Source organism: Podarcis melisellensis, assembly GCF_964234715.1.
Source record: "Podarcis melisellensis genome assembly, chromosome: 4".
In the NCBI taxonomy this organism is placed as follows: Eukaryota; Metazoa; Chordata; class Lepidosauria; order Squamata; family Lacertidae; genus Podarcis; species Podarcis melisellensis.
The window spans coordinates 76,131,750-76,192,697 of record NC_138531.1 but is presented as its reverse complement, the minus strand read 5'-3'; the positions used below and the strand labels follow the sequence as shown (position 1 = coordinate 76,192,697).

Sequence of the window (60,948 nt, the reverse complement as noted above, 5' to 3'; positions counted from 1 at the left end):
AAAATGGTTGGACAGTGTTCTCAAAGCTATGAACATGAGTTTGACCAAACTGTGGGAGGAAGTGGAAGACAGGAGTGCCTGGCGTGCTCTGGTCCATGGGGTCACGAAGAGTCGGACACGACTAAACGACTAAACAACAACAATTTTTTCCAAGGAGCTCAAGGTGTATATGGTTCTCCCCCATCTCATTTAAAACCCACAACCCTTTGAGATAGGTTAGGCTGAGAGCAGGGGCAGCGTATTCTGTTTTGCCACCTGCAGCCAAACAGGAAAAGTGCTGTCCTCCCCACCGCCTCTCCACCAGAATCTTGCCTACTGAGGTTGTGCACCAGTGGCAGCTTCCAGTGAGATCTTGCCAGCATTCTGTGAGATCTTGTGAGAACTTGCCGGTTTCTGCTGCCACACCCACCCAACCTTGGCGGTGGAGGGGCAGGTGGGGTGCCCACGGAATCCTCTGCCACCTAAGGTGGCTTCTTCAGCCTGCCTCATGGGTGGGCCGGCCCTAGCTGAGAGGCAGGGACTGGCCTAAGGTCACCCATTGAGCTCCATGGCCAAGTAGGGATTTGAACCGTGGTTTCCCAGGCCCGACTCCAACACTAGGGAAATGCACTTAAAAAGAGTTGGACAGGGAAATGGTTGACAGGAAGACATATACAGTGGTACCTCAGGTTAAGTACTTAATTCGTTCCGGAGGTCTGTACTGAACCTGAAACTGTTCTTAACCTGAAGCACCACTTTAGCTAATGGGACTCCTGCTGCCGCCACACCACCAGAGCACAATTTCTGTTCTCATCCTGAAGCAAAGTTCTTAATCTGAAGCACTATTTCTGGGTTAGCGGAGTCTGTAACGTGAAGCATATGTAACCTGAAGCGTATGTAACCTGAGGTACCAATGTATGCACCCCACAAGCAAATCAGGAGGAATGTTGAATGTCGTGTGGGCTTTATGGAGGTTAACCTAAACCTCCCATGACTTCCATTGTGTGTGGAGCTCCTGTGACTAGTTCCACACTTTGTTTTGTTCAAAAAATGCAGGTCAACAGGCAGCAGTCTTCCTCTCCTTCGGTGGATAATAGCCTCTGCCACTTCTGTTGCTTTATTGCAGCATTTTTGCACCTGTGATTCACAGGGTTGTGCTGAATTAACCAGGGGAACATTACGATTCCCATTGTGCCAAGAGGAAAACTGATGGAAAGAGATACTGGCATCTCAATTAAGCCCAAGGTACCTGGCTTGTCTGCTGATTTGGTCTCATTGAAGTAAATGGGAACAAATCAATTTAAATTGGAATTACTTTGGCGAGTAAAGAAGAGAATAGAAATGCTTTCAGCACGACCCCACAGATTAGCTTTGGCACAGCAGAATCCTGTTTGAGCAGCAAGGGAGCACCTGAAACCACCAGCTCCTTGTGTTGCTTCCTTTTGAAGTTGGTTCTGAAAATCTCTAGGATCTCTGCTTTTCACTGCCGCATTTGGATGAATACAATAGATTGTGCTCTGAAGGGATTAGTAATAAGGATATTTATCTGTGTGCCACTTTGGACTGGGACATTTTTCCCGTGGACAGCCTCGTGCAAATATTCTTATCTAGCTGACAAAGATCAACAAATGAACACAGAAAAATCCTTTGAGTAAACAGTTTCTTGTGAATGCCCTTTATAACTGCTAACTTTGTAAGTCAGCGATAGTCTGTTTGCTTTAGATAAAAGTGCCCATGTATATTAGCCACTCTTGCAAGCTCATCTGAATGATCCTTGATCCATTCCAAGCTTTGCAAATGTCTCCTTTAAGTCATGGGAGCAGCAGCATTCCACATCACCCCAGAGAACCAGGCAGAGGGCCTTCTTGGTAGTGGCGCCCACCCTGTGGAATGCCCTCCCATGTAAAAACAGATAAACAACTATGAGACTTTTAGAAGACATGAAGGCAACCCTGTTCAGGAAAGTTTTTAATGGTTGCTGTTTCATTGTGTTTTTAGTAATTTGTTGGGAGCCGCCCAGAGTAGTTGGGACAACCCAGTCAGATGGGAGGATAATAATAATAATAATAATAATAATAATAATAATAATAATAATAATATAGCTAAAAGTATTTTGTTGGTTCTCTAATTAGGTTGCAATGTACCTCTTCAGATGCTGAAGAGCAACTGGCAGCCAGAGTAAATAATACTGGGGTAGTTGGGCAAATGGTCCGGCTTGGTGCAACTTTGTATGTCCATGACGTAAACCGGAAGCCAAAAAGAATCTTGCTTAACTACAAAATGAATAATATGCCAATAACTAAAAAGGATGCTAATGGTTTTTCTAAGCTGCTTCACTTATTATGATGAAATCCCTGCATCTTTTCTCTGTTCCTTTTGATAATACCTCTGCATTAAAATAAAATAAAAATGGTGCAAAAACCAAAGCATGATTAGTCAGGCAGAACATAATGCATTTAAATGAATGGCTGAAAGAATTCTCTGCCTGCTCCAATCCAGGCACCTGGCAAGCACAGAATTCTATGAAGAAATCATTTTATTGCGCTTGACAGTATTATTAAACTTTAACCGCTTTCATTGTCTAATGCCGTGATGTTCCTTTAGCTAAAATAAAGAGGCTTAAAGAAGTATTTACTAGATTCTCTAACACAATGTCTCAAAGTGAAACAAAATTAAAGAGTGCTGCCAATCCAGGATTTGCAATAAATTGGCACCCATTTTATGTAAGATTTCAAGCAGTGTATTGAACAAGCAATGTGTGAAATGTTAAGCCTTTGGGAAGTTAATGATCAAGGACTGATGTATCATCTCCCCCTTAGCTGTCAGTCCCAAAGTTACTTCAGGATTTGTAGAGACGAGTGGGGAGCTGTTAGTCGTAGTAGCTGCAGAGTTTAATTGCCTGTCTAGAAGCAAATCATACACAACCCTCCCATTTGTTACTCCTCTCTTCCACTATTAAACTGCACAAGAAATGAGAGAAGAGGAACCCTCCAGACATATTATATACAGATTATGAATCATCTTCATCTTTATTTTTTTCCCCTGCTCATCAACTGAAAAAGCTCCCGTTGGCTTTCAGAACAAGCAAATTCCTGCCCTCAGGCTTACAATCTTAAAGGCCTATCACAAAGGGAAAGGGGAATGAAGAGGGCAAAGGAAAAAAGCAAATTCAGGCACTAGTTCTTAAATTTACAGAATTGCTATAACATTCAACTAGAATGAAAGAAGAGATCAAAAGGAGCTGGTCTCTCAGCGGTGTTGATGGAATACCCTTGCTTTTGCAGTCTGATGAAATGGAAACTTTTGTTCTAGGTGACAGCAATTGTAATTACTCCATCTGAAATCCACACATGTTGTACCATTACATTTAACATGCTTCTCAGGTCTGTTGCAAGAGATTGCGCAGCCCCTTCCTATTTTTTGAAAGAATAATAATTTTTTATTAATTTTCAATTATAGTCCGATAATAGCTTCATTATAACAATACCAATTTGTTATAACATACCAATTTATAATACAATTATTAATGCCAATTGTTCAAATACCAAATTATATAATTTAGATAAAGTAGCCCCCTGCATGCTAATTTGATGGTTTTCTTTACTTCTGCATTCCAAAATCTTATAAATTTCAATTACATTCCTGTCCTAATAATAATAATCCCTTATAAAACAACTGCAATATGAATAACTTCTATTCAAGTTGACACATAAAATGATTTATAAAAATACAAGTGAGGAACTCAAACTATATGCTTGTTCTTCCTGTGTGGGGCAATTATTCTGTCCGCGGTGTTTATTTCTATCCTTGTAAGATGTTATGTCTTTCTCCCCCCCCCCCCCCGGTTGTTGCTGTTATCAGTCATGCCTTAAGCAGAGCTGATATCCCATTGTTGTTCCAGAAATTTCTCCATCGCTCCATCCCGTGCTTCATTGTTTTTCAACTTTAACAACAGCTGCAAAAGTCACTCTGTCCTAGTAAATAACCTATTGTCACCATTTTTCCTCTCAGCCTGGGAAGAAGAACGGTCTGTTGAACTGCAGATGACTCAATAAAGAACATTATCTGTTGCTTGGCAGTTCACAGACTCCTTTCATCCTTCCTTCCAACTGAAGTTACATGAGCAATTATACTTCCAATTAAGTTAAATTCCAAGTTCTCTTAGCATTGTTCAGTTCACTTCATAAATAATAAAGGTCGGGGAAGAGTCAGCTCAAAGTTTCCATCGTAAACCTTTTGCAAAATAGAGCTTCCCTCCCTTTTTCCTTTTTTTTACACACACAGTTCTGTTTGATGTTATATTCCATATTTATAATCCAATTTCTTCCATGCTCGCTTGTACAAATATAATTTGAACTAATATTCAGAGGAGGGTTGCCAAATCATACATGTAGAGAAGAAAACTTTAAATAAAGAAACTGTAGGCTCCCCTCCCCTGCCCACCATCTTTTGCACGGAATGAAGTCTTATCTCAAGTTCAAACCTTAAAGTCCTTGCAATTGATTTGTTCCGCAGTTTGCGATCACATCTATTCTAGCACATGCCTGTACTTTAGTCCAATTAAGCTCTAATTAACAGGAGAGCCCCTGCAACACAACCCCTTCCTCTTGTCTTCCCCCTGCTGCCCATTTGACCTAATCCCCCTCCCCCAAATTATTCCCTCGCCCCATAGTTTTGCCACCAAAATTAGCAGCAGCAGCACTGGTGCTTTCTCCCTTCCTCACTCTGAGGAAGAACCCACAAGAACCTTCCTCAGAGCAAGGCATCCTGGTCGAGGGGGCTAGAAATGTGCCTGTACTGATCAAAAAGTTTGAAAGATACTGTGAGCCAATGAGCACCCTGTGAGCTCCCTTTCAACCCAACCTATTTCACAGGGTGGTTGTGAGCATCTTGGAGGGAAGATGAGGTGGTGGTGGTGATAGCTCAATCGGTAGAGTATAAGATTATTGATCCCAGGGTTGTGGGTTTGAGCCCCACACTGGGCAAAAGATTTCTGCATTGCAGAAATCCCTTCCAACTCTACAATTCTATGATGGTTAATATTATTTAGAAAGAGGGGCTCATCTAACTTTGGGATTAATCTGTCAATAGCATGTGTTGGGGCTCTCATTGAAATGAGGTTCACAAACAGCTGGTCTCATGTTTAGAGGGTGTTGAAATCTAAAACCTTCAAGTGGATTGTATAGAAGGGTGCACTTGGTATAGCTTGGATGATGGGTTTTGCAGAGGGCCTTCTCAGTAGTGGCGCTCGCCCTGTGGAACACCCTCCCATCAGATGTCAGACAGACAAACTACTACTTGACTTTTAGGAGACATCTGAAGACAGCTCTGTTCAGGTTTTTAATGTTTGATGTTTTATTGTGCTTTTAATATTTTGTTGGGAGCTGCCCAGAGTGGCTGGGGCAACCCAGTCAGATGGGCAGCACATATAGATATAGATTATTATTATAGGCAGGTATGCAGGGGGTTTGAGGGATGCAGGTGGCGCTGTGGGTAAAACCTCAGCGCTTAGGACTTGCCGATTGCATGGTTGGCGGTTCAAATCCCCGCGGCGGGGTGCGCTCCCGTCGTCCGGTCCCAGCGCCTGCCAACCTAGCAGTTCGAAAGCACCCCCGGGTGCAAGTAGATAAATAGGGACCACTTACCAGCGGGAAGGTAAACGGCGTTCCGTGTGCTGCGCTGGCTCGCCAGATGCAGCTTGTCACGCTGGCCACGTGACCCAGAAGTCTCTGCGGACAGCGCTGGCTCCCGGCCTATAGAGTGAGATGAGCACACAACCCTAGAGTCTGTCAAGACTGGCCCGTACGGGCAAGGGTACCTTTACCTTTACCTATGTAGGGGGTTGGACTAGATGACCCTCGGGGTCCCTTCCAACTTTACAATTCTATGATTCTCTTATTCTAAGTGCTGCACGTAGTGGGTAGTGTAGTTCTGATAGTGTGCTTACCATACAAATACAAACCTCCTTTTTTAGTGGCATGGATTCACAGACAGCTCATTTCAATCTAGAGATGAAAACTGTTCACTCATTCACTCTGCAAGACCTGATCCAGTGTTGTCTGAACCTGGTGGCAACAACTCCTGCTGCCTTCAATGAATATAAAACCAGGCCTGAGCATTCTTGAGTTGATGACAAAATCCATAAGAGGGAAGCTCACTTCAGAGTCTAGCTAATGCATTTGTAGTTGATTCAAATCAATAGTTGTGAAGTTTCTGGGCTGTGTGAGGTCTTTTTTTGATCTTCGCAGTCCACGGAAACAAATGTCTGTGTCGAGCTTTTCTATTATTTCACAGGAAAGAGAACAAAGTTCAGGGGCCCATCAAGAAGACACACCACATGCAATTCAATCTGGTCATAACAGTCAAGGTGCCAATTCTGTCAGGGGAAGGATGAGCAAGCTCACACAGCAACAAGCAGTATAGAATATCTGTCCATTGCAAGGCTTCACATACTGTTTCATTAGAGTCTGCACCAAGGTGTTGTTTTTGAAGACAAACTTTTATTGAAGACATACTCCTACTCAGTCATAAAGGGTATTATGAAAGAAACTGAAACCTCATTAAACTCACTGGGGGAGGGGGGAGCACATATGTTCAATATCTTCCAGACATAGCATGTGATCAGCGGCCTCAAAGAAAGTGAAGTATTGGGGTGGGAGAGCTGGAAATAATGCCAACATATTTCACATCTGGCAGAAACCAATGGTTTCAGATAGCACATGGGTAGACGAGTCTAAAAAGCCTGGGACAAAATTTTCACAACGCACTAGCAGCTATGGTGACACTGCTGGGGCCGGACATGAGGGGCAGGTCCTTGGGAGACAGGGAAAAGTAGCCTGGTTGTCATTGTGGGGCTGATGGTCTATAGCTGAGTAAGTTCAGGGACTCACAAAGCCACTTTTGTGTGTTTGACATTAGGGTGTGCCTGGACACAGTCGACACACCCTGTACATACACCTATGATGCTGACCTTGACAACAGTCCTGCCTTCAGACCATGCTCATCAAGTTTAAGCTTTCCTTATGTCCTTAGTTGCTTAGACTGTTGTCTTTTTAGTAACTGGGTAAGCAATCCACCTCACTTCATATAGATGTTCCTGTGGTTTTCTTTCAACTGTCCTGTACAGTGGTACCTCAGGTTACATACGCTTCAGGTTACATACGCTTCAGGTTGCAGACTCCGCTAACCCAGAAATAGTGCTTCAGGTTAAGAACTTTGCTTCAGGATGAGAACCGAAATCGTGCTCTGGCGGCGTGGCGGCAGCAGGAGGCCCCATTAGCTAAAGTGGTGCTTCAGGTTAAGAACAGTTTCAGGTTAGGAACGGACCTCTGGAATGAATTAAGTACTTAACCTGAGGTACCACTGTATTGTGAATGATGAATTATGCATTTTGCTTTCCTCTATTTTCACCAGAATTCCTTATTTGATGGAGTAGCTTGCCTCCACTTTAGAAGATACGAGTGACACCTGTCGCCTTTGTTGTTATGCTTTGCTAGAATCACTGAGGACATATTTTGAGAGGCCTCTCTGATCCTGGGATTATAAAACTAGGCCGTTGCTTCTGAAATACTTGTCCTGTTCTCGGATTCCTTCCCCCCACCATACACTCCAGTTCCTCAGGTCCCTATTGACCCTCCAGTTCAGTTTCTCTTTAAAATAAGCTTTGCACAAGTGCTTATTTTAATTTTTGACAAGAAGCAAAAAAGCAACGTTGAACTGTATTAGAAAGGTGAACTGAATTGGAAAACAATAGCATGATCTTCCTCAGAGACTCCATTTGCTTTGATGCCCCAGCACTGCAATTTGCATTTGCAAATGATTTCTCACCATGAACATACAACTGTGTGCCGCATTTTTAATGGCAATATCAATAAGAGCCCTTAACTGTATTCCCAGCATACTTCAAACATTTTGTCATTATGCAATGTCACTGGTTGGCCAAACACATTAATATCGAGATGCACTCAATATTCTGCATGCCAGAAGTGACTTAACTTCATTAGCAGGATGTGCATTTAGTTAAGAAATTATATTTCTCTGACAGTAATACATGTCAGAGCTTTACAGAATATGCAGAAGCATATATTTGCATGCCTAATAAACACTTTGGAATACTTGCTTTGTAAAATTGACTACAACGCCTAAAATGCTTAGTTCTATTTCCAGCGAAGTTAAGTATAACAAATAAGGCAACTTCATGAAGAGGGCCAACTTCATGGTCAATGTTTTAGAAATTGCACAACTACTTAAAGAGGAAAAACAGATATTTTTTAAAGGTACAATATGAAAATAATGTGGAATACATTGCTGTCACCTCTTTTGTGTTAAGGGTTTTATAGGCTTTCACAATGCAGAGTAAAACCTTGATAATAATTTTTGTGGCTAGGGAAACCTTCATCCCACTATGATAGGAGAATCCCTATTGGATATGTTGTCACTGTAACTTCAGGAAATATATAAGGAATATGGATCACAAATATGCTGCAATGCCCAAGTGATTAAAGTGCTGGACAAAGGAAACCTGGATTCAAGCACCCACTCAGTCTGGGTTTATCTCTTTTCCCATAATGGAAACTGTGAATTGACTTCCCTGTCTCTCAGAAAAATGTGTAGTAGAAGCATGGACATCCTGATTCCACAAGCCCTTGTGCTATTCTTTTTCAAAGAAATAAACAAGGAGAATCATGCTTACCAGGATCTAGTACAAAAATACTAAGCAAAGGTACCATTTTAATGTCTCTGGTAAATGTTTGTTATAGACCAAAAATGCCTGTCACTCACCATATGTGTTCTGGGACACAGCTGTCTAGGAAACCTTCTGATGAGTTGCTTTCATCTACTCGACAAATTGCCTCTAGAGAGAGGGAGAGAAAGAAAGAAATAATTAATTCCTCTTGCTTCAGTGTTTGTTTGATGAACTCAACTACAGCAACAGAAACAAACAGACAAATATTGGGGGAAGAAAAGTATAACCACAAATCTTCATAGGGGTTTTCAAAGGTCCCAAACAGCTTCTAATGAGCTTTCAAACCCAAAGGGGACTTTAAAAGAAAAAAGGAGAGAACAATTGACTTCTGTCGAATCGCTTCTTGTTCTAAGTGATCACCAAAGGCAAACAAAATAAATCAAACCGCAGATACAGTTTGAAAGATACTGACCTAATTAAATAGAAATTATGGAGAAGCCACACACAACATTTGTAATGCGCCAGCAGATGACATCAGTGTAACAAAAGCCAACAGTGACTGGCTGGGTTACTTTTGCTAAGGTAATGCAGGAAAGGGGATTTCTTATTCCCTTTGGTGTTGCTGCTCTGGGGAGCCATTCTGAGGCACCACCAGAAGTGCTCCATCGGAGAACCTCAGTGACTGAGGTGGAGTAATAATATCCACTAAAGGCATTTTTGAAATCCATTCATCTCACAAACATAAGGTGTCAACCTTCACTTTGCCTCACTCAGAGACATATTAGCATCATGATAGCCCAACACATTACTAAAGGTTTTAAAAGACACTTTAATCAGTGATGTAATCCTGGGGAATTTTTGTATCTCATAACCTATTTATGTTGCTATCTACAGGACAAGATTTCTGGCTACAGTGAACCATAATCACCTTGCCAAGACCATGTTTTAACACTAACCTAATTGTGATATGCCATCCCTTCAGGAAATAAGAAGAAAATCCCCTAACAATAAGTGAATTGTAATCTGATCATAGAAAAGGCATTTGTATTTGTTTTTTATTATCTCATAAATGACACAGAATACCAAGGGCAAACAGTGCCGATTGTCTAGTTCACATGGATACTACAAAGCTTGGCTTGCTCAACTCCCAGAAGCTGTGACGGTTTCTGGCTTAGTCTCTTAAGTATCCAAAACACAGTTTGTTTCTGGTGTAGAGGGAAACCTTTTCTGCTTTTGAATATAAATGAGGGAGATGGCTGAACTGAACTGAAGAACGGTAGCTGCACAACAAAGGGATATACCCCAAAGTTACCTGTCTCCAAAACTGCAAGAGGTAGGCAGAGGTGACTGTTGATCTGGGATTGTGCTGCTAAGCGTTTTCAATTTTCGATATTGAAATTTGGCTTGAATTTTAAAATAAATCAAACTTGGAGCTGATTATAAAAAAGAGCAGAAAGAACCAAATTAATCAATCAATACATATTGTCTGTTATAACAAGGGGGAAGAAGGATTGAACGTCCTTGCAATCAGTATTATTCCAAAATCTTTAGTCTTTTTTGTACCTTTTATGGTGTTATCAACTTGCTATGTTTAATATTTTTCATATTGTGTTCCCCCTCTAAAACCTCCCAAACTAACAAAAATCAATTTGGGGAATGCATGAACTTGAATTTTTTTTAGGGTTGCCATATTTCAAAAAGTAAAAACCAGGACACACCAAATGTTGTAGACAAACCACAAAGTGGTTTTACAAAAACGCCCCAAAAGAGTGATTTTTCTTGCATAAGATCCAGGACAAAGCACCGCCTTTTGGAATCCCCCCCCCCAACATCAATTCCTCCTTTGAAATCCCAGTAATGTCCAGGAAATTCTGGGAGGAGGACAGCCCTAATTATTTTGAAAGGAGGCAACCTGTGTAGCTGTAAGAACTTGAGATGCGATCCATAGAACTGGTCCAAATTAATAACCCAGCAGCTGAGTTTTGCACTATCTGTTGTTCCTGGAAAACCTTCAAAGGCAGATGCACCTTCAGTGCATTGCAGTATTCGAATCTGGAACTCTGTATAGTTTTGTCTTAACCCACCCTAATCATTTACCAAAATCCCTGCAAGCAATTATCCCATTCAGAGCAACACTATTTGCCTTGCTGAGTATTTGTATGTAAGGCACATACTTGCAAGTGTTCTAAAAATAACACTAATTATCAGGCTTTCATGAATCAGGAAGGCACAGTCGATAAATTATTACTTGTTATAAGTTTGATTTTTTTTATTTAAAAAAGATTATATATAGACCAATAAATGATGAGCTCTTTCAGAGATTAGATCCCATTCATTCTGAGCTCTGATAAGCGACTGTCTTCCTCTGCGACATCAGAGATGGTCCCAAGTAAATAATGATGGGTCAATCAATCAGGTGGATGGATGCTAAAGGACCACAACAGCTACTTCTCTTTCAGAGACTTGATAAATGGTTGCATTCATGGCCAACCATCACTTAAATTTATAGTAGGGAAGAATTTTTCCCCTCTGGCTAGACTGACTGGCAACTCTGGTGTTTATTTTTGTGGGAAGAAAAATAGATACAGATCACCCATGTGGGGGTAATTAATAAAAGAGTGTGCTGAATGCCTACTATCCAGAAATGCAGGGCAAACAAACTCCAGTAAGAAAAAGCCCCAGCAGCAGAGTTTTAAAGTCACAAAAGCAAGCAGCATGGGAATATAGGCTCTACCGGCGCTTCCCTGTTTTTAACCCTCTTGCAATGAACAGATCGCAACTCTAGTCAGTTCAAACACTTTACTTACAAAACTTACAAAAATGTCAGATTCATGCATTTATCTATGCAGCAGCAAGTAAACACAGGTTGAAATCTTGGGATACAAAATATAGGGAAATAGCTCTAAGCATATGGCCTGAGCTTATAGCGAGCAAGCTCAGGTATGTCCTATCTCAGTGAGTTCACATGCTGAGGAAAAAGGGCGAACAAAAGAGGAAACAAAAGAGGTGAGGGGTGTAACGTAGCTGAGTCTAGGAATACAATTCTGTGGTCTTAACCCCTTCATGCATTAACTAGCCCTAAGCTTGCTTGTTATACTGACTACAATTTCCCACAATTTTTACCAGTGACTTGGATATATCTGGGTTTCACCACCTGGCCTTCCCTCCCCCCCCAACCCCAAACTTCTGCTTTGTATTTAAGGCAGACCAAGGGATTTATTACTATAAAGCAAAACTGGTGGAATTTATTTCACCTGCCAACAGAAGGACAACAAGGAGGGAGCCAGTCTAGCTTCTCCAGGAAGGAAGTTCCAGGGTCTGGAAGCAGCTACCAAGCATGCCTGTGACGGTGTTTGGACTGAGAGAAGGGCCTCCCCTGTAGATCTCAAAACCCAGACAGGTTTGTATGAGGGAGTACTGTCTTTCCGAAAGCTTGGACCTAAGCCGTATCGGGCTTTGGAGGTCATAACCGGTACTTTGAATTGTGCCAAGAAACAGACCAATAGCCAGTGGAACTGTTGTAACAAGAGAGTCGTATGCTCTCTATAACCATCCCCAGTCAGCAGTCTGGCTTCTTTGAGCCAGTTGAAGTTTCTGAGCACTTTTCAAAGGCAGCCCCACAGAGAGCATATTACAGGAATCCAAATAGGATGTAACTAAGGTGTTTGTCACTGTGTCAAATAAATAAATAAATCCAAAGTGTTACATTTTATGGAGAAAGCACTGATGCTCAAAGTTTAATGTGCTTTGCACTTATCCAGACAATCTTGGGAATATTATTTGATTTTTCTCAGGAAGCTTAATAGGACTCATTACATGCTTATAATTACATATACATTTAAGTGCAAATTTGGATCGGGATCTTCATTAGCAGTTATTGTAAAGTTCTTGTTGTTGTTTTCGATCCTTTGCCATTACTTTCAGGTCAACATGGTAACTTTGGTTTCTTTAAAATGGTCAGGTCTCCTGTCAAAATTGCCTTTCTAAGCTTAGGTATATGCGTGCATGTGTATACATGGTGCATATGTCAGTGTACACACACACTGCTTTAAAAATGTTTTTAACTTTCAAAACTTTATTATGCAGTTAAATTAATAACAACCCAGTAAAGAAAGTAACTCCAAGTCATGTCTCTCTTTTTTTTTTTGTTGAGTCGAATATGGACTTTCTTTCTGTATCAGGTCGGTTTTTGTTGCAACATCTAATTCATTCTGTGGTCTCCTGAGAATGTTCTTTATTTTATGAGGTTGTGGCTGTGAACCCTGCGGGGGTTCCCCCCCTTTCTTTTTTAGTTATTTTATTTCACACTTCTTCCTGCTTTCAAGATCTGAGATGCAGCTAGCAAAGAGAGAAGTGCTTGATAGTGACTTGTAACCTGAAGCCAGAGTGTCACTTTCCAATCACAAGGCTCTCAAGCTGGGACATGAATTCCATTGAACGGAGATTAATACCAGCTGTCAAAAATATGCCATAAATGAGGGCCCCAATCCCTGCAAGTGTGCTTTGGTTTCACTGAACAGCACTGGGCAAGAAAAAATCCAAGTGATTTTCTTCCCGTAGTGAAAATACGAGATTTACGATACAATAGAAAGCATACACAGAACAACTGCATATAAAATTAAAAAGTGAAGCATTTTCATATATAAAACAATTATATATGTAAAACAATTGTAAAACGACGACGCATATAGAATCAATTCACATCCAGCACAGATACAGATAAAAGTCTCCGCTTGGGATTGCTGAAAAAGGAATGTGTTGAAAGGACAATAGAAAGCATCCAATAATTGGGCTATTGTCATTTAACCACTTTTTGTTCAGTTCATTTGTATCTTTTAGTTCAAACCCCGCCCCCCCCCCAATTTCTCCAAGTGGCTAACCAACAATTAACAAAATGCCACAAAACATGGTTTTAAAAACAGTGATATTAAAAATAAAAAATTACAGCTGCAGTTTAAAGAGGCCTCTCCAAAAAGTAATTTACAGAACTAAATGTGCATTCTCATATCCGAAAAAGCTAAGTTAAGCTTTATACCAGGAGTGTCCATACCTTAAGCTTGTAGGGTCTACTTTGATTTTGACTAGCTCTCTGAGATCCACCAACCAGAACTAGTGTAAAAAAAACATACACCAAAGCCTCAATCTATACAGTGGTACCTCGGGTTAAATACTCAATTCGTTCTGGAGGTCCGTTCTTAACCTGAAACTGTTCTTAGCCTGAAGCACCACTTTAGCTAATGGGGCCTCCCGCTGCCAGTGCACCGACGGAGCACGACTTCTGTTCTCATCCTGAAGCAAAGTTCTTAACCTGAAGCACTATTTCTGGGTTAGCGGAGTCTGTAACCTGAAGCGTCTGTAACCTGAAGCGTATGTAACCCGAGGTACCACTGTACATGCTTACCTAGAAGTACAAGACCACCAAAGGATGTGCCAACTGGGACCCTTAGACTTTCAGCTTTCTTTTTTTAAAAAATAAAATAAAACATGTAAGTCTCTACCCCCCCAAAAAAAGTTATGAAGCTAAATGTTTAGGTACTCAGTCAGCCTGGCTGCTCCCATCTAGCCAATGAGTGAAGGTAGAGCTGTGATTGACAGATGAATTCTGTGGGTTCCTAAAGAGCTGCTGTTTTGCCATGCCCTTTAGTGCAAAACACACATACCCCTTTCTGGCTTATTTTGCAGTCTGTGGATTTCTGTATTTTGCCCTTCTTTCCCCCTCTATCAACCAAGATGTATCTTTTCTGTGGCGGATTTGTCTGAGATAAGGGATTCCCTAGGAGTTATTTTGTGTTTAGCATGGCTTGCTAACTCCCAGGTAAGTGAGTGCAGGATTACAGCCTAGGCTTTCGTTTAGGTTTGGCATTGGGGCAAAGCATAGTTCCTGGGCATTTAACAGTAGTGTGGCAGGCAGAAATACAACAGGTTGAGCATCTTCTAATATGGATATACAGTAAGCCCACAATTTATGCACATTTAACTTGCACACATTCAGCTTTACACGCTTGGCAATTAAAAAAAACTTAAATTAAGTAAGTAAACAGGTCTTGCTTCTGATGAGATAGCAATAAGATTGCACTGTTAGAATACAGGATTTTGAGCCCAGGAATTTGTTGTGCCAGAACTGAACTGGTACTGAACTTGTTCTTCCCTGCTTTGAACAGTGTTCAGCTAATACATCCTGACTCATGAAAGGCATGATACCGGGCTACAGTTGACCTTGGGGCTAGAAGCTCAACATTGTCCATCATGCCTAATAATTAACTTCCAACGGAAGATACGAAATGCTTTCTTAGTACTCTTGTAGTTAAAGGAAACTATGGTGTCTGTTCTGTGTAACACAGCTGGACGTAAAATGATCACAAAGATGAATTTCCCTTTGAGGTAATGTTCCCCTTAAGGCTTAGATGAAGGTAATTTGCTGCCAGAACTATAAACCTGTGTGCATGTGGCTGTAAAACGTTTGTCCAGAGTTGGATGTAATGCCCCGAAGTTCTATTTAAGGAGTCTGACCATATATGAAAGGTACAGTGTGGCTTCATCTAAAATAAGACATAATTTTATTTAGGAGCATATGGTAGGTGGCAGTGGAGATGCGGTGTGTGACCTGAAGAATTACAAAGTTTCAGATATGCCTGTATTTTTATTAATATACTGTGAGGAATGATCCAGCCCCGCCAAAGAACTTCTGTCTCATTGAGAGAGTAATGGAAGAGATTCCATGGGGTCACAAAGAGTCAGACACAACTAAACAACAACAACAACAACAACAAAATAAACATCAGAGAATCAACTCTGAGAGTTTAAAAATCTGTTTACTTGATGCCACCTCTAGGTTTCTGCCAGGGTGATAGCTTCAGCTTTGCACTCTTTCCAACCCCAGCAAAAATAATGATGTTTTATTTCTAAGGAACTTTTTGATAGTCTGTTTCAGCTGTAGACTTTCACAATCAACAGAAAACACACAGGGCACAGGGCATCATCTATCCAAAGTTAAGCACTTCTGCAACTCATTGATTTCAGTAGAATTCAGGAGCACGCCAGGCACTCCTGTCTTCCACTGCCTCCTGCAGTTTGGTCAAACTCATTTTAGTAGCTTCGAGAACACTATTCAACCATCTCGCTCTCTGTCGTCCCCTTCTCCTTGTGCCCTCAATCTTTCCCAACATCAGGGTCTTTTCCAGGGAGTCTTCTCTTCTCATGAGGTGGCCAAAGACTTTGGAACCTCAACTTCAGGATCTGTCCTTCCAGTGAGCACTCAGGGCTAATTTCCTTAAGAATGGATAGGTTTGGTTTTCTTGCAGTCCATGGGACTCTTAAGTAAAGAAAGAACAAAACCCAAACTCCTTAATAGCCATGACTCATTCTATGCTTGAAGGCTAACAAACAAGTTATGGATTAAGGTGTGCTAGAACCAAGAATGCTAATATTACATAAACATAGGATAAAAAGATAAAGGCAAAGGACCCCCGGATGGTAAAGTCCTGTCAAAGGCAACTATGGGGTTGCGGCACTCATCTTGCTTCAGGCCATAAACCACTTCTGGTGCAACAGGACACTGTGATGGAAGCCAGAGAGAACAGAAACGCTGTTTACCTTCCCACCACAGTGGTACCTATTTATCTACTTGCACTGGCATGCTTTTGAAATGCTAGGTTGGCAGGAGCTGGGACAGAGTAATGGATTCGAACTGCCAACCTTCCGATCAGCAAGCCCTAGAGGTTCAGTGGTAATACCCTCTTGTGAGTGTCATAGGAAACTCTCTTATACTGAACCAGATCACAGGTATTGTCTGCCCTGATTCCAGGATTTCAGGAAAGCCTTTCCCAGCCCATCTGAAGATGCTGGAGACTGAGCCAGGGACCTTCTGAATGCAATGCAGGTCTTCTATGGCTGTGCTATGCCCCTTCCTCAGAGGAAGGTCAGTGCGGGATAGTGTTTGGTGTGTTGGACCATAGCTGAAGGGTAGGTTAAATGTCAGAGGACTTCAGTTTCCAGAACCAGTAGCAAACTACAGTTCCCAGGATGCTTTGGGGGAAGCATATGCTTTAAATGTACGGTGTGGATATGAATTTCAAATCACTGTAGGTGAATCTAGGCTGGTCACTTTCTCTTAATCCAATTGACTCCACAGGCATGGGCATAGCCAAGAAGGGGCAGCTGCCTTGTCCCACCCCCCCCCATCAAGTAAAACAATTGAAATACTTAACTGACCAATCACATTGGTTCTGCCCCCCCAAAAAAGTCCTGCCCCCCCCAAAAAAATCTTGGCTATGCCCATGTCCACAGGGTAGTTGCAAGCATAAATTGGGGATGGGTGAGAGCCAAGTCCTTTCTGAATTCCTTGGAGGAAGTACGGGATAAGCAGATAATTTTTAAAATCTTCATCCCCTGCTCGATTTAAGTGCTGCCTCTTGCTAGCAATTTCTCAGCATTTCCAAGGCCTTGCTTCCACAGGAAATGCATCAAAAACAGGATGAACTGTCCGGTGCCACGCTGTTCAGTTCTTTGCAAAGAACACCAAGGACTCAGCTGTACAGCTGCAAATAAAACGCTTTAAGTGCAATGTGCAATGTGACACTGGATGGCGATGGTGAGCCTTATGGGAAATTCAATGTATTTTTAAAAACACTTTTTTAAAAAAAGCATTTTCAGAACTTTTTTAAAAAATGTGTGTAGATTCCACCCAAGTGGGTCTTTGGAGAAATGGCTCTTGGGCCAAGTTGTGTTTGAAGGAGCACTTTCACTCTGTTTACATCTACTGAGTTGAAAGATGTGTTGCTGTTTCTCTCTATTCTGCTTCCACATCCACATGTCCGGTGGTACCTCGAGTTACAGACGCTTCAGGTTACAGACTCCACTAACCCAGAAATAGTACCTCAGTTTAAGAACTTTGCTTCAGGATGAGAACAGAAATTGCGCAGCAGTGGCAGGAGGCCCCATTAGCTAAAGTGGTACCTCAGGTTAAAAGCAGTTTCAGGTTAAGAACGGACCTCCAGAACGAATGAAGTTCTTAACCCGAGGTACCACTGTACTTCCAACAGCCAACAGCAATGGGAAATGGCAGAAAGCCAGGATCACGCCAAAGCCAAAATCCCACGTGAAGAAGCACGACTGAACCTGCCTGAGAACATCCCACTGAATATAAATAAGACTGACACCTGCGTAAACCTATAGAATTGGGCAGTATGGCTGCAATCTTATGCATACTTACACGGGAGTAAGCCTCATTAAGGACAGTAGAACTCTGTATGATACAAATATCAATCTTGCTGAAGCTTGTGTGAAATCTATTTGGCAGATGAGTGAAGGAATCCCAGCTAAAATCCTGCCTCACTCAGAAACTCCCCTCTCTGGGGTTGCATTTCCACTACACACTTACTTGGGAGCAAGTCCCATTGAATTCAGTGGGGCTTACTTCTGAGTAGGCATGCACAAGGTTGTGCTGTAAGTCAGTGTATTATCATCCCGCCCCCCGCCCCCAGCTTCTCGGAGAGAGTGAAATATGAAAATGATAACAATAGCATAGGGATAATACAACAGTCCTACCTTTCAGGCTTGTTGTAGCAATTTCTGAGATAATGACTGCAAAGTGTTTTGAACACATAAAGCACTTGCAAGTCCTCCTTGGCAGCCAAAAGGCAAAGTAGAAATCTTTTTAAACATAGAATCAATTGAAAGCTTAGCAGTGTTATTACTGCAGAAGCAAACAAACACAGGTGCTTATACCAAGGTCTCTGGAGATAGGAGTGTCAACGGTACAAAGCATCTACTGAGATTGCATTATGTGCTTCCCTAAAATGGAAAGAACTCAGAAAAACCCTGAACAGGAAGAGAAACATAAGTATCTGTAGCTCAGATGAGATACCTGGATTTCTTTTACTCTAAAAAGTATCCCTCCCTCCCCCAGTTTTCCGAAGGAATCTAATAGACTGAGTTTGGCACTACACATCTGCTATTATTGCAGCTCTCCATCCTTCAAACCACAAAAGGCTGGCACAAAACATTAATTACGAAGAGCAGCCCTGATGATCTCAAGCAGGGAGTCTTGAACAGCCTCTCAAACACACAGAGGGAAACCAAGGAAGGAGAATAATTAGATCCTCAAGACTTGGCTTTATTCGTTTTTTCCTTTAACTAACGGATAAATGGCAAAGCAGTACTGCTCTCAGATTTACATCTGGCATCGAGTCACAGTTTGAAATATTTGCTACAAAGCCTCTTGAGGATCTTTAGCAGATTTCTTATGAGAGTGATAGGAATAAAGGGAGGAATGAGCAAGTTAATATTTGCAAACATTCTGTTGTTTTGCAAGTCTGTGTGTGCATATTTATTTATTGGTGGTTTTGCAAACCCCCGGGGTTACCCAAGCTTTCCAGTTGGGCTGCTTCCCGTTTCTGCTAGCACTCAATACCTGACCTCAGAATTACAGGGAGTCAAAATGCTCATATTGTTGGGATCTTCTTTAAAAAGGTGCCTTCTATCAGCAATAGAAGAGCTACCAGTAGCATGCAACCCTGTCAAGTTGCAGTCCTTTATCATGGATGGGTAGAATCTCTAAAATATTTCGCCTTGCACATTATATAGGGATTATTGGGTATTAACCACACAACCCGAGAGGCGCTTTTCGTTTTAAAGCGCAAGACTGTGTAACTGGCCTGACCAGGGCCAGATTTAGGTTTGATGAGGCCCTAAGCTACTGAAAGTAATGGGGCCCTTTATATGTCCAGCTGTCTTTTGTCAACAACAAATTGCTGTTTTTGTGTGCGTTGAATATACGCTAATCTATGGACCTAACAGGTATCTGAAGCCATTTGCACATAACAAAATATGCATTTTTTGGAAATGTACATCCAGGTTTTTTCCCCTTTAAATTTTTTTTTTTTTTTTTTGAAGGGGGCTCAAGAGAATGGGGCCCTAAGCTATAGCTTGTTAAGCTTCTACGTAAATCCGGCATTGACCTCCGCAGCGCACCAAGGCTAAGGCAGGATAACGGACGGGGAGAGAGAGATCCGGCTTCCTCCTCTCGCCCGCAAGATCTCCGGTTGCCACGGGAGCAGCCTGCCGCCTGCGGGCGAGCGCGGTGCCAACGCCAACTGGCCGCTGCTCCCAACAGTCGCGGGCGGCTTGAAAGTAAGCAGCGCGCACGCCGAGGCGCACCCGGAGGGGCGGCGCGACGGCTGTCTGCACTGATTGGCCGCAGCCTATATAGGCTCGGCAAGCGGCGCCCGGGAGCCACTTCGAGTCCTTGCCCACCAGTCCCCACCTGCGCTGCGCCGGGAAGGAGCAGGGCGCCCCCTTCAGGCACCAAGGAAGAACCGCCCGCGTCAGCCTCCGCTGCGGGTGGGGAAAGGCAGGTGGGCAAAGGCGCGGCGAGGGTCCGCGGGGGTCCCCGGGCAGAGTTTAGGGAGGCGCTGGATGGGTTGGTAGCTTTCCTGAGGGTGTCTTTGAAGACCGGGCTTCGTTCCGGGGAGGGTCCGAGCGCTCACTGCACAGGTGCCTTGGGGCAATCGCTGGAAACAGTGGACTAGAAACTTGGGACGTTGCCCTTGGTCCATGTTCCTTCCCAGTCCTACCTGGAGGCTCTGAGGATGGAACCAGCGGTCTCAAAGCAGATGCTCTACTCCTGAGCCACAGCTCTTGCCTCACTTAGTGATTCCCAAGTAGACCCCTCTGCAGTTATTGCCTCCAGCAGCCTCTGTAATTTGTAATTGGCGCTGCCTGCAGGCAGGCTGAGATGGGCCCTGGTCACTTACTCCAGGGTTGTGTGACCACAATGCTATTATAGCTCTCTATGGGAGCACCTGGTCATCTTTCAGCTGCCACAGGACCAGCAGAAAAGGAGCTCTGTTTTTTTAGAAAATGATGCTGCAGAGTAGAAGGCTGTTTGTGTTTTGAATAATAATAACAAACTTGCTCTGTAATATCTCTTAATAGTTATCAAATCCCAGAACAGGCTTGTGTAAACTAAATAAAGGTAAAAAAAAAAAGGGTAAAGGATCCTTGGATGGTTAATACCACAGTCCTATGTTTTATTTGGCAGTAAGTTTCACCGAGTTTAGCAATGCATGCTTCTGGCAAAAGTGATGCATCCCTTATTCCTCAACATGTTTACTTGGAGGTAAATCCAGTGGCTTGGTTCTAAGCCTTAGAGTTTGGGGGACCTTCAACAGTGAGCCACTTTTGCTGATTTAATCCCATTGGTTTCAGCAAGGTAAAGCTATCTGGTGGAAGGATGCCAGTTTTAAAGAAACATGTAATGGCAAGGTTGCTTTCTTCTCATGACTTTCTGGGGGCTAAGGATACCGCAGTATTTCGTTTGTTACATTTATATCCCACCTTTTCCTCTGAGGAGCTCAAAGTGGCATATGTGGTTTTCCTGCTCCCCAGTTTATCCTCACAACCACTCTGTGAGGTAGGTGAGACTGTGATTGGCTCAAGGTCACCCAGTGACCACCATGGCCGAGTGAGCATTTGAACCTTTCATGATGGTTGCGGCCCATCTCTAATATTGCCAGGGTTTCGTTATTTTTAAACAAGCTGCTCCCCCTGTGCTTTGGGCTGACTGCTCTGAGTCTTGCGTCTCTCACACATTTCTCTCTGTACCTCAGTTGGTTTTATGGAGGGTCACCGAAACACTAGTGAGAGAGTAAAGATAAGAAAAGACAGGCTTGTACAAGCAAAGCTAGGGGAAGATTTCCGTTTTCTAAGAGTCAAGTCAGAATCAACTTCAGGGTTGGCTTGCTCTTGAAGGGAGTCCATCTGAGGATATTGTCAGAAATTGGGTGCATTCAGGTATTGCATTAGTTTTTCTTATTTTAGTGCTACCGCCTCTGTGCCGTTTCCTAACATACTTTTCACAATGCTGTAAATGTGGCTTTTTGACTGAGATATGGGCATGTCTCAGTAAACTTCATTCACACCAGTGGGGGTAGTGTGGCACAACAACAAATGTCATTAGACATCTTTGCTACTCCTCACACTTCCTGCACATGCATGCTTCAGTTTCCTCATGATTCTCCTATGAAAACTGCAGGAAGGAACAACTGTATGCCGCCCCAAATCTTGTCACTGCTCTCGTGATTTTCTAGGTTAATTGGGCTGCAAATGTTTTTTTTTTTTGTGGAATCAATTAATACAGAAAGGGCGCACTAAACTTCCACTGCATTCTGCCAGGTTTCTGGAAGTGGCTGTCTTATTGGATAGAAGCTCAAATATAATGCAGGAGTTAATAGGGAAACGGAAAGGACTGCCGTGTGGGTGCAGCCTCAATGTGTGTTTCTTTGTCTTTCCAGCATCAGCTGCTGACCCTGAGGAAATGCATTGCAGCAACAATGGTGATGAGAAGGCACAAGATGAGCTTTGGGATGCCCTGCCGGCTGTTGCACAGCCTCGAACCAACCAAAATCTCCACCAAAGAGCTATTCTGGGGGAGCTGACGGAAAATGGGCAGTGTTTGAGACCCTCTGTCCAGGTAAATCATGGAAGACTGGGATTCCCGGATAACTCATACAGAAGGTTCTTTAGCACCTGGGCTTAGGAAATCGGAAATTATTATTTTTTTAGAGTGGTAAAGGTGGGAATAAATGGACCAATGGTCTGTCTCTATGTAAGGCAGCTTCCTAGGTTCAGTAGCTGTTTGCAACTTGTTTTGAGGCTCACTAACCAACCTAGCAGTTCGATAGCACGTCAAAGTGCAAGTAGATAAATAGGTACCACTCGAGCGGGAAGGTAAACGGCATTTCCATGTGCTGCTCTGGTTCGCCAGAAGCGGCTTAGCCATGCTGGCCACATGACCCGGAAGCTGTATGCCGGCTCCCTCGGACAATAAAGCAAGATGAGCGCCTCAACCCCAGAGTCGCACACGACTGGACCTAATGGTCAGGGGTCCCTTTACCTTTACCTTTAACTAACTAGGAAGGGACAACAACCCTGCAGTTTCATGTTTATCTGCACCTGTGCATCTCTGAAGCACCTCTTCTGCTTACAACTCCACCTTTAAAAGGTTAGCTTTTTTTCCCAACTGTAAATGAGAACTGTAACACAATTTCTATGTTTAAAAAAAGTGTTATGGCACTTTAAATACTAAACAGATTTTCTAAGGGCGTGAGCAATTCTAATCCCGTTTACTTGAGAGTAAGCCCACTTAAGTTTATTAGGCCTTACTCATGAGTAGATGTGGCTAGGGTTGTGGTGGTGTCATTGCTAGTGCAGCAACTCCTTTGGGCTTTGTATGTTAAAATGCTGTAGGAATGGCAGGTCAGAGAATAGTGTGACTTGAGGTCCCAGCTGCAGTGTACATTTAAAGCAGTTTCAAAAAGATTGCCCTTCCCTTTGGGGGATGCTATATTTGCTGGCAAACGGCATCCTCTGTAGGAGGTACAGAGCAGCACTGTGAGATGTTGACTTTCCTTTTGCTCCAGTACTACCGACGTATGTTCCTTGGGCTCAACAGCACTCAACGAACTGGGCGACTGTTAAAGAGGTTTGCACATGCCATGAGCTGTGGAATGTAGGACCACTGGAAAATGCATGCACTCTTTTTAACTGCCAGTGGGTCAAGTACTACTGAAAGGTTCCATCTTCAGTTTCTTGGAAACTTGAAGCCAGGGATTGAGAGGGACTAGAAGTCTCTCTGTGGTTTTCAGTGGGACTTAAGACTTCAGCATCTGCCCTGTTTTAGAGAGATAGGTTTTTGCTGTTGTGCCAAGGAGGAGTGTTGAGCCACCAAACAGTTCTTTATGGGCTAGGCTTCCTGAACCTCGGCCCGTCAGATGTTTTTGGCCTACAACTCCCATGATCCCTAGCTAGCAGGACCAGTGGTCAGGGATGATGGGAATTGTAGTCTCAAAAACATCTGGAGGGCCGAGGCTGCTTTAGCATGTTATGTATCATGCTATCAACCATACACCTCTCTGTCTTTCACCCAAGCAAGCAAGAGGCAATCTCAGAGCTGGATGGGTGGTGTTGCCTGGAGAGAGAGGGTACTGAGGGCTAGGTAGAGAGACTTGGAGGGGCTGCATTTGGCCCCTGGGCATTACCTCTCTGTCCATGCTCTAGGCCAGTGTTTCCCAGACTTGGGTCTCCATCTGCTTTTGGACTACAACTCCCATCATCCCTAGCTAGCAGGACCAGTAGCCAGGGATGATGGGAAGTGTAGTCCAAAAACAGCCGGAGACCCAAGTTTGGGAAATACGGCTCAGTCTAGGCTGTTATCCTGCCTTTCAAAAGTTTGGAAATTGATCATAACCATGACTTTCAGAGGACTTTGTCAGACGCATAGAGCGTTGTCTTCAGAGACATTTTAAGTGTAAGAGATAATATATATCTCCACATGGGTGGAGAGAATTGTAAACTGTAGGGGGTCAAAAGACCATGAAATGCAAGAGACTGTGAAAGGTTTATACAGTACAGAGGTCACATGTATGCAAAGTAAGCAGAGCGTGATGGACTATGTCAAAATGGCAAAAATTAACTGGGAAACTCAGAAATTGAGAAGACAAAAACTTTTAAAAAGAATGGGGAAAGTTTACAATTTATATATGAGATTATTGTAAACAGGTTAAAACATTGGCAGGATTTTTACCGCACTTGTAATGTAACGGAACATATGGACAATTTAGAAAGACAAAAAATTGGAGAAGTATTGATATGCAGTTGAAAATATTATGAATAGGACACATGGAAGGGATGGGGAGGACGTCAGGAGATTCAGAGTAATCTCAATATTAGGATTCTGAGTTTTTTGTTGTATGTTTATACTTTTAAAAAATCAAATAAAAAAAATTATATAAAAAAGTAAGCAGATCTGCCATCCACAGCCATGTGAGGTTTGTGTAGAAATGCCACTGCCCCCCTTGGCCTTGTGTGGCCTTTTGGCCTTATTTTTTTCTCCCTGTGTGTGTTATAACTATGTGTAAAAGATAAGGTGTTCTGTTGTGCCAGAAGTGGTTTAGTCATGCTGGCCACATGACCCGGAAAGCTGTCTGTGGACAAATGCCGACTCCCTTGGCCTGAAAGCAAGACCCCATAGTCTCCTTTGACTGGACTTAGCCATCCAGGGGTCCTTTACCTATATGTACCAACTGAGGGCAATGCTTCTGCATCCGAATCATGGACTTCCGTTTCCAAAGGTTTGTTCAAAAAGCAGTTCAAAAGCACATCAAAGTGCAAGTAGATAAATAGGTACCGCTCCGGCGGGAAGGTAAACGGTGTTTCCGTGTGATGCTCTGGTTCGCCAGAAGCGACTTAGTCATGCTGGCCATATGACCTGGAAGCTGTATGCCGGCTCCCTCAGCCAGTAAAGCGAGATGAGCGCTGCAACCCCAGAGTCGCACACGACTGGACCTAATGGTCAGGGGTCCCTTTACCTTTACCTTTAACTAACTAGGAAGGGACAACAACCCTGCAGTTTCATGTTTATCTGCACCTGTGCATCTCTGAAGCACCTCTTCTGCTTACAACTCCACCTTTAAAAGGTTAGCTTTTTTCCCAACTGTAAATGAGAACTGTAACACAATTTCTATGTTTAAAAAAAGTGTTATGGCACTTTAAATACTAAACAGATTTTCTAAGGGCGTGAGCAATTCTAATCCCGTTTACTTGAGAGTAAGCCCACTTAAGTTTATTAGGCCTTACTCATGAGTAGATGTGGCTAGGGTTGTGGTGGTGTCATTGCTAGTGCAGCAACTCCTTTGGGCTTTGTATGTTAAAATGCTGTAGGAATGGCAGGTCAGAGAATAGTGTGACTTGAGGTCCCAGCTGCAGTGTACATTTAAAGCAGTTTCAAAAAGATTGCCCTTCCCTTTGGGGGATGCTATATTTGCTGGCAAACGGCATCCTCTGTAGGAGGTACAGAGCAGCACTGTGAGATGTTGACTTTCCTTTTGCTCCAGTACTACCGACGTATGTTCCTTGGGCTCAACAGCACTCAACGAACTGGGCGACTGTTAAAGAGGTTTGCACATGCCATGAGCTGTGGAATGTAGGACCACTGGAAAATGCATGCACTCTTTTTAACTGCCAGTGGGTCAAGTACTACTGAAAGGTTCCATCTTCAGTTTCTTGGAAACTTGAAGCCAGGGATTGAGAGGGACTAGAAGTCTCTCTGTGGTTTTCAGTGGGACTTAAGACTTCAGCATCTGCCCTGTTTTAGAGAGATAGGTTTTTGCTGTTGTGCCAAGGAGGAGTGTTGAGCCACCAAACAGTTCTTTATGGGCTAGGCTTCCTGAACCTCGGCCCGTCAGATGTTTTTGGCCTACAACTCCCATGATCCCTAGCTAGCAGGACCAGTGGTCAGGGATGATGGGAATTGTAGTCTCAAAAACATCTGGAGGGCCGAGGCTGCTTTAGCATGTTATGTATCATGCTATCAACCATACACCTCTCTGTCTTTCACCCAAGCAAGCAAGAGGCAATCTCAGAGCTGGATGGGTGGTGTTGCCTGGAGAGAGAGGGTACTGAGGGCTAGGTAGAGAGACTTGGAGGGGCTGCATTTGGCCCCTGGGCATTACCTCTCTGTCCATGCTCTAGGCCAGTGTTTCCCAGACTTGGGTCTCCATCTGCTTTTGGACTACAACTCCCATCATCCCTAGCTAGCAGGACCAGTAGCCAGGGATGATGGGAAGTGTAGTCCAAAAACAGCCGGAGACCCAAGTTTGGGAAATACGGCTCAGTCTAGGCTGTTATCCTGCCTTTCAAAAGTTTGGAAATTGATCATAACCATGACTTTCAGAGGACTTTGTCAGACGCATAGAGCGTTGTCTTCAGAGACATTTTAAGTGTAAGAGATAATATATATCTCCACATGGGTGGAGAGAATTGTAAACTGTAGGGGGTCAAAAGACCATGAAATGCAAGAGACTGTGAAAGGTTTATACAGTACAGAGGTCACATGTATGCAAAGTAAGCAGAGCGTGATGGACTATGTCAAAATGGCAAAAATTAACTGGGAAACTCAGAAATTGAGAAGACAAAAACTTTTAAAAAGAATGGGGAAAGTTTACAATTTATATATGAGATTATTGTAAACAGGTTAAAACATTGGCAGGATTTTTACCGCACTTGTAATGTAACGGAACATATGGACAATTTAGAAAGACAAAAAATTGGAGAAGTATTGATATGCAGTTGAAAATATTATGAATAGGACACATGGAAGGGATGGGGAGGACGTCAGGAGATTCAGAGTAATCTCAATATTAGGATTCTGAGTTTTTTGTTGTATGTTTATACTTTTAAAAAATCAAATAAAAAAAATTATATAAAAAAGTAAGCAGATCTGCCATCCACAGCCATGTGAGGTTTGTGTAGAAATGCCACTGCCCCCCTTGGCCTTGTGTGGCCTTTTGGCCTTATTTTTTTCTCCCTGTGTGTGTTATAACTATGTGTAAAAGATAAGGTGTTCTGTTGTGCCAGAAGTGGTTTAGTCATGCTGGCCACATGACCCGGAAAGCTGTCTGTGGACAAATGCCGACTCCCTTGGCCTGAAAGCAAGACCCCATAGTCTCCTTTGACTGGACTTAGCCATCCAGGGGTCCTTTACCTATATGTACCAACTGAGGGCAATGCTTCTGCATCCGAATCATGGACTTCCGTTTCCAAAGGTTTGTTCAAAAAGCAGTTCAAAAGCACATCAAAGTGCAAGTAGATAAATAGGTACCGCTCCGGCGGGAAGGTAAACGGTGTTTCCGTGTGATGCTCTGGTTCGCCAGAAGCGACTTAGTCATGCTGGCCATATGACCTGGAAGCTGTATGCCGGCTCCCTCAGCCAGTAAAGCGAGATGAGCGCTGCAACCCCAGAGTCGCACACGACTGGACCTAATGGTCAGGGGTCCCTTTACCTTTACCAACTGAGGGCAATGCTTCTGCATCCGAATCATGGACTTCCGTTTCCAAAGGTTTGTGCTGCAGTTAAATCCACATTTTTTTAAGATGCTACAAGATTAGCCTGGCTGAATCACTTTGGCTGAGCTCCTCACCCTCCCAACCTGTCTCTGTGTAGCTTGAAACGCCTGGTATTCAGTCATGGAAATTACGGACACAGTGTCTCTACGTGCTGAATGGTAAATAGCCGCACCATGCAGTGTTCTGTACTGATATGGAGTACTAATGATGGTTGCTTCAAAACCAAAATGTCTTCTGGTGCTGGATTGCCAGGGCTCCCTTGGAATATTGATTTGCCGTTAACTTTAGTCTCTGTTTCTTGTTGGAGTTTTCCAGCTCATCTGCAGGCTGCCTTCTGCTTCAGGCTCTTCCCTGCCCACCTTCTTTCACAATGCATTAACTTGTTGTTATGTACTAAGCTTGGATCCTAGAACAATAGGCAGGTAGGATCCTAGAATGCAACAACTGATTGGCTTGCAGGAGAAGACCAATCAGGCTCCAGGAGGGAAGCAGAATCAGCCAATCAGACAGGACTCATTGTGTAAATAATGTATATAAAGGTCTGAGGTTTGGGGGGGAAATTGAAGCACTGTTTTACAAGCTGCGATAAAGAGCATGAAATCACTGCAGAACTCCAAGTGTATGTCACTTGTGTTTCGGTGTACTAGGATGCGGTTTAAACAAGTCGCAAACCTTTCAGTGTGAACAAGGCAAGACTTCTTCCATAGCTTTTTGCAAACAGCTATGTTTTCTTGCCAATGAGCAACCAAGTAGGAAGCAACATAAGATGAAAACTCCTGCACTATTGTCAGTGGCGTATTCACTGAGCGATCAGTGTCACAGACTTGTACCTATATTCTGCCCACTCCTTGTATTCTGGCAAGTTCTGTGCAGCTACATTGGAATGCAGGAATATTTTTTGGCTTGATCTGGGAAAGACCTCTCGCATTTCCCTTGTCCTGCTGGCCCTCAACAAGAAAGAGCGCCATGGGCTCCCAAACTACAGTTTTGGAGAACTGAAGGCTTTCAGAGGCCACAATCCATATGCCTAGCCCTACCCTCCAGCCTTCATAAGGGAGCTGTTTCCAGAAGCACTGCGAGAGGAATGAAACTTTGTGCTGGCCACCAGGCAAGGGCTTTTTCTTTTTCTACCTGCCTTACAAAGGGAGTTGCTGCCAGGGGCATTATGTGCACGTGTCTTTTGATGAACTGAGTAGAAGATTATGAATCGTGGGGGGGGGGGGAGAGAGAGAGAGAGAGAGAGTGTTAAACAGTGCTTAGTTTGTTTTTGGTTGCTAGGTTGTTAATCATAGAATTGTAGAGTTGGAAGACACTATGGGGGTCATCTCGTCCAACCCCCTACAGTGCAATGCAGAAATCTTTCACCCAACGTGGGGCTTGAACCCACAACCCTAAGATTAAGAGGCTTATGCTCTACTACTGAGCTGATATCAGAAAGCCAGGATATATTGCCCATCTGTTTTAATTGGCCAGTAAAACATCAAGGGAGCCTGACCAACAGAAATCCTGTGCAAGGACTTCCACATGTGCAAGAGAGCTTTCCTTTGGTTAATATTGCTTTGTGAATTATGAGTGCTGTGTGAATCTTATAAGATGACTATTGTTGGGTTTGTGCTGCTTCACTTATTATTATTTTTTTAGTTAATAGGGCCTTATAGAATGTGTCTGTTTTACTGATTATTTGCCGTTGTTTTGCTGATGATCTGTTAATTACTCTATACAATTCATGTTGTATTTGTGATGTACAGTGGTACCTCAGGTTACATACACTTCAGGTTCCATACGCTTCAGGTTACAAACTCCGCTAACCCAGAAATAATGCTTCATGTTAAGAACTTTGCTTCAAGATGAGAACAGAACTCGTACTCCGGCAGCGCAGCAGCAGCAGGAAGCCCTATTAGCTAAAGTGGTGCTTCAGGTTAAGAACAGTTTCAGGTTCAGAACAGACCTCCGGAACGAATTAAGTACTTAACCCGAGGTACCACTGTACTATTACGTTGTTGCTATTTATTATTTGCAAGCTGCTTTGTAATTTGTGCGAGCAAAAAGCGGCATAGAAATTTTATAAGTGAACTGAACTGAAATGCGTCTTTTCCTGCACTCCTTGAAGCAGGAAAATATAGGCTGTCCCTACCAAGAAGATTCTCATTCTTCTTTTCAGGGAGCAAACAGGCTGAGAGGCTTCTCTGGATCTGAAAATGTCTGTCCTGCTTTAACTACTGGCAAGAATATGATGCCAGTCTGTGTGGCATCCAAGCAAAGTTTTGCTGTTTACAGAGATGAAGTGGAAGGGAAAAACAGATACAGCTGTATGGCTGTGGAAGAATCCAGCATGTGTGAAGTTGATACCTGCACCCGAAGATCCAACATTCACCTGCTGCTGAGCTTGAGTACAGGTATGTCTAATGGCCTAGCAGGGGCAGTGTTGGTGATGGTAGAAACCTGTGACCCTCCAGAGGTTGTTGGCCCTTGGCCACTAGCCATTCTGGCTGGGGCTGATGTTAGTTGGGCTCCAACAGTGTCTGGAGAACCATAGCCTACTAAGCCTTCTTTTTAAATTACAGTGAATGTTGCCTATAACATCCAAGAAATCTAAGGGTTTATGACTTCTGCTGATGGAAGCATACACTGAAACTAATGGCTAACTTAACATCTTTTAAAATCATTCTTCCCTGTAATATGTTGGTGAATCCAGGCTCTCCGATGCTGGTGGATAAGTCGTTGCAGTCCCAAGATGTGGATCTTCAGTGTTATAAAGAGGACGTCATGTGTGCTGTGGAATATGCAGAAGATATTCATCGCTACTTGAGAGAAGCTGAAGTGAGTGGCGCTTTTAAGGAGCTCACTGTAGCCTTGGCTCAGAGATAGCACCAGTGTAACATGCACTCTGCATCCTCCCTTCTTTCTGATATTCACGCTGTGAGTATGTACTTTAGCTTATGGAACCTAAATTGCACTCAAATGCAAGTTTAGCCCTGTCCTCTGGAGGAACAATCTCAGTTTAGTATCATGGACACCTTAAATTCAAACTTATTGTAAATTAACTCACAGAGGGGCTTCTCACACACACACACACACACACACACACACACACACTTACACCTCCTCATTCTGAGGCCGAACTCTTTCCATGCAGGTGAAATACAGGCCCAGAGCATGCTACTTGAGGAAGCAGCCTGATATCACCTCGAGTATGCGTGCAATCTTGGTGGACTGGCTGGTCGAAGTCGGTGAAGAATATAAGCTTCGTACTGAAACGGTGTACCTTGCTGTGAACTACTTGGACCGGTTTCTCTCTTGCATGTCTGTCCTCCGAGGAAAGCTTCAGCTTGTGGGAACGGCGGCAGTTCTCCTAGCTGCGTAAGTAGGCTTGCGTGAGCGAGCAAACCTTTGGCAGATGATAACTGTTTAGGGCTACCTGGTGAGACTTGTCCGGATCTGTCTGGCGAGTGCTCACGTGTCCTAGCCACTTTATTCCAAGTTAGTCTATCTAGCTCATAGGTGGGGGACCTGCAGCTCTCCAGCTAGACTCCAGCTCCCATCATTCCTTGCCACTGGCAGTACCGGCTGAGGCTGATGAGAGCTGGAATCCGTCTAGATGGCTGCAGGTTCCCCCCACCATTTTAGGTCATTACTGGCTACACTCCTGTGTTACAAACACAGGCCAAATTGGGAGATGCCAAGAATTGAAGCCTGGCACCTTCTCCATTGTGCTCTGCCAATGGACTACAACCCTGTTTCCCCATAAAGATACTTGGAGAGTGGGCTAACAGTCTTCAAATGTTGAGTTTGGACCCATCACTGGTTTGCAGGACAAAGTGGGTTTTCGCTTGCTTTTTCACTGGCGGTAGCTCCTGTCAGCAGGTCCCATGACCCAATGACATTCCGCTGCTGAAATCACTGTAGGTACTTTTTTTTTTTGCAAGCAAATGTTTCACTTGCACCTACAACCTTAATCCACCTGAATAGTTTGTGGATCCGAAGTTCAGAGAGTGAGGAAATCAAATGAGTTGGTATGCTTTAGTTATTTGTGTGGGGATTAGCCTGGGAGACCCAGAATCATATCCCTGCTCAGCCACAAAACTTACTGGATGACCTTGCATCAAATTGCTTACCTCTTGGTCCAACCTATCGCACAGGGTGGTTATTGGAATAAGGAGAAGGAGAGATGATCATATATGTCAACATGAGTTGCTTGAAGGAAGTGCAGAATAAATATAATATAACTTACTAAGGGTGCATTTATCTTACGTAATCAAATTTTATTATCGGTTTTGTGACTACAGGTAACTCACATCTGTACGGTGGTACCTCAGGTTAAGTACTTAATTCGTTCCGGAGGTCCGTACTTAACCTGAAACTGTTCTTAACCTGAAGCACCACTTTAGCTAATGGGCCGCGCCACCGGAGCACAATTTCTGTTCTCATCCTGAAGCAAAGTTCTTAACCTGAAGCACTATTTCTGGGTTAGCGGAGTCTGTAACCTGAAGCGTATGTAACCCGAGGTACCACTGTACTATCGGTCCATTATTCTAACATTCAGTGGGTCGTCTCTTCCAGCTGGTGAATGAAAACTTTGTTCAAATTCTTAAGAGTGTTTACATACTTTAAGATTGGGACCATTTTATGGTTAGCATCCAAATGGTTCAGTAACAGGTTTGTATAGGGACCAAAACATATTCCAGGAGCCTGGCATAATGTTATCTTGGTCTGAATGAAGTATATTCTGAAAGGTGAAAACAAATTCTTTTGTCTAGGCCCTAATTGTAACATAATGCATGTGCTGGTGGTGCAGTATACAAATCACTTGGAGTGGTTCTGAAAGTGTGGGACCACCACTGAGAAGGCCCTGTTTCTCTTGTGCCTGGCAGTCTCAAGATGGTGATGCCAAGGGATTATGTTAATAAATTTAAAATATGCAGTAAGGCTTTGTAGGTTGCTATTTCTCCTGATTCCCCAGGAAATATGAAGAAATCTATCCGCCAGAAGTCAAAGAATTTGTGTATATAACCGATGATACCTATACTAAAAAACAGCTGCTCAAAATGGAACACCTGCTCCTCAAAGTCCTTGCTTTTGACTTGACTGTTCCAACCATCAACCAGTTTCTGTTCCAGTATTTGCAACTTCATGGTGTCAGCGTCAAGACAGAGAACTTTGCAAGGGTAAGGATTTGATCTGTACGGCAAACACTTCAAAGGACATCCAGACCAAATAAAAAATAATTTTAAAAAATCATTAGCCTAACTTCCCTGATGCCAGTGCCCCTCCAGCTGCATCTTCTCTAGAGAAGGATATGTGTCATAGTATAATAGAATTGTAGAGTTGGAAGGGACCATGAGGGATATCTAGTCCAACCCCCTGCAATGCAGGAATCTTTTGCCAAATGTGCGACTCAAACCCACAACCCTGAGATTTGAGTCTCATGCTCTACCGACTGAGCTGGTTCAGTTTCAGTCTTTGCCTGCTGCCTCAGTTGTGCCCCTGTCCAGTCCTGCATCTGTCTGTCTGCATTTCAGGGGTGACCAGCAGTCTTCACCAAAACTGAGACTGAGGTAGCCATGGGCAGTAGAAATCTATGAGAGAGCTCTCTCACACAAATTGTGGGGGGGGGGTAAGTTAAGAGGAAACATCTCCCCTTCCTGTGCTTCAGGGGCAAAACAAAGTTATTTGCTAAAACTCACAAGCAATTTGCAGCACTAGTTTAGATTTATAAACTAAACTATAAAGCACCCTTTGCAAACTACAGTTCCCAGTGTTCTTTGGGGGAAGTCATGCTCTTAAAGAGCACTTTATAAGAGCACTTTAAATGCCTGCTGTTACTGTGGCCCGTCAGTTTTCCACAAACGGTGACATTATTATTGGTCTTCTTCTTCTTCTTCTTCCCATCGAACTAAAAACACCAAAATATAAAAACACCAGCTATAAAATCACCATGGCGAATGGTTAGCGATAATGGGAGTTGCAGTCCAACATCTGGAAGGCTGGTAAAGATACTATGGGATAGACTTGAATCTCTCTTGATTTCCCTGTGATTAAAATGGCGTCCAATTCTCTTTAGTATGTAGCTGAGCTGAGTCTCCTTGAAGCTGATCCATTCTTGAAGTACCTTCCCTCACAAACGGCAGCAGCTGCTTACTGTCTTGCAAACTACACTGTGAACAGGCATTTTTGGGTAAGCCTGACTTTTGAATATTAACCAACTCCTTATAGCTTGCCAGCTCCTGGTGTGTGCAAACACCTTCAAAGAATGAAACTGGATACAAAACCGGGAGGTGCCTTGACCCCAGGTTTAGCTGGCTTTCCTTTTTTTTTTTTAAGCAACAAAATTTAAAACTGGCTGATGCAGTAGAAATCCTTCAGTCCGACACAACTACGTTTTTGCCACTCGGGAGGCTATTAACTCTGCAGAGAGATGAACTCTGGAGCTTTCTGGGTTAAAAACAACTATGGGTTTAGTTTACCTTAATGCGTCTTAGTTGCTGCCGCTGTTCTACACCTGCTATCTTATTAACTTTATGGGCATAAATGAGATTTTTCACTGGCACCTTTTCTGGTCATTATCCCAACATCTGCTTTGGGAATGTTGCGAGGTAAAGGATATGGCTGGTATAAAAAAAAAAGTTTTGCAAGCGCTCATGAAAGCACAACTCTGCAGTGTCCCTTCCTGGGCGGTGCACTTTAGTATGGGCTGCTTCTCATGAAAAGAGCCACCTCCTCCTGTGTAGGGCAGTGGAAAACCAAGGTTGCATTTCGTACAAGTGGAGCATAAGGAGGCTGCCTTACACAGAGTCAGAAAATTGATCTAAATAGCACAATATTGCCAACAATGGCTGCTGGTGGCTCTCCAGAATTTCATACCAGAGTCTCTTTTCCTGCCCTACTTGGCACCTTCTGCACCCAAAGCATGTGTTTTGCCATGGCCCTTTCCCCTAAAAAAGTGTTCCCCAAACTTAGGTCTCCAGCTGTTTTTGGACTACAACTCAATCATCCTTAGCTAGCAGGACCAGTGGTCAGAGAAGACAGCTGGAGACCCAAGTTTGGGAAACACTGTCCTGGAATAAATGGGGTAGGGGGTCTACCGGATGTGAGTGGAGCTTCTTTGCTGGATTTTGCTCTGTGCTTGCCTATTCAAGCAGCCTTTTCCCCTTGTAACCAGCAGCAATTGGTGAAAAGTTGAAACAAAGCTACTGAGTGAGGTCTCTCCTAAACTTGATGCTAGCTCAAGGCAGGAGAGTCTCTCTCCAAGCATATGTGATTGTGACGCGTTCTTACCTGAATGGAATAATAAAACTCTCATCTCTCTTCTTCTGATCAGCCAGAAACCCTTGCGGCCTTCACTGGCTACTCACTAGGTGAGATAGTACCTTGCCTAAGCGACCTGCACAAAGCCTGCCTTGACGCTCCACACCGACCACAGCAAGCGATAAGGGAGAAATACAAGCTGGCTAAGTAAGTTCTTGGGCCAACAACTGCTTTCTGAACACCTCAGCAGCTCTGTAAAATTGTGACCAGTGGAAATAACGGCTGTTAGGGGAGGACGAAAGCTGGACAACATGTGGGAATATAATAGAGAGGTTGCAAATAATGCCAAACCATAGTTTAGCAGTATTGCAAGGGTGGGAGACTAGGATTGCACCTGGCCCCTGGCTTAATTTCAAAAGTCCTCTGTTAGCCCTCTGCTTTTTCCAGGCGGTTGAATCATCTGCCTCTTGCTCAGTAGCTTACTGGTTAGTGGGGAAGAGGAAGGGCAGGAGGGAGAGAATAGGGGTCATATAATGAGATAAAATGGGACGCAGGTGGTGCTGTGGGTTAAATCATAGAGCCTAGGGCTTGCCGATCAGAAGGTCAGCAGTTTGAATCCCTGTGACGGGGCGAGCTCCCATTGCTCAGTCCTTGCTCCTGCCAACCTAGCAGTTCGAAAGCACCTCAAAGTGCAAGTAGATAAATAGGTACCACTCTGGCAGGAAGGTAAACGGCGTTTCCGTGCACTGCTCTGGTTTGCCAGAAGCGGCTTTGTCATGCTGGCCACATGACCCGGAAGCTGTACGCTGGCTCCCTCGGCCAATAAAGCGAGATGAGCGCCGCAACCCCAGAGTCAGTCACGACTGGACCTAATGGTCAGGGGTCCCTTTACCTTTAATGAGATAAAAGAGGTTGGCCTGCCTGCCACTGACTTTGGCAGTATGCAGCCCCTGGCAGATTTGGCCCGAAAGGAGTGCATCCCTTCAATGAGAAAGAGGTTGCCCATGACTCACTGAGGAGGATGAGCCACTGATAGCTTTGGGCTCATGGGCTCCCCTCTCTGCCACTTGCAGAGGAGGAATTTGGACACTTCCGTTTCCATTTTATATCGACTCCAGCACTGCCTGCCTCTGAAACCCCTAAACCGTGGTTAAACGTGAACAATGGCTCGTTCGGACAAACCAGCTGCTTAACCTGTGGCTTGAAATGGCTTGTTGAAACAAGACAACATTTTGGATTAGCCACAGTTGTTTGGGTCCGAACAATCCATGAAGTTCAAAGTTAATCCAAAAACAGGAGGGGGAGCTTCCAAACTCACTCTGGAGCAGCCGCCGGAGGGAAGATTAGGCAATGGGTGAGCCTAAGGCTTGCTGCATCTCATCCTCATAACATTCTGTTTTAGCATGATATGCAGCCTGGCTCAAAAGCATGGGCAAGATGTATATAATGAGTGCCATGCACATGCAATTTAAACTTTGTACCAAGAACAATTGATTTTTGTCAGACGCATGAAGCTTTCGAAACTGTTAAATGGTAGCTTCCCCTATGACCACAGGAAATCTGTTAAGAATTCCTCTCTGATATCTCACTTGGTGTTGCCTATATGCTTTCAGGCTTATTTTCTCCAAGGATTTTTTTTTTAAAAAAAATTGAAATTGCTTCTCCCCTGAGGATGCTCCAAGCGATAACCAATAAGAACACAGCTGGGCCAGAGACACAGGCGTGTTTTCTTTTATCGAAGTAGAGATTCCTAGGCACTTGCAAATGGCAAAATAACCCCCACAGTCATGGATGTGAATCTTTTCTCTTTTTTAACTTAAATCCAGTGCAGATTTCCCAATCAAGATTATGCAATCTGCTAATCTCGAGTTCTTGAAGTGCTGCAGAATTATCAATGGGGAGTTTGCTAACTCTTTGTACTGAGTGGTTTCTTCCTTTGCAGGTACATGCAAGTATCCCTCCTGGAGCCCCCAGCCATTCTACCTCTGCTATGAACTGCAACAGACGCCAGTAAATGCACAGAAACTGAAGCACTTGCCTCCTGATCAATAGAGTTGATCTGGCCAAATTATTATGTTTTTAATAGGGCACTGCAGGTCATGTGTCTAATCTTGTTGCTTGAACTATTTTTAGAGGACCTTTAGTATATAGCTGTACTGTATTACAAGGACTCGGGACTGTAGTTTTACCACAAACTAAAAGCACTTTTAATAAACATCTTTTCATTTAAAAGAACTCTTGATGTCTCTGCATGTGTGAATTGTTCTGAATTGCCATGTCTGCGTGACGGCAGCCTGGAAAATGAACTCTAAACTTCCCAGCAAAATGAAAAGCAGGAATAGGAATTGAAGAAGCTGCCATATACAGAGACAGACTGTTGGACAAGCCTTTCTGATTGGCAAGCCCAAGAGGCTCAGTGGTTTAGACCACAGCGCCACCTGTGTCCCTATTCTACCTTTACCAACTCACAATTTCAACATTTCACTGGGAAAACTGATGATGCTGTACATTTTAAATATACCTTCAGAAAGCCAGGAGCGTGGCTATAACTAGAACAGACGAGAATGCTAAATATGAGGCTGTCTCTTTGCCATTATAGAACAATGCTGTTAATTCCAATATAGCATTGTAGAACTAGACTAAAAAGTAGTTGAATGGTAGGCCAGCGCTGGGACTGATGGCAGTTGTAGTTCGAAACATCTGGAGAGCACCAGGTTGGCACAGGCTGTTTTGGGGGTACACACCAGAACTTTGAATTGGGCCCAGAATCAGATAGGCAGCCAGTGAAGCTGCGGCGACTGGTGAGATGTGTTCGGAGTGAGCAATGTCCATTGCATTCTGCTTCAGATTAGTTGTCAGAGGCTGCCTGCATGATGTGTTGTGGTAAGTGAGTTAGGATGTCTTCCTGTCCAACTTAAGACACAATCTTGTTCCTGATCTAGGATTGAGGAACATTTGAGGTCCAGAACAACACAACTCTTCCTTCCTTCCTTCCTTCCTTCCTTCCTTCCTTCCTTCCTTCCGTCCTTCCTCCCTCCCTCCCTCTCTCTCTCTCTCTCTCTCTCTCTCTCTCTCTCTCTCTCTCTCTCTCTTTCTCTCTCATTTTTAATAAGCCAAGTACAGTACTACAAATATGGCACAGGAAAATACACTGCAGAATCTTAATAGGAATTAAAGTACATTGGTCTGATTTAATTGTGATACATTGGGTTATTATCTTATGTGGCAAGAGAACAAATGCTGAATGTTTGTCCCTTGGAGAAAAATAGTTCCACAAAGCAATCTGCCGTGTAATTAACACCAGTGTAAAGGATGCAGAAAATGTAAAAAAGAAAAGAAAACCAGGCCGTTAGAATTATAATAATGAAAGCCTGTAAATGAGATGGGAGTGCTGCTATGGTAAAATTAGGACAAGCCCAAATGCAGCCAAAATGGTGTTTGTAAAGTACATAGGAAAGTATAACATAAATGCTTATCTTAATGTTTGGGCAGGGGGAAGTAGCCTGTATGCCAAGACCCCTCTAATCCCTGGATTTAGCAAGTGTCAGAATTCAGTCAAGGCTTTTAGTTCTTGGAGTAGCAAAGCTAGTCTCCTGGCAAGCTACAGATAGGTAGCCGTGTTGGTCTGCCATAGTCAAAACAAAGAAAATTCCTTCCAGTATACACTGTGTATCTGAAGAAGTGTGCATGCACACGAAAGCTCATACCAAGAACTAACTTAGTTGGTCTTTAAGGTGCTACTGGAAGGAATGTTTTTTGTTTTGATCCTGGTTTTGATAGCCTGAGTGATGGGCCATTAAGGAGAACAAAGGAAGGGGCTCTGTGGAAGATTGCAAATGGGTGGAACCCCTCCCCTCCCCCTCCCCTACTCCCTAAACTCATAGATGGTAAAAAAGGACAAAAGCCAGGGTTGAGAGTGACCTAGGAAAAGGTAGCAAGTTGGAGAGAGAATCAGAGCAATGTTTGAGAGCAATGTTTGATTTCTGTTTAAATCCAAGGCTGTGACTATGGGAGAAACAAGACCCTCTTGGGATGTTGATGCTGTGAACCCCTCCACTGTGGAATCAGGTTGTATATGTCAGTAATAAACTCATATCCTAAAGACACCACAGTCTCCACTTTGCCTCATTTCCAAAGGAAACACGAACCCTGGGTAAGTGCCTGGAATCTGGCACCACTTGGAGACGGGTGGTGTGTAACACTTGAATTTATACCATACCCTTCCCTTCTCAAGGAACTCAGGGAGATATATGTCCCTGTAGGTTCCGTCTGAAGTTTCAATCCTGCTTCCTTGTGTCACACTACAAGCGACTCAAGTAGAAGCAATGTGTTCTGAACTGTTGCCAATAGCGGGTTATTTTTACAGTACCACCCAAGCGTGTAACTTTTTTTAAAATAATAAAGCAGATTAGCCTGCCCTGAGGGGCGTTGAATCTAGAAATCAGAACAGACAAGACAACAGTGCAAGTGACTGGGAAGGAAGCCTGGGATAAAGAGGAACAATATGCAGGCATTTCAGAAAACACTGGGGTCAGGGGTGGGCAGTGAAATAGGAAGGAGCTCAACTCAGTGACTGAGTTCATTTGCTTTGAACGCAGAAGGGCCTCGATTCAATTCCTGACATCTCCCAGATGGGCTAGGAAAGAACTCTGACTGCTGCTTCCAGTTAGGGCCCCAGCTGTGCTATTTGCTCGGTGAGCTTTGTACAGAAGAGGGAGGAAGAGACAGCTTGACTTCCAGAGCTGTCCCAAAGTTATTTCTCCCAGTGGATTTCTAGGGCAGGATGTCCAACAGATCGCTCACGATCTACTGGTAGATCCCCACAAGGTTTTGGTAGATCACGGTCGATCTCAGGCTCCCTTTCCTTAGCGTCGCTAAAACTGACTCCTGCCCTGCCCCCCTCCAATGTTGTTTGATCTCTAGAAGGGAAGACGGAGCTTTCATCCACAGCGATCTTTTTGTGGAAGTTTCCCCCCAAAAAAGCTTCTTCTTTTTCTCCTCCCTAAAACAAGCTCAATAACTGAACCCCTAAAAAACGGGGTTTTCCTCCTGCCTAAAAAAAGCTACTCTGCTCTTCAACTGCAATACAGACCTCTGTCTCAGAGCCAGGGTGAGGCCGTTGCCTCATGCTTTCTATGTGAGCCTGCTGCACTCAGGTAAGATAGAGGATGCTGTTGAGATAACTGTCAACTGCTGGTCTTAGTGGCTCCTGTACCTGAAATGGGGAAATTGCTATCTTGCTATCTTTTGTCTCAGGCAGCAAAGCCAGTGATGCAAGCAGCTTGATGACATCATCTCCCTTCAGGGAGGGAGAAGCTGTGGAAAGCAGCCTCTCGGAAGGAATCGTTGGCCATTTCCTTAGTTATACAGACAAATGCATCAACTCATCTCATCTCATTACATTGTATTTACATTATATATACCGTATATATTATCTTGTGAACTGTTCTGAGATCTTCGGATGAAGGGTGGTATATAAATTTAAACCACTGAGACTCTTGGGCTTGCCGATCAGAAGGTTGACGGTTTGAATCCCTGCGATGGGTTGAGTTCCTGTTACTCTGTCCCAGCTCCTGCCAACCTAGCAGTTCAAAAGCACACCAGTGCAAGTAGATAAATAGGTACCACTGTGGCGGGAAGGTAAACGGCATTTCCTTGTACTCTGGTTTCCATCACAGTGTTCTGTTGCACCAGAAGCGGTTTAGTCATGCTGGCCACATGACCCGGAAAACTGTCTGTGGATAAACGCTGGCTCCCTGGGCCTGAAAGCGAGATGAGCGCCACACCCCATAGTCGCCTTTGACTGCACTTAACCATCCATGGGTCCTTTGCCTTTTTATTTTATTTTTACATTGCTGTCCAGGAGGAAAGAAGCCATGTTTTTGTCCTGGACAGGGTAACGAGTTCTTGCTATAAAACTTCGCTCCTTTAAGAGCAGCGGTGGCAAATTAGAATGATCCCAAAGACTGAACATTTCCGTTTTCTTAATAAAGAAACTGCTGATAAGACTTTCTTTGAGACACACACGCCCGCTGCACAATGGAGTATCACATAATTATTCACCAGTTTCTTTGGCATGAATTTAATTCCAGCATTCCAGTCACATTGTCACCGTGGATACTAAGAAACAGATCGAGTAATTTAAGTTTTACTGAATTTGGGTGCAAGTTCCTCGCCCGCTTGAAATCTATTATTTCCTTTCTTAGTGCATGTGAAATGAACTGGCAAAGTTAGGAGTTCGTCATGCATCAGTGATGAAGGGTCCCCAACAAAACACAACTGGAATGAAAATGAGGAGGAAGCCTAGTATTATGCAAGGAAAAGGTTTCCGTCAGTGAAAGTTACAGAGAGCATGCAAAGGGAATTACTGGTGTACTGGAATGCTAGCAGTTTGCTAAGAATACCTAGCATTTCTCTACCACATACTGGATATTTATATACAGTTACATGTAATCTTGCAACTTATAAATTAAATCAGCACTATACAAGTGGGAATTAGGGGGGAAACTGTTGCAAGAGATTCTTGCTCCCTAAGAGAAATGCTCCTACTTAGGGAGCTTGCCACATTTAAGGAACACACAAAGATGCCCGGGAGCTGTAATTTACCCCTTGTTGTTGTTTGGTCGTTTAGTCGTGTCCGACTCTTCATGACCCCATGGACCAGAGCACGCCAGGCATTCCTGTCTTCCACTGCCTCCCGCAGTCAAACTCATGCTGGTAGCTTCGAGAACACTATCCAACCATCTCGTCCCCTTCTCCTTGTGCCCTCCATCTTCCCCAACATCAGGGTCTTTTCCATGGAGTCTTCTCTTCTCATGAGGTGGCCAAAGTATTGGAGTCTCAGCTTCACGATCTGTCCTTCCAGCGAGCACTCGGAGCTGATTTCCTTCAGAATTGAGAGGTTTGATCTTCTTGCAGTCCATGGGATTCTCAAGAGTCTCCTCCAGCACCGTAATTCAAAAGCATCAATTCTTCGGCGATCAGCCTTCTTTATGGTCCAGCTCTCACTTCCATACATCACTACTGGGAAAACCATAGCTTTAACTATATGGACCTTTGTTGGCAAGAGTTGCAATTACCAGTACCCATATCAAACTATAGTTCCTGGGATTCTTTGAGAGGTGGAAAATGTGCTTCAATAGAATGTTTGCTGTGTTTGCAAACACTGTAAGCTGCGAGGGGCTTAAGGAACATAAAAAAACCCTGCTTTATAAGAAGTCGGACCATTGGTCCATCCAGCTCTTAATAGATTGCAGGGATGGGTCAGGATGTAGGGGCCCAATTCACATATCATGAACTGGGCCCAGGATATCCTCTTGAGGCCCCTGCATACCTGCTTCAAGGGGTTTGTGACTAATCTGATTTTTGAGCTGGTGGTTTCTGACTTGCCCTGCGTCAGCTTTTAGGCTGTGAGCCGAGTTCAGCATCATTAGTATGCATGCTCTGCTGTGGCTCTCCCAAGCAAACGGTTTTGACTGAAATGGTGCTTGAGAACAAAATGTTGCCATCATTAAAAACCACAGGTTTCAGGAAGAGGTTCATATGTAGCAGCTGCAAAGGCAGGCAGTGTCCCTTTGTAAGAACAACCAGAACTTGCAGGTATTAAATATGTTATTTCCTTGGCCCTAGCTTTCCTTAATCTGAACCACTGGGACTGCTGGTTACTCAGGTGCGTGGGGAAGGCACTTTACGTATGTTCATAATCTCATCTATTTGAATCGAGTCTAGTCTCAACACTGGGATACAAAAGCAGTTTAAGAAGGTGGTGGCAGGATGGCCTCAAATTACATGCTATAATTGTCTAAATGGAAGAACAACACTGGCTCTCACCTACATCTCTGAGCTAAAACCACTCAGCTCTCTTGTCTTACAGCCTATCCCGGGTAGTAGGCCTCAGTGGCATTGTTAGGTACTTTCCTTAGCGTCTCACCCTGGGCCAGCAGGGGGATACTGCAGATAGTTTTCACTCAGGTCCACATATGCAAATAAGGGATTGAAAGTGACGTTCAGTGATTGGATAGTTACAGAAAGTTGTTACAGTTGTGTTGTACTGGAGCTCTATATAAGCAGGCTGGCTGAACCCTTCAGTTCAGTTCTGTTCTGGCCTGTGAATAAACAAGAGCTGTTTGAAGAATCGCTGTGTTGTCTGATATGTTCACCCACAACTTAACAGGCATAGTGTAGGTTGACAGCACCCAGGGCAAGTATTGCATCCCCTGACATGTGGACCATTAGCATGGATGCCAAGAGGCTGCACCACAGAGCAAACACCATGGAGACAGTTCGGCATGTGCACTTGCCACTCTTCTCCCCCACCCCCTCTTGCACCTGGGACACTTACACCTAGCGCCACCGCCTGTCTGTCCCCCCTCACCCAACACTATGCCACCGGTAGCCCTGCCCTTGCTTACAAACACCCCCAAATAGCAGCTACTCACCAACAACAGAGGGTCACATAAACAAGTCCCAAACATAGGGGCCAGACCCTGCAACAAGCTCAGATGCCAGCTTTGTCTTTATGCCTCCTCAGACATTATTTCAGTACCCAGTAATGCTAGCCATAAGACCACAGGCAACTGAAATAAATGCAGGCCTGTAGCAGCTTCGAATATGCATAAGCTGTGCACACTTTTCCTGTGATGTTTGAGGAAATGCTTGTTTCATAACTACCCAGCAGGGCATTATGCATTTTTAAACTTAGTTGTTGTTGTTTTTCTAATCCAAGATTTTTTTCAAGGCTCTTTTAGGCTTGAGGCTTCAGTTCTGGCAGGGGGAAAAGCAGTAACCTTTCAGACAATCACTAGCAAGAGGTTGGCTCACCATAATCAATCTGGCTGCAATAGCAAGTCTGATGTTAGGAGCAGTAAAGGCGCAGTAAAATCTCAACTGTGTGGTGGGCAGGTGCTTGTGTTGTTGGCATTGAGGAAAGCTGAAGCAGCTGCTCACATTGGAAGCTACCTCCTATCAGATCAGGTCATTTGTCCGTTCAGTCCAGTATCATCTATTCTGATTGGCAGCTGCTGTCTAAGGCAGAAGTCTCTCACATCACCTGAACCCTGATCATTTTTTAAAAACTGAAGATAATAATAGAAGCCGTACCTTCCAAGTGCCTCGATAAAAAGATGAACATCCTGTTTTTTCTTGCAAGATCTTGACAGTCACTCCCCAAAAAGTGCTTTGTTCAGGGTGAGAGTGAGGCTTGAGTCACTTGACTCACCTACCCTCCAGCATTTCTCCGATGAAAATAGGGACGTCCCATTCCATAATGATAATTTTACTATTTATACCCCACACATCTTACTGGGTTGCCCCAACCACTCTGGGCAGCTTCCAACACATATGAAAACACAATAAAACATTAAACATTAAAAAACCCTTCTCTATACAGTATTGCCTTCAGACAGCTCAGGGGTCAGGTAACTCCACCCCCTCCAACATTTCTCCAATGAAAATAGGGACATACTAAGGAAAAGTGGGACATTCTGGGATCAAATCAGAAACTGGGACAGCTTCTCTAAATCAGGGATGCCCCTGGAAAATAGGGACACTTGGAGGTTCTGGACTCGCCCGGGAGTGCATCCTGGAAGTGTTTGATAAGTATTGTATACAAATGCAGATTAGTTTGCTTTTTTGACTAAGTCTTCTGCTGTTAATTTTATTCTTATCTATTAAATTCAACCTTCAACCAGCATCATTTAGCATTAATGCAAGATGCATGTTTCCTATTCAGGCACCTATACCAGATCAGTACGGGGCAAGAGAGAACCGGTTGTATTCATGGCAGGCACTGATTATACCTTTTAACTCCAGGTTTCTGTAATACATGATGTCCCAAAGTCCCAAGGTCTTTCAAATGAGCTGTCAAAAAATAAAAAATAAAAATCCAATGCTCTTAAATGACAGACAGCAAGTGATGTGGACAGATCCTCTTGCTGGCAAATTCTTTCTCCCAGAATGCACCATTCACAACTGGAGCTGGAAAAGAAGCAAATCTAAGGCAGATACATTGCACTTCAATTAGAGATTGTTTGCGATACCCGCTGTAATCAGACGCAAGGGTTTTCGTTTTCCCTCCAAAAAAAGTGGGATTGATATAATCATATGTAGTGACAGTGACCCCAGTTTTCTGAGTGCTGATATTTATATCATGAAAATGACCTCACCCACGTAGAATAGGAAAGTTTCTGTATGCTTTGGGAAACCCAAAGGTCTGCAGAACTACAAAACGCACACATGAAAGCAGGGTGGGGAGATACCTACATAAAAGCCACCTAAGGAGGACTGAGCATGCTCAGTGGGCACAGAATGCTGACTGGCTGCTGAGGGAAAGGGAGGTAGAAAACTGATGGAATGTCAGGAGCCCTGAGCAGAAGCACTCCGTGCTGCAACATTTTGTGGTAGATCGCGCTTGTGTTATCCTATTCAGAGAAGCATGCTTTCATTATAATGGAAAGCATTACTGCAGGGAAGTTATTTACAAACCATTTCCCTTTCACAGTGGTATATATGCTCAATTGGCATTTCTATAAATGGAAAAGAGAAATGTGACGATAGCAGGAATTTCAGGAAAATGAAAGAGGGTCTTGCCAACAGGAATTCCTGGGTCTGGTACACTGTATGCGGATTGGGACCCCTCTATCCCACCTGCCCCTCCTCAATCTATTGACAAGAGCTGCTGCTTATGTACATTCTGTATATTAACCTAGCCTACCTCACAAGACTGTTGCTATAAAATGGGGGAGGGGTGGAAAATGTATAGAACCTTGAGCTCCTGGGTGGAAAAACAGGATGCAAATATGTGCCCCACAGTGTGCAGTTAAGCTATGAAATACCCTCCCATGGCAGACAGTGACAGCTACCAACCTGGATGGCTTTTTAAGAGGTTCGGATAAATTCATGGAGGAAAATCAGAGGGCTGCTAGCTACAATGCCTACGCTCTGTCCCTTCCCATTGGAAGGGAGGTCAATATTCCTTCCTTTGGTCTTGTAACAGCAATTAAGCAATTACATGTCCTTAGTAATGGTGCTGCCTGCCGAGTGCAGAAGCATTAGAGTTGCCTCTGCATTTTCTGCTTTAACTTTCTTCAGAAAGATTTACTTTTTTGAAAATAAAATAAAAGTAAAACAAAGTGCCTTGGGTCTCTGCTGTCTCAAGGAACCATTAAACCCTACATCAGCAGCCCTTCCTTAATGGCAGAGCTGAGCACATGCTATTAATCTAGAAGGTCTCTGCTTCAGGCCCTGGGATCATCTGGTGAAAAGGCTTCATGCAGACAGAGCAGGGAAAGATTTCCGCCTGGAGAGGCACCACCAGCCCAAGTAGTTAGTACTGGGCTTGGTGGCAGTACGGTCCAATGTAGCTTTACCACATTCTTCAGACGGTTAACTTCTTACCCTGCAATACAGTGTAAGAGGAATGACATCAAGATTAATTGATTCAACCTGGTATGAGTCAGTCCAGGACACAGAGCTTGCAGAGGAATGGTGCCTGCATCACAAATGTGCACACAACTAATATATACCGCACAGGCATGAGCTGAGCTGGGGGGGATGACTCATGTCCAGACCCTGGGGAAAGTGCTTTGCTCACCAAGGTGCTATCTAAATCAGCAGCTGCATACCTCCTTGATTAAATATATCAGGTGCCATGGGGACAAACATTCCGTTCTGCAACAAGAAATGTTGGAAAACTTCCCAGTGCATCGAGCCTTTAGGCTGTTTTGTTTATCTTTACAGACAGGATACTGGCCTTCTAATATAATTGATGTTGCAGGACAACAGAGCTTTAAACATCTGGAGAGACATAGGTTCCTTATCCCTGCTCTACAGCAATAATATAAAATACTATCTAAAACTTCTTTCAGATGTCTCTGATTTGACGATTTTCATAAGTAAATCTCACTTTTATTTAACAGATTCTTTGTTTGCCCTGGGTTGTTCAGATTCTTTCACAACTCGAAAGCCTTGACCAATTATTTGCAATGGGTTAGTCTGCTTGGACCAAGAATGATTCTGAGAGTTACACATAAGTAGAGTCACGCAGAACAATCTCTGGACCATGACTGGTAAGAACTGCTGAAGACCTAATACAATTTCATCATGTAACTGTATTTGTTATTTCTGGTTTTTTTTAAAACAAACAAACCAACAAACCTCTGATTCTGGCTCTTGATGAACTAGGTGCACCAACATTTCCATTTGATATTCTCTCGTACAACCTGCTACTGTAAACCTCTCAGCCATTCCTTTTGAAGATGACACAGTGCACTCTGCACTTGAAGAAAGCAGAGGTTGCCATGCTCAAGAGGCTGACAGAGGTGTGTGTCTAGCACAGAAGATAAGCAAGACTAGAAGCTTGGGGGTGGGCTGCATAGTTGTAAGGTGAGCCCTGTACAGGCTTGAGCAGTGGCCTTGTCAGTTTCTGTGCCATCCCTGCCCCTCATCCAGTTGTTTTTGAGCTGGAAGGTAGGAAACGGCAGCAAGCGATACACATCACTGCATCGAATCATAGAGTTGTAGAGATGGAAGGGACCCCGAGGGTCATCTAGTCCAACCCCCTGCAGTGAAGGAATCTCAACTAAAGCATCCCTGACAGATAGCGGAATGTGCAATCTTGATTGCCTTATATTAGTTAAGGGGATTATTATTTTTTTACACATCTTCCAGTTCACATTTTAAGCTCAGACTGTGCTTCCCTGTTTTATGCTCAGACATATTGAAGCCCCAAAGCACAGGTGGCTTAAGATATTTTATTGCCTTTAGGCAGATGTGTCTCTTTCTCCCAAAGAATGGTGCAATGTCAGCTTCCCAAGCACACAGAATGGACAACAGTACCTATAAGTCCTTTTTAGTGGGGTGCAGTGTCTTGTGAACATGGTCTCAAACTTCATCTGAGCTCTGTTGGAATGGCTCTGGATTTAATGCTATAATATGAAGACTCTCCACAGAAGGCTGACACCAAACTCTACATACGTTAAACATAATAGAAACACCGCCACCCGACCCCACCCCCATTCATCTTCCCTCTCTCCACCCCCTTTCTTTTTTCTTTCTTTTTTCTTCTCCCCCTAATGCCTCAACAAATGAAACAGATTTGTAAAAACGCTACGTGGAAGAAGAAGGGAAAAAAATACGAGGCACTACACTTCTGTAAAACAAGAAAATCCTTAATAAAAAATATTTTTTTAAAAAAATGTGGAAGCATTCAAACACACAGCCACCAACCACTAGCCTGATGTGACAAAGCCCAGTAAGAGCTACTATATACCAAATTCTTCTGTGAAGCTTAGATCTATTTTTTCTTTTCTTTTGAAACTGAGTAGACATCCCCATTTGTCTCCTGGGATACACATACATAGTTGAATCAATGTATAAATTCCTTACTTGGCACCTTGGAACTCTGAAACCAAGCAGACTGATCCCAGGCCATGTCTCAAAATACACATCTGAATACAGACTGCTGTAAAAACTCTATTCGTTGGACGGATCAAGAGAAGACACCAGGCTGCCTGCTTCCCTGGCTTGGACCTGAACAATTTTTAGCAAAAAGAACCATCTATTTCTCAAACTTGTTATACTGATGGGTGGACACGAAAGCTTTCCCAATTTTCCTTGCTACTGTTGCATCCAAAGGATTCTTCTTCTGAGCTGCTTCATAAACTTCCAAAGCTTTCTCAGGCTATAATAAGTGACAGAAAAATTGCAGTTATTTTTGTAATATTAATATAGTTATTTGGGGGGGGGGAGAAGGCTGACCCTTAGTTTCAGACTTAGGATCAGTCTTTTGGAAGGCACAAAATTTCATTCTTTTGCTGGAACTTACACTTTACCACGGTCTAGAATCAGGAACAGCTGATCACCATTCATTTGGTCCTCTCACAGGGTCATTGTGTTCTGTGACATTGTTCATTGAATATGTCTGTAAGGCACCTTTGATTGGTTTTTGCTTAGAAAGGCAGGCTATACATTTTGGACTCCACCAGGGATTGGAGATGGATGCCTGAGCCCTTGCTCATGTGCCTACCTGGAAGGGAAGTCCAGCTGCTGTCTACAAGGAACAGAGCCTTTTCTGCTGGGGCCCCACAGCTCTGTCATTCCCTCCCCTGAGGCATAACAGCAGCCACTCCTTGGCAGTGATTAGGTGGGCTTTAAAAACGTTTGGGATTGCTTCCTATCTTATTTGGGTATGGAAATATTTATATACTGACATTGTCATTGTTACAATGGAAGGCAGCTAGTAAACATTTTTAAACAAATTAATAAGCACAGCCATATCATCACCAAGGAGACAATCAAACCAAGCAAAGGTGGGGGAGGTTCCACCACAATCTCTGAGCAAAGTGAAGGAAAGCTGTCATTTCCATTGCAATATGCTTTTCTGAGTTAGAATTAACCTGGTAGTGAACAGCAGGCAACAGCAATGCACTGGCTTAATACAATTTACGCACCAATGGAACACTTGAAAAGGTGTCAGGTAGCTTTCTTTATCAAAGTAGAGCCTTGTCATCCGAAACCCCACTGGGCGGCTTCTTGAACATCAGCATCCCTTTTGCTGCAACGATTTATGGCACTATGACGCATATTTCAAGCATCCGCCTATAGGAAGCCTTATGTCTCATCTCTCCCCCCCCCCATGTGCTTTTACAACTCAACACTTTTTGTTTTCCCCCAGTTTTACTAAACAGGGGGGAATAATTTGGCTTGCAATCACCGTCACCCTCTTGCCTTGACTATGTACATGCGCCAGCTCTGAGTCCAGTGAGAGCATTAAAACTCACAGGCCTCTCCACTTCCCTTTCTGGAAAGATTTCTAGCAGGGGAAAGAGCTGATGACACCTGGCTCAAGCAGCACTCAGGACTTGGGTGGGGGGGGGTGGCTGTATGTAGGGGGGGAGAACTCCTTGTCCCTATAGTGGAGGAAAGAATTTACACATGGGGAAAATGCTTACATCTCTTGCTGGCTTAGGGCATTGCTATTTTAAAACCTGTGTACTGAATTGAGCGATTGACCCGATGCATGCTGAACCTGTTTTCTTTAGATGTACTTGTCGAGCATGTTTTGAATGCTAATCCTAGCCAATGGCAAGGAGTATTTTCTTATCTGCATTCCCAGGGAAAGCACAGCAGCAAAGCCCACCTTGTAGCCCCTACATTGAATTTTAGCAACCACTTCAACTTTTCATTCAATTCTTATCTGCCAATTCACTTCTTCTGGGCAAACTGGACTGGTAGATTTCATTGTCTCCTAATTGCAGCAAGGTGATGGGTTATTTATCTGATTTCCTTATTTCTCACTTTAACCCTTTTACCGTGTGTTTTTTAAAATTATTATTCACAAAAGCAGAGCTGCCATTGGCAGAACACATAATCCTTTTGCAGTGGGATTAATTTGCTGTATTGGCTGCTCACCGGAGATCGCAGGTTCATTCCCACTAACAGTCAACAGCTGGGAAGTTTGGAGTTTTGTCAGCACAAGGGAGATGAGTCATCTGTGACAAATGGTGGTTCTCTGAGAGGTAATAAAAAAGCACAGGGAATGGATCGAAGTTACCCAGTCTAATGAACTAGAAGATTCCATGGGAACCATAGTTAGCTTCAATGATTCCTTTAGCTACAGCTGAGTGTTTGAACAATTCCCAGAGATAAGTCCAGTAATGGGAAGGAACAGACTGCAAGTGTTCATAAGGGAGTCATTTCGCTGCCTTTCCTCATCTTTCCAGTTGTTCTTCTGTGCTCTGAACCAGGTTCTCTTTAATTCTTGTCTGCACCAGGTGTGCCTAGCATGTGGCAATATCTGCTTCTCTCTTTGTCCAGAGAATGTCTGCAAGCAGCTTGGCATCTTCTACTTCTTCCCAGTCTTTGCTATTTTATATACTGTATATATATATATATATATATGCAGGTTTTGGTGTCCTCGGGTGTCTTCCCGTGTAAAAGTTGGGGTGTCTAGGCGACGTTTCGACGAGGTCTCACTCGTCATCTTCAGGCTGGTGCTTTCGGCTTCTTGTTACTGGACCAGAGCAGGATCTCAGTGTTTGAGTTCCTATAAATACTGTTGAGGGGGTGTGGTATTTATAGGAACTCAAACACTGAGATCCTGCTCTGGTCCAGTAACAAGAAGCCGAAAGCACCAGCCTGAAGATGACGAGTGAGACCTCGTCGAAACGTCGCCTAGACACCCCAACTTTTACACGGGAAGACACCCGAGGACACCAAAACCTGCATTCCTGTACCCGTGAAAATCTACGAAAGCATATATATATATATATATATATATATGCTTTCGTAGATTTTCACGGGTACAGGAATGCAGGTTTTGGTGTCCTCGGGTGTCTTCCCGTGTAAAAGTTGGGGTGTCTATGCGACGTTTCGACGAGGTCTCACTCGTCATCTTCAGGCTGGTGCTTTCGGCTTCTTGTTACTGGAACAGAGCAGGATCTCAGTGTTTTAGTTCCTATAAATACTGTTGAGGGGTGTGGTGTATAGCCTCCAATGTTCTGGGCAGAGAGGAAGTTCCCAGGCTAGTGTGCCTTTTCTTCTTTTGTTCCTTAATTACTTGAGGGATATCTTGAGTGATTTCTTGAGTGATATCCTGAGTACCACTTAGGTGGGTCATTAGGTGTGGATTAGTTGCTAAAGTCTTTGTGTCTTGACCTCTTGAACTTTGTGAAGAGTTTTTCTGAGAAGATGGCTGTACTGCACTTAGTTGTGCTCTGGCTTGGCTTCGTGTATAGGGGCGAGTTGTGGTTTTGTGGCCTGTGTCAGCCAGATCTGTGTAGGGATTGCAGGGGGGTGCAGCATCCGGAGGTGCCACCATGGTTTGGCTACTGGATGGTGTCTGTAATTTATCTGTGGAGAGGGTCTGGGTTTGGGTCTGGTGTGGTTGATTGGTGATGGCGTTCTGTGTGCCTCTGGATCTGGTGTCAGTTTTTGTGGGGAGGGCTAATTTCCAGATGTCTGGCAAGCGGGATGTGTCGTCACGCTTGTTCATGTTGTGAGGGTGTTTCTCTATCTCGATGGCTTCCATGATTATTCTCTTGTGGTGATGTTCCATGTTAAAGAGCAATTTGGAATCTGCAAAATTAATTTCGTGTCCTGTTTCTTTCATGTGTTGGAAAAGAGAGGAAGTTTTTTCTTCTTTTTTGACGGCATTCTTGTGTTCTGCGATACGTGCATTTATTCGTCTGTTTGTTTGTCCAATGTACGTGGCTGGGCAGACTTTGCAGGGTATTTCATAGACCCCTTGGTTTTCCAACTGGATTTTATCCTTGGGGTTTCTGAGGATATTGGCTATTTTTTGGTTGGTGCAAAAGGCTGTTTTGATATTGTGTTTATGGAGGATTTTGCTAATTTTATCTGTAGTGCCCTTGATATAAGGAAGGAGGGCCATGCCATTGTTTTCTTCTGTGTCTTGGTTTTTGGGGGGTGTTTCTTTTTGGATTAGCTTCGTAACCCTGTTTTGCTGGTATCCATTGGCAATTAACACATTTGAGAGATTCTGTAACTCAGTTGTCAAGTGGTCTTTGTCAGCCAGGCGTTTGGTTCTGGAGATGAGAGTCTTGGCTACGGAGTTTATTTGTGCAGGGTGGTGGTGTGATTGTGCATGTAAGTAGCGGTTGGTGTGTGTTTCTTTCCGGTAGATAGTGTGTCCTAGGGAGCCATCAGGTTTTTTGTAGATTAGGACGTCAAGGAAGGGAAGTTGGTTGTTGGCTTCTATTTCCATAGTGAATTGTATTTTGGGGTGTAGGCTGTTGAGATGTGTGAGGAAGCTATCCAGTTTTTCCTTCCCGTGTGGCCAAATTACAAAGGTGTCGTCAACATATCTGAGCCAAAGTTTGGGTTTGTGTTCTGACTTGTCTAAAGCATTGGTTTCAAAGTGTTCCATGTACAGGTTTGCGATGACCGGTGAGAGGGGTGATCCCATAGGTGCTCCTTCTATCTGTTTGTATCTTTGTCCATTGTGGATGAAGTACGTGTTGGTTAGGCAGTGGTTGGTCAGGTCCAAGATGTATTCGGGGGGATTGTATTTGTTTTGAATGGCTGTCAAGGCTTCATTAATGGGCACTTGTGTGAAGAGAGATACAACATCGAAGCTCACAAGTAGGTCATTAGGATGTAGGTTTTGCTTCTTTATTGTTTCTATGAACTGGAAGGAGTTTGGAACGTGTGAAGAGATGGATTCTGCATAGGGCTGAAGTTGCTTGGCGAGAAATTTAGCGAGATTTTGTAGAGGTGAGCCTATGGAGCTGACTATTGGTCTGAGTGGTGTTCCTTCTTTGTGTATCTTGGGGAGGCCGTAGAGTTTGGGGCATCTGGATGATTTTTCTCTGGGGATGATTCTTAGCTGGATTTCTTCACTGATAGGAGAGGCTTTTATTTTGGATTTGGTGGTTTTTTCCAGATAGGTGGTGGGATCTGTTTTTATAGGTTGGTAGGTAGGATCTTGGAGTAGATTTGATAGTTTTGCTTGGTAGTCCGATGTGTTCATCACAACAGTGGCATTACCTTTGTCTGCTGGGAGAATGATTATGTTGTTGTCTTTCCTCAGGTTGGTGAGTGCTTTCTGTTCTTCTTTGTGTAAATTGCTTCTGGGTGGTTTGCTGGAGCAGAGGATGTTGGTGACTTCAAGTCTGATTTTATTGGCTTCATCTGGGTTGATTTTGGTTAGGCTAGCTTCGACTCCGCATATGATGTTTTCCGTGGGGATGCGTCTCGGGGCGACTGCAAAGTTGAAACCTTTGGAGAGTACTTTGGTTTCAGTTGTGGTGAGGATCCTGTCTGATATGTTATGTACTGTTTGTTTCATGGGTTGTTGTGGAGGGTGGCTGGGCTTCTGGCGTTTCTCTAGTTTGTGGAGTTTGTTGGTGTGTGTGTCTGTCTTATGTGAGGTCTCCGTTTCAGCTCTCCAGACGGCTAGTTGTTTGCATTTGTCCCAGAGTGCAGGGTGGATTTTGTTACAGAGTTTGAGGTGAAGAGTGAGCAGATCTTTGTTGGTTTGGTTTAGTAGGTATCTTTTCTTGTGTAGTTCGTTTCTGATTAGGGATAGTTCAGTTCGTTTCAGGATCCTTTCGGTAGCTGGGGTTTTAGAATGGAATTTAAGTTGGAAGCATGTGGGAATTAAGTTGTTGTCTCGGCAGTTGCGTAGGAACAAGAGATCACATAAGATGGTGGCTCTTCGGACTTCTAGTTTCTCGTAGGTTCTTGTCAGCTGGAAGGTTTCCTCCCCGTAGAGGTGAGATATTTGCTTTCGTAGATTTTCACGGGTACAGGAATGCAGGTTTTGGTGTCCTCGGGTGTCTTCCCGTGTAAAAGTTGGGGTGTCTATGCGACGTTTCGACGAGGTCTCACTCGTCATCTTCAGGCTGGTGCTTTCGGCTTCAGGCTGGTGCTTTCGGCCCAGAACATTGGAGGCTATACACCACACCCCTCAACAGTATTTATAGGAACTAAAACACTGAGATCCTGCTCTGTTCCAGTAACAAGAAGCCGAAAGCACCAGCCTGAAGATGACGAGTGAGACCTCGTCGAAACGTCGCATAGACACCCCAACTTTTACACGGGAAGACACCCGAGGACACCAAAACCTGCATATATATATATATATATATATAAAAGCTTTTTAAAAGGACTTTGTAGACTTTGTTGCATATGTTCCAACAACTGTAAAGTGCAGCAAAAATCACAGATCATGTTAGGTGGCCACCTTGACTGAAACAACTGATACAAAACACTGGAACACATAAGGACCCTTCTTCAAGCACAAATGTTCAAAGCAAGAAAATGGATAGTTAATATGCCATGACTGAATATGCAGATCACTCTTAAATTACAGTCAGGAACTGAAACTGGAGGCAAAAGGTGCAATTGCCCAGAATGTTCTCAGAAAGAACTATAAACAATATTCACATTATACTTGCCCCATGGACGATGAGTGATGTGTGATAGGTATCAGGTAAAATTGAGGCTAGAATAAATAAAGTTTCCAGTAGTCAGCAAAGGACTCTGCAGAGTTATCTGTCCTTCCCCTTGACTAGCACAAGCAGAATAAATTATCCTATATAAACTTGGTTTACTTATGCAGATCACAGAATTCAGCTTTCCTTAAGGCAGAAAAGGGCAAAGTACACAGAGTGCTGTCCATGGTGCTTAAAATGCAATCTGGATGTTGTTCTGTATCCCATCCTTCTGTTCTGCTTCAATACTGTGAGCTCAGTAATTGTCTGTCGTGTAGGCTTGAAGGTTTGTGATTCAATGTAAATCTCTAATTAGTTAAATATCAGTTTGCATTCAAATAGCCCACACATTCAGTGTAATGTAACATTTGCAGAAAGCACGCACGCATGTTATTCCCATGGCTAATTGCAAGCAGAGAACTTCATTTAAAGTCTGCTGCGGGCATTCATGCACCATGAGCTAGCAGATGCAAGCTGTTAGCAAATATAGATATTTGGTGCCCTTTCTATTTATACAATTCTGCCAGGAACATCTGCTGTAAGAGCCCCTTTGCAAGAAATGGATATTGCATATCATAGTGGATTGTACATATACTATGCCCGAATTTAAAGGAATAATATGTAAAAGAACAGGAGCTATAAGAACAACATAATTCTATTTTCAGAAACTACATCTGTGCAAGGCTGAAACTTAACTCAGCTCCAAGGTAGTTACTCCATGAAGAAAAAAAACAAACTGCTGTTTCTCCCAAATTTCACTCCCCCTCCCTTCAATATACTTTATCTCACAACAAACCTGTGTAGTGGATTAGACTAAGAGATTGTGAGTGGTCCAAGGTCATGCAGGGAACTTCATGATGGATTTGAACCTAGTTCTCCCTGATCTTCTTGATCAACCACTGCACCACTCTGCCTTGATATATATCATACATCGCTGAAAACCTCAGAGGTGAATTGTCTTTCCTTCACGAGAGTACAAAAACAGCAAGCTTGGCTGGCAAGTATAACAAAATGGTACAGAGAAGCATTTCATTTATCTTCTAAGATAATTAATGCACCCCTTTTTGTTAACTGTGACTAAAGCTTTTTTGGTTTTCAAACAATGATTATTAGCGTGGGTTCTTCTTATTATCTTTTCTCCCCTAAGGAATTGGTCTTAATGAGTATGAAGATAATATTTTATTTTCAAATCAAAAACTTTTAAATCAAAATCTTCATAAGAGGGAAGCTCTGAACATTTTAAAAACTAGATACACAGTGTGCTGTGGCTAAACTAGACACAATGCTAATTGTGTGGATACAATTAAAATGTATGGTCTGGCGATTAGAAGAATAGGAAATATTAAATACTGCTGTGTTGAAATCCAGATTCCCCAGAATGACTTGACAAATTCATTCATTTCAATAGAGTTGGATGTGCTGAGAGTTGCCTGCTCCATTGAAGTGAATGACAAAATCTGCTGCATGAGAGTTCCATTCATGAAATGGAATTACTCAGGACTCTGATCTCAAGAACAAACCAATTACAATGCCAGCCCATTACAGCTGAAAACCATGAAAATAAGGCAGGTGTGCAGCACCATTGCCTATATTTGAACATTACCTACCATGCAGTTACTATTTGGTGACTTGTTTCCATTGCCAGATTGGTATGGCTGCCAGCCAACACGGCATGACTCAGTTCCAATGAAATAAAAGGCTTAGTCATGTTTACATTCCATTGCATTGCATTCATTGAGACTGGATGTAAACACATTTCTTCTAAGTTGTGCCTATCTACTGAGAAACCACAAACCAGCTATGTGGTATTATGGAACACTGAAAGATAATTCTTTGTGTTGTTTACTTTTTAATAATACATGAAAGATGGATCTCCCTCGGGAGGTTCTGGACTCTCCTTCCTTGGAGGTTTCTAAGCAGAGGTTGGATAGTCATCTGTCATGGATGCTTTAGCTCAGTTTCCTACATTGCAGGAGGTTGCACTAGAAAAATGACCCTTTGGGGTCCCTTCCAGCTGCACGTGTTCTTGTTTTTTGCTTCAACAGTATTTCATTATGTTCCTATCATTTTATGTAATTGTATTTTGTATAAATTATAAAAATTATAAAAATATAAAAATTATAAAAATATAAATAAAGCATGCTCTATTTACAAACAAAACTTTTAAATAGTTACCTTTCTACTGGTAGGACAGGGGCATGGGTGTAGCTAGGACTTTTGTTAGGGGGGCAGGCTTTTGTTGGGGCAGGCAGAACCTCTGATTTGTATTGATTTGTATTGACTTTTATTTATTGGGGGGCAGATGTCCCCGCCCCCCTTGGCTACACCCATGGGGGGCACAGAAACATCCTTAGGAGTTGCCTTGCATCTGGCTCATAATGAATGTTCCACAGGGAGCTGTCCAGAGTTCTGATCCCAGGTGACTGGACAGTTCTCTTGCTGAGTCTCACCAGCACCATTACAGTGGTACCTCGGGTTAAGAACTTAATTCGTTCTGGAGGTCTGTTCTTAACCTGAAACTGATTTAGCCTGAAGCACCACTTTAGCTAATGGGGCCTTCCGCTGCCGCCACCACACAATTACTGTTCTCATCCTGAAGCAAACTTCTTAACCCGAGGTTTAATTTCTGGGTTAGCGGAGTCTGTAACCTGAAGTGTCTGTAACCTGAAGCATCCGTAACCCGAGGTATCACTGTATAAGGTTCCAGCCCTGAACAGGATGCATGCAAGGACATAACACGTGCACATGTTATTGAAAATATAAATTTCTCATGTGCACACCTTGTTTTGTTTACACATAAATTCCACAATTTAGTACAGAGATAGGTAGGCTTGAACCAATGGATGCCAATGCATTAGGGCAAGAATAAGACATTGTGACACCTTAACAACTAACCAATTTATTTTAGCATGCAATTTTTTCTAGGCAAAAGCTCATTGAATCTGATTTCAGGCACAACTTAAAAACTGCCCTTCACTTTTTGTTAATGAACGCCCCCCAATAGGAATACAGGTGAGAGAAACAGGTGCTTTTGTAAACTGCAAGAAGGTGGAGGCTAAAGGTCTATGTTTAGCAGGTTTGTATAAAAATGCTGCTAGTAGGGAAACAAATGTGGTGTTCAAGAGCGTCAATATTTGGTTTTTATAAAATATTGCTGAAGCTTTAATGGGGAAAAGGAGTGATTCTTCTGTGTGCTGAAATCAAATACTGACAAGGGGGAAAGGATGAAGAATGGGAAATTAAAGGCATCCAGTCAGCAATATGTCATTAACACATATACTAGTTCAATGCAGGGTGGCCCATTCATCCATCTCTGTGCAATTTGCAAGCAAGATGGATGGGACTATAGCCTACAGAAGCTGCATTCTGTGTCCTCATCATTGTACCACTTACACATCTGTGCAGTAACCTTGAAATGCAGATTTCAAAGGACTTTTCCAGGACCAGTGCATTCAATTCAGAAACTCTTAACACCAGCCCTTGGTTGAAATTACTTAACTGTCAAGGATTTGTAATATGTGGCTTTACTATTACACTGTGAAATACAGACACTACAAATGAATGTTGATGATGCTGCGTAGACAGCACAGAAAGCCAATGGGCAAATGATTTTGATTTTTTAAAATGTTATGCAGGGTAGAGTGGGAATAAATTAGAGCAGCTAAAGTGCATGGATAGCATCACCTTTCATGTGCTTCAATTTGCCTCTTGGCACTTGATTATAAGTAGAAAAGGGAGGGGAAGGACGGCAACAGATAGCTGTCCTTTATTTCTTATGCGGCTTAAAGTTAATTCACACTACAGTGCCACAAGTCAGATGTTGGGCAAATGGTTATTGTCCTCCTTTTCCCCTTGTTCTCCCTCCTCTGCTGTTTTGATCCTAAGGATGGGATGAGGAAATTTCATCAAGTTTTAAAGTCTGATTTTTGATAGATTCAGATTTAATTAACACACCCATAAAGGGAGGGGGGAAGAAAAGTGTGATTTAAGATAACCTATGTACAGTGGTGGTTGTCAATCATCATCATCATAACAAGCTTTTTAAGGTAAGTGAACTCTAGACTCTTTCAAGAGCTTTGGGATTTGACAAGCTCTAGCAACTTTAATAGAGGCAGTGTGGCATAATGGTTAGAGTGTTGGACTAGGAACTGGGAGAGCAGGGTTCAAATCCCCACTCAGCCATGAAGCTCAATGGGTGACCTTGGGCCAGGCACCATCTCTTAGCTTAACCTACCTCACAGGGTTGTTGTGAGGATGAAAAGGGGAGCAAGAGAACCATGTACATCACCTTGAGATCCTTGGAAGATAAACGTAGTACAAAAATGTAATAACAAATAAATAAATAGTAGGGGTCATTGAATTTGCTGACATTCCTTCCACACCAACACTTTTTGTGATTTCCCCCCACAGGTATCAAATGATCCCATATATTAATATCAACAACTTTGTCATGAATGTGCAGTGACAATATACCGTATTTTTTGCTCTATAAGACTCACTTTTTCCCTCCTAAAAAGTAAGGGGAAATGTGTGTGCATCTTATGGAGCGAATGCAGGCTGCGCAGCTATCACAGAAGCCAGAAGAGCAAGAGGGATTGCTGCTTTCGCTGTGCAGTGATCCCTCTTGTTGTTCTGGCTTCTGAGATTCAGAATATTTTTTTCCTTGTTTTCCTCCTCCAAAAGTTAGGTGCGTCTTATGGCCTGGTGCGCCTTATAGAGTGAAAAATACGGTATGTGCTTCCCGACAACAGAGGAGGAAAGATGATGACTTATGGAAGTAGAAGATTGTAACCAGCTAATTGATACACCAACATCTCAGTTGTTCGGCCTGACTCTACTGAGTGAAGGCCATTGGATATTATGGTACGGTTGCCATACTTCTGGAGTTTCCCAGACATATCCAGAATACCATGGTCAGAAGCAATGTCTGGGCAGGAATTGCTAAAATGCACAGGAAATTCATGATTTTCAGTTTGAAATATGGCAACCCTACATTATGGAGATAAAGTCTTTATAATTCTGCCTCTCATACCATCATAAATTTTACATTATACATGTCAATGTAAAAGTAACACTCTGTCCTAGACCAGAGATATGGTTTTTAATGTGGGTTATAAAACATACATTAGAAGTGTAATGTGTGATTAAATATTTGCCCCACTTATATTTTTTTAAAAAAAATTGGTACCTCAAAGTCATGTGCTGTATCCAGTGGTTTCCCCCCCCCCACTAGTGCCAGGGCTCTTGCACTAGTGAATGGGTGAGTTTTAATTTTGCACACCAGAGGAATTCAATGTAACAGTTGTGATAGGAGGAACTCATTGCAGAACAAATTGCACAATCCATTTTGCAACAAATCACCAGCAAGTTTCTTATGCTATTGTTATTGCCTTTTATTAGCATAATAAGAAGAAGAATTATTTATACCCCACCCTCCCCAGCCAAGGCCGGGCTCAGGGCGGCTAACAAGCAATAATAAAACAAGCTGAATGAATACAACTTAAAAACAAGATTAAAATATAACATTGAAACATTGAAACATTAAAATGCAGCCTCATCACAGGAGGAGAAAGGAAAAAAGAAAGAGGGGGAGGGAATCAAATTGATTCTAAGCCAAAGGCCAGGTGGAACAACTCTGTCTTACAGGCCCTGTGGAAAGAAATCAGATCCTGCAGGGCCCTGGTCTCATGAGACAGAGCGTTCCACCAGGCCAGAGCCAGTGTTGAAAAAGCCCTGGCTCTGGGTGAGGCTAATCTAACTTCCTTAGGGCCCAGGACCTCTAGGGTGTTGCTATTTATGGACCTTAAGGTCCTCCGCGGGGCAGACCGGGAGAGGCTGTCCCGTAGGTACGAGGGTCCTAGGCCGTTTCTTATGCATTATCTTATGCAACTATATTCTGCAGACACAAAAATTTCACCAATGGGACTTTCACCCTCTTGTTTTTCGTGATTGGCATTAGTAAAAACATGGCACTTTCATAAACTAGATACAATCTTATTTTGATCAGGTATTCTTTAAAAAACCCAACCACAATGGTATTTTTAAAAGTTCAGAATGGATGGGATAATTTGCAGAAAGCTTGAATGAAAAGCTATTTGTTTCAGCTTTGTTAATGATGCTTTCCATAGTCATGTCCTACATGTGCTGCTGTCTCCATAATAAACACATATTCAGTTGAGAATT

At 43.2% G+C, this 60,948-nt stretch overlaps 1 protein-coding gene across 4 annotated transcripts; it reads left to right on the top strand.

The window, feature by feature from the left end:
- The first annotated feature begins 9,889 nt into the window (after nt 1–9,889).
- CCNA1 (cyclin A1) lies at nt 9,890–37,048 on the top strand. 4 transcript variants are annotated; one of them, XM_081909403.1, is made up of 9 exons: nt 9,890–9,998; nt 21,958–22,136; nt 29,730–29,964; nt 30,264–30,388; nt 30,705–30,928; nt 32,529–32,733; nt 33,630–33,743; nt 34,887–35,020; nt 36,756–37,048. In XM_081909403.1, exons 2-9 carry the CDS (start codon nt 21,981–21,983, stop codon nt 36,805–36,807), a joined length of 1,245 nt encoding a protein of 414 aa, XP_081765529.1. In that variant the 5' UTR covers nt 9,890–9,998; nt 21,958–21,980; the 3' UTR covers nt 36,808–37,048. The 4 variants fall into 4 exon arrangements, with proteins under 4 accessions (XP_081765529.1, XP_081765531.1, XP_081765530.1 ...); XM_081909405.1 differs by lacking the exon at nt 9,890–9,998 and adding an exon at nt 19,647–19,795; XM_081909404.1 differs by lacking the exon at nt 9,890–9,998 and adding an exon at nt 19,824–20,005.
- Nucleotides 37,049–60,948: the final 23,900 nt, after the last annotated feature.

Excerpts from the sequence above, each read along its gene's own strand:
- CCNA1 (XM_081909403.1), top strand. The coding sequence starts at position 21,981 with ATGCATTGCAGCAACAATGGTGATGAGAAGGCACAAGATGAGCTTTGG. Across the intron at positions 30,389-30,704 it reads GCTACTTGAGAGAAGCTGAA|GTGAAATACAGGCCCAGAGC; the intron begins GTGAGTGGCGCT and ends CTTTCCATGCAG. Across the intron at positions 33,744-34,886 it reads CTGTGAACAGGCATTTTTGG|CCAGAAACCCTTGCGGCCTT; the intron begins GTAAGCCTGACT and ends TCTTCTGATCAG.